Source organism: Peromyscus californicus, unplaced genomic scaffold (genome assembly GCF_007827085.1).
Source record: "Peromyscus californicus insignis strain IS unplaced genomic scaffold, ASM782708v3 Scaffold_15__1_contigs__length_86483966, whole genome shotgun sequence".
Taxonomy (NCBI): domain Eukaryota; kingdom Metazoa; phylum Chordata; class Mammalia; order Rodentia; family Cricetidae; genus Peromyscus; species Peromyscus californicus.
In genome coordinates, this window is record NW_026294447.1 from 63,909,786 (window position 1) to 63,981,874 (window position 72,089).

The 72,089-nt window shown below is 39.5% G+C and overlaps 5 gene segments (V, D, J or C); all 5 read right to left on the reverse strand.

Moving 5' to 3' along the window:
- Positions 1–5,207: 5,207 nt before the first annotated feature.
- Positions 5,208–5,842, reverse strand: LOC128110402 (Ig heavy chain V region 108A-like). The segment is given in 2 exon segments: positions 5,208–5,710; positions 5,794–5,842. Coding segments are annotated over 2 exon segments (552 nt in total).
- Positions 5,843–13,298: 7,456 nt separating this feature from the next.
- On the reverse strand, positions 13,299–13,762 carry LOC128111032 (Ig heavy chain V region VH558 A1/A4-like). The segment is given in 2 exon segments: positions 13,299–13,627; positions 13,711–13,762. Coding segments are annotated over 2 exon segments (375 nt in total).
- Positions 13,763–20,622: 6,860 nt separating this feature from the next.
- LOC128110403 (Ig heavy chain V region VH558 A1/A4-like) lies at positions 20,623–35,069 on the reverse strand. The segment is given in 4 exon segments: positions 20,623–20,759; positions 28,813–28,893; positions 34,641–34,940; positions 35,024–35,069. Coding segments are annotated over 4 exon segments (564 nt in total).
- Positions 35,070–59,725: 24,656 nt separating this feature from the next.
- LOC128110404 (Ig heavy chain V region VH558 A1/A4-like) lies at positions 59,726–60,192 on the reverse strand. The segment is given in 2 exon segments: positions 59,726–60,057; positions 60,141–60,192. Coding segments are annotated over 2 exon segments (378 nt in total).
- Positions 60,193–67,040: 6,848 nt separating this feature from the next.
- Positions 67,041–69,192, reverse strand: LOC128110405 (Ig heavy chain V region VH558 A1/A4-like). The segment is given in 3 exon segments: positions 67,041–67,101; positions 68,763–69,063; positions 69,147–69,192. Coding segments are annotated over 3 exon segments (408 nt in total).
- Positions 69,193–72,089: the final 2,897 nt, after the last annotated feature.

Genomic DNA, 72,089 nt, shown 5'->3' on the forward strand with positions numbered 1-72,089 from the left:
GACCTGTCTGCAAGACACAAATATATTTTCTAACTGTGTTAGAAAACTTATCCTTATACGCTCATATAAAAGCTTCCACTCCCTCCTCAAAGAAGCTTTTGTTTTTTAATTGCAGATGGAGATTATTACAGAGATCCCTATCAGGTAAACATGCAGAGAACAAGTGACCCTGGGATGCCCAAATACTGTTGCTACATCTTCAATGCAAACCCTTCACCTAAGGCTCAGTGAAAATCCTGGAAGAGGGGACAGGAAGATTGTAAGATCTACAGGACTAGGATGTCACTGTGAGATGGTATCTTCTAAACAGGACAGAGATGCTGTAACCATGAAATCTTGACAATATTGTTGAATAAACTAGATGTCCACAATATAGGGGTAACTTCTCAGTTCCCCACCCTTCAATAAAGAGCTTTAGATAATCAATGACTGCTGAGAGAGGGAGAGCCTGTTTCCTCCAAGAACAAGCTCCCTAATAGGTAATTCAATCCCAATGGTCAGCTCTAAACACATGTACATATACATGACATTAACTGGGCTCAAATGCTTCACACACAGAGAAAAGCATACACACATGTAAAAGTATTAGTTAAATGTGAAGAAGTAATGAACTTGAGATGGAGTGAGGGATGGCTACAAGTGTGGATATTGATGGGTACAGTACTCAGGTTAAAAAAAATCTCAGAAAAAAAGCCATTTTAATTAAATTTTTTACAAATCAGCAAGGTAATCTCAGCTCAGACCTGATGCTATGGTGAGTGGTCTGGGTTCAGTGTTCATCACTGAATGAGAAGACTTGGGGATCCAGCGCTGGGCTCCTCTGCAGGAGCTGCAGGGTCAGGGATGGGCTGTTTTTCAAGAGCACAGGGAGGCCTTGTATGCATTCCCTGCTATTCTATTATGAACTCTGCATTGGGCGGATTAAATATGTGAATGCCTAGAGTAGATGAAGGAGACAAAATAAGTAATAGGAAAAGAATTAAAGAATTATCGATTATGCATTTGTGATATAATTCAAAGTCCCATCTTAACATGTTTTTTAACATAATCACCCCATACCTTATGTGCTCCACAGAGAACATCATAATCCAATGTTGATAATTTTAGACAGAGTAACAAAGCTTATGAATGTTGAATCCAGATATTAAACTGAAGAAATTGGTTTCATAGATGTAGCTTAGTGCTGATTCATGAAAAAACAACAGGTGTGTGATACCCAGTGTTGAAAAATAAAGCTGCACAAATTCTATAGACTGTATTTCTGTGTAAATAATGTTTTAAATTTTTGAACTGTTGTGTTTATATTTATTGTTTATCTGCTGTGGGCTGTTTCATGTAGCCCTCCTGTAATAAAGGACCCATGCCTGTAAATACCCAAAGACAGAGAGAATTCTAGACACTGTATTCTAGGGCCCTGCTTTCATGTCGTTCCATCCCTCCATTCCTGCCTCTTCCCCAGGACACGTCACTCTATACTGATTTGGGGTGAGACTCAGAATGAAGAGCCATGTCACAGGCTCCCATGAGAAAATATTATTAGGTCTGAGTTTTTAATTGAGGAATTCTTTCTTTTATGAGATAAACTGTCTTCAGGGTGATTTGAGAGGGTCTTCAAATTGTGTCGTTTCTGTTTCTTCAGGATTCCCAGGAGAGTAGCATAGATTTGAGGAACTAACTGCAGTGATCTCTGTCAAATCTTGTATCCTTCAAGGGAAGGGTTCTAGCTGACATATGATAAGGTCTCCTGGAAGTGGAGATGAGGCTGAACAGGGAGAAGTTTTGTTTTCTGACTCCACAATAATTTCATTTCCCAACAGTGTATCCCGTTTTCTGAATCGTGGAAAATCCAGTGCCAGTAGGTATCAGCTTGTAGTAGAATAGTCAGAGACAGCTCAGGTGAAGACGGTCCCTGTGATGGGTTTAGCAGGCCAGGTCCAAATGCCTTGACAGTCACCACACTGAAAACTAATCAAGGACCCATGGGTGACAGACAGGAATCCTGACTTTGGGAAGCTGAAATAGAAAGAAAAGCACACCTGTCTCTGTCCTAGTTGCTCAGCCTCCTATGAGCAGAGAATTGTACACTTCCCTCTACCAAGAATGCATTTCCCCATCATGAGAATAGAATAATATTTGAGTTTTGAGACTTCTGTAGTTACAGACAGAGATTCCAGAGCTCAGGTTCTCCTGAGTCCTCCACGAGGTCTGCTAGAAATGTTTTCATAAACTCACATAGAGTGTAAATCTGTGATTCGATATCATTTGCTCTATGATACATAAAATATGCTATTTAATATGAAATAATGCCTCTGATATTCAGATTTTACCAAATTAAAATTTGAAATGTATATTTTTTATACCAAAAAATATTGTTATTGCTTAAAACAAACAAGAAAATGAAATTTATGTTCTTCCTTGAATCCCCCAGTACAAAGTACTTCAAATATATATTTTAGGGTGTAGTTTGAGTTTTCCTGCCTGGCCCACAGTCAGGACAAATCTGTCTCACCCGCCAGTCCCACAGCCGTCAGACCCAACCAAGTAAACACAGAGACTTATATCGGTTACAAACTGTATGGCCGTGGCAGGCTTCTTGCTAACTGTTCTTATAGCTTAAATTAATCCATTTTCATTAATCTATACCTTGCCACATGGCTCGTGGCTTACCGGCATCTTCACATGCGGCTTGTCATCATGGCGGCTGGCAGTGTCTCTCTCACTCAGCCTTCCACTTCCCAGCTCTATTCTCCTCCTTGTCCCGCCTATACTTCCTGCCTGGCCACGGGCCAATCAGTGATTTATTTATTGACAAATCAACAACACATTTGCCATACAGAACATCCCACAGCATTAGGGAGTACTGTGATTTACATAGCACCCCTGAATGATAACTATGCAGTATTAGCTCTCATAGGAATCTTTTGCTTCTTCTGAGCAGAAAGTAAAGTAGAATCTGTGATTTGAAAGAAAATTTTCCAGAGCATATCTCAATCTTAGGGATTCACTTTTCAATCTTTCAGCCATTCAGAACTCTTTCTGGAGTTCTCTCCCACATGCAGTATGAGGTGCTGGGTACTTTAAAATGTCTCACCCCGCAGATATCAGACATGTCCTTGAATCAAGGTCTCACATTCATTTGACAGATGCCTCCCCAGTTCATTGGAGAGTCCCATTCAATGCAGAAGCCTGAAGTGGAAGATTCTTCTGCTTCCTAATCAATCCCTGCTTTCCAGTTGGAGGAAGACAGGAGGATGTTCTATGAAATCATAGGTATTTGAAATAGTGTTTAAAACTCAATATGGGTTTGCATAATCTTTAACATAGAATTTCCCTATTGGTTTCTTGCCTGAAACAATGCATTCCCCACATGGTTGCATACATATTAAACACATAACATTGATATTTGTCATGGGGGGATGCCTGCTAGAGGAGCATGAAATGTTATTGTTCTGAGATAACAAGTATTCTTATTGACTTAAACCCTTGAGATTACCAAATATTCACGTTCTCCATGCTGGTTGTTATTCACATATTTATCCAAAATCCCATGATCTATAAAATTGTCACCACCAGCTACCCAGTGGAATGTGAGAGAACATGCTGTATCAGTGTAGGTCCACATTCTATAAAGACTTTAGAGTGTAGGTCAGAGGACTGAGACTGGGAAGGTAGCAAATAGACTAGGGAATACTGTATAATGCATAATTTCAGAACTATTGACAATTCACATGTACATACATTGTGTCAATAAATGAGTTCAAGTTATGCTTTTGTGGTAATACATTATGATAAAAACATCTCTTACACTCTAAGAGACTGAAACTTTTGCTGGACCACACATCCAGAATGAACAACACACTTTGAAATTCTTCAGCGTGAAATCATTACTATACATTCATACTGGTTGTTTAAACTGCCTATAACAGAATATTGTAACACCCAACATTAATTGTCTAGGATTTCCCATGTATTCAACTTTTACAAAATGAGATAATGCATACTTCTAACCTTATTTTGTGTGCTCTTTCATGCTCCTGAATGAAGAGTAATTTGTGTTAGGCACAGAGGAGCATAAGGCTCAGATTCTGGATGGGTGCTGTGGCCTCCTATGCATTTTATTTATTTATTTATTTATTTATTTATTTATTTATTTATTTATAAATATTTTTATTTTCTAATTAATTTAATTTTACATATCAGCCTCGGATTCCCCTGTCCTCCCTCCCACCCCTAACCCTTCCCCCAATTACCCCCCATTTCCACCTCCTCCATGGCAAGGTCTCCCTTAGGGAGTTAGCCCAGCCTGGTAAATTCAGTTGAGGCAGGTCCAGTCCCCTCCTCTCTGCACCAAGACTGAGCAAAGTGTCTCAGCATAGGCCCTAGGTTTAAATGCAAAGAGAAATGGTCACTTTGAAAAATAATATAAACACAAACTCATTAATCCTCCTCAGTACAGTAAATCTCACTCTAAAATAATATAAACTAAAACTGTCTTATCATCCTCAGTATAGTAAACATCCCTCTAAAATACCTACAAAATGTAAAATGCATTTTCACTGATCCAGTCTATGTCAAAATAGAAGTGTTGACAAAGAGAATGGGATTTCAGGAAACAGGGGAATGAGCACCCAGGGCTGCTGATGACAGGATCAGGTCTCTTCATTCCCAGCTTGGAATCCACTGCTCTTTCCCCAGTGCTATCTGAGCAGGAGTCCAGCTTGTTGCCAAAGTAGCAGACTCCACACCCTGGGGACTCCACATGACAGTCAGCTCTATCCCTAATCCTAAAACAAAAAGAGATTTGATTACTTCTACCAAAAGCAATTCATGATCAGATGTATCAAAACTAAAAGACATTAAATTACATTTCATAGGAGAGGTTAAATCACCTACACAAAAATCTATGGGACCCCTTCCAACAAACTGCCTGTGCTTGTCTTAGGGAAACCAATGTGGACTACGAAAGGGGTTTTGTTTGTGCACATGCTGTTGATATGTCTTTCACTGGACTGACTCATATTATACCTTATTCCCACCTACTCCATCAACAGTTCCAGTCCCCTAGATTTAAGAGATATTTATATCATAATGGATTGCTACAGCTTGTCCTATTTTAGTTTCTTAAAAAAGAATCATGTCAATGGAGGTGGTCGCAGGTAAACAGCTGGTCAAGGCATGGTGCACTCTAAGGGCATCCTGAATCAACATCACTTTATTCCCAGCAGTCCTTTTGAAAAGTTGAAAAACACCCTATAAGACTGTGAAATGACAGACAAAGGGACACTCAGAACGATTATTTCTGAGCAAGTCCCCAGGCTAAACATCTCTGTCATCTCAGTCCCAGGGCAGCTTCCTGCTCCTCCAGGCTTTCTGACACACTCAGGATGTGGTTGCAACACTGTGTCTCTTGCACAGTAATAGACCGCAGAGTCCTCAGAGGTCAGCCTGTTGAGCTCCATGTAGGCTGTGCTGGAGGATGTGTCTGCAGTCAGTTTGGCCTTGCCCTGGAACTTCTGATTATAGTTAACAATGTCATATTCAGGATAAAAGTATCCAATCCACTCCAGGCCCTGTCCAGGCCTCTGCTTCATCCAGTGCATAGTGTTGCTAGGGAAGGTATAGCCTGAAGCCTTGCAAGACAACTTCACTGAGGCACCAGGTGTCCCCAGCTCAGGACCAGACTGCTGCAGCTGGACCTGGGAGTGGACACCTGTGGAGAGAAAGGCAGAGAACTTGTCATTGTCACCTCAGTACATATTCCTTCTTCAGGTTTGGAACTGGAAAGCCCCTTACCTGTAGTTATTGACATGAAGAAGACAATAATAATCCAGCTCCATCCCATGGTGAGGACCTTTGTCTTCTGTAACTATGGAGAGTACACTAACCATATGTTGTTCTGGGGTGTGGACTTCCTTGTATTTACTACCACAGACTCAAGTAATTTGCATATTCATGACCAGGGCACTTCTTAGATCAGGACCTAGTCCTGCTGGAGAAGAAAGAGGTAGAGAACAGCTGGGTCAGGCAGTATGATGCCAAGGGCCAAGTCCTAATCCTCTCTGAGGAAATGTGCAGCATCCTCCTTCTGTGATCCCTGTGCAGATGCTGAGGATGTAACATCAGGACAAAAGTTCTCAACAGATTTCAGACCTGAGAAAGCTGCTTCACTGTCTGAACAGGCTTTCAGGTTAGTGACTGTGACGATGACGATGATGATAGTGATGGGAAATTTAAAACCTGTGAAGTTATGAGAATTTACAGCCTCCTTTCAGATAAATGCAATTAATATTTGCCATTCCAACAGATAATATACCAAAAACCTCATCCAAATGTCCAAAAGTAAACATATTTCACAAATATTTGCACAACAATTAATATAGCAGCAACATCACAATAACTAAATTATGGAAATAAACTATGTGTCTGTCAACAGAGGATTTCATCAAGAAGACATGTTTATATAAACAACACAACCAAAGTCTTCCATCTGCAAGGAATATGGAAACTGCATCAGTTATAGAAAAAGGGATGCAACTAGAGATAAATGTATTCAAGAGCATCTCAGAAGCACAGACATTAAATGAGACTCTCATTTGTAGTTCTTAGATATTTCATACTTATATACAACTAGGAATACAAATACATGAGGAAATATAAGTGAAATTGTCTAGTATAATAAAGGTAAAGTAGGAAGAGAACGAAAATGAAGGGTAGATATTATGGGGAAATATATGCAGTGTACAAAATATATGTGTATGAAAATTCTAAACATAAGTAAAATTGTTATTTTTACATTTAATAATTTGTATTGTTTGAAATTTTAACCCATGTATAAAATATAGTATGATCATATCTACAACCACTATGCCCCACATGTCCTCTTGGGACCTTCCAATAAGTCTCTCTCCCAACTTCCTGACCACTTTTGTTTCATTAACTAATAACACAATGAATCAATCAGTGCTATCTATATACACATAGATATTTTCCTTATCCATCATAAATGCCAATAGATCTTCACCTTGGTGTGGGTCCTAGGAGTTTCTCTCCATCCATGTTACAGTTTTAAAAATTGTTATACTATCTTTAGTAGTGAGAACAGGGCAGGAGAGGACAGAGGAAAGATCTTGGAGTCCCCTGAACACCAACTTCATCTCTACTGGGGATTCATGGCTCCATTGTGCCACCTGCTGTTTCTGAGCTCCCCTGCAGGTTGGTTTATCATGGCTTACACTGAAGTTGCAAGGTCTATTTTTAATTATTTTTTGAAATTCCTTTTATGAACCAAGAAGAGATCCCCCCTCATTCCTCCTCCCTCGACCCCCACCTTCTCCCCCAGACCCACCCTTCATCCCTTCTTCCAACAGGGTAAGTTTTTTCATGGGAGACAGCAAAGCCTGGTACATTCAGTTGAGGCAGGACCAAGCCCCTCTCTGTTTTAACAGGGGTGAGCAAGGTGTCAGACCGTAGGGAATGGGATCCAGAAAGACAGCTCATGCACCAAGGATAGATCCTGATCACACTGCCAGGGCTCCTCAAACAGACCCAGCTAAACAACTGTCTCCCATATTCAGGGGGTCGAGTCTGGTCCCAAGCAGGTTCCATAGCTGTCAGGATAATGTTCATGAGTTCCTTTGACTTGGTTCAATTTGTCTCTGTAGATTTCCCCATCATGATCTTGACCGCCTCCTGCTCATATAACCCCACTTCCCTTTATTCGACTGGACTTCCAGTTCTCAGACTGGTGCTTGGTTGTGGATCTCTGAATCTGCTTCCATCAGTTACTGGATGAAGGCTCTATGATGATTATTAGGGTATTCACCAATGTGATTATGAGGGTAGGCCAGTTTAGGCACCCTCACTATTATTACTGGTAATCTAATCTGGGGTCATCCTTGTTGGTCTCTGGGAATTTCCCTAACACCAGGTTTCTCCTTTAGTCCATAATGTCTCCTTCTATCAATATATCTCTTTCATTGTTCTCCCACTCTATCCCTCCACCATCTTGACCATCCCTTTCCCTCATGTTCTCATCCCCCATCCCCTCCCTTCTATTGCCCTCCCCTCATCCACAATTTACTCATCGGGATATCCTCAGTTTCCCTTCCCAAGGTGATCCTTGTATCCCTTTTATGGTCCTACTTTTTCCGATCTTTGGAGCTGTGAGTTGTAGTATGATTATCCTGAGAAAGAAATCAGAGACACATCACCCTTTACAAATAGCCACAAATAATATAAAATACCTTGGAGTAATGCTAACAAGTGAAAGACCTGCATGATAAGAAATTTAATTCCTTGAAGAAAGAAATTGAAGAAGATATCAGATAATGGAAAGATCTCCCATGCTCATGGATAGGAAGAACCAACATAATAAAAATGGCAATCTTACCAAAAGCAATCTACAGATTCAATGCAATCCCCATCAAAATCCAAGCAAAATTCTTCACAGACATCAAAAGAACAATACTCAACTTCATATGGAAAAACAGAAAACTTAGGATATCTAAAACAATCCTGTATAAGAAAAGAACGTCTGGAGGCATCACCATCCCTGAGTTCAAGCTCTACTATAGAGCCATAGTAAAAACAACAGCTTGGTATTGGCATAAAAACCAACATGTGGACCAAAGGAAAAAAATTGAAGATCTTAACATTAATCCACACACATGGAAACACCTGATATTTTACAAAGAAGCCACAACTGTACAATGAAAAAAAAAGAAAGCATCTTCAACAAATGGTGCTGGCATAACTGAATGTCAAATGCAGAATATTGCAAATAGATCAATATCTATCACTATGTACAAAACTCAAATCCAAGTGGATCAAAGACCTCAATATAAATCCTGCTACACTGAACCTGATAGAAGAGAAAGTAGGAAGTAGCCTAGAAAGCATTGGCACAGGAAACCACTTCCTAAATATAGCACCAGTAGCAAAGACACTGAGAGCAACAATTAATAAATGGGACCTCCTGAAACTGAGAAGTTTCTGCAAGGCAAAGGCCACAATAAATAAGATAAAATGAAAGCTTACAGAATGGGAAAAGATCTTCACCAACCCCACATCTGACAGAGGACTCATTTCCAAAATATATAAGAACTCAAGAAAATAGAAAGCAAAATACCAAACAACCCAATTAAAAATGAACTACAGATCTAAACAGAATTCTCAACAGAAGAATCCCAAATGGCCAAAAGACATTTAAGGAATTTTTCAACATCCTTATTCATCAGGGAAATGCAAACCAAAACAATTCTGAGATTCCATCTTAAACCTGTCAGAATGGCTAAGATCAAAAACACTGATGAAACCTTATGTTGGAGAGGATGTGGAGCAAGGGGAACACTTCTCCATTGTTGGTGGGAGTGCAAACTTGTATAGCACTGTCTTTCTTGAGCAGTAACACACCCCGATAGCTTCAGTGTTCAAAGAGTTTAGCTTGAGAGAGAAATGATTGCTGTTAATCTGGAGATGCTGACTGGATACATCAGAGTTTGATTTTAAGATGTTTCCATACTGTCATCAATGCCCCTCTCAATGCCAGCCTCCTCCCTGGTGACAGTTGGATCCAACTCTAGCAATTACCACTTGTGTAAAGTCACAACAATAAAGAACAACAGGAGACTACATTTCTTCAGACTATATCTGGGACAGAGCACCTGATGTCAGAGAACCACAATCAGTCATAAACTTAGATGCAGCCCACAATTTATCCATGTATGCATTCCTGAGACATGCAGATAAAGGGGTCAACAGAAAGAGGATAACCCACTGTAGTGCTCACAGAAAAGTTAACAATTATACCATGAGAAAATATACTCACATTAAGAAGGAAGTAGAAATGAAGCAAATATATGCTGTGAATCAATCTGTTTCCCACACTGCATTTGCATGCATTTAAAGGAATGAGGGCAGAGAGCAGATCTCCTTGACAAGAATTCTCATGGGTTAACCTATTTAGAAGCTGAACATTTTCATGGATTTGAAATATGCTCCCAGGAATGGGATAATCCAATATCACTATGCAGGGTTACATGTACATTTGTGTTTAAATGTCTGAAATATAGCTACAATATTTACACAATGCACACTACATAAATTCATGCTAGTCATGTATATTTTGCTCTAATTTTAGCTCATGGGTCAGATGCACCTAATGTTGAGGCATAAAAGGATCTGGGACCAGTCTGTTGCATATCTGCTCTTCTATCACTTATCCCTACAATTCAGGGTACTGGATGGTTTTTTTCTTGGCATTTTAGAATCTCTGTTGGGCTAAGTAATCTCTATAAAGCCATATTTAACTTTAGTACATAAGATGCTAATGGCTATCATTGGTTACAATGGACAGGAATGCATGCCTACTAAATAGTATGGAGACTTTCTCTTCTTTTTTAAAAAAAAATTAATTTTATTTTATTTTACAATACAATTCAGTTCTACATATCAGTCACGGATTCCCTTGTTCTCCCCCCTCCCACCTCCCTCCCCTTCCCCCAGCCTACCCCCCATTCTCACCTCCTCCAGGGCAAAGCCTCCCCCGAGGACTGAGATCAACCTGATAGACTCAGTCCAGGCAGGTCCAGTCCCCTCCTCCCAGGCTGAGCCAAGCGACCCTATATAAGCCCCAGGTTTCAAACAGCCAACTCATGCAATGAGCACAGGACCAGGTCCCACTGCCTGGATGCCTCCCAAACAGATCAAGCCAATCGACTATCTCACCCATTCAGAGGGCCTGATCCAGTTGGGGGCCCCTCAGCCATTGGTTCATAGTTCATGTGTTTCCATTCGTTTGGCTATTTGTCCCTGTGCTTTATCCAACCTTGGTCTCAACAATTCTCGCTTATATAAACCCTCCTCTTTCTCGCTAAATGGACTCATGGAGCTCCACCTGGGGCCTGGCCGTGGATCTCTGCATCCAGTTCCCTATGAGTCGGGGTAATGAAGGGCGAGGGTCCAGGGAAAGAGAGCTTGAGGGAGCGGGAGATCCCAGCTGGATCAAGAACAGAGAGGGAGAACAAGGAATAGGAGACCATGATAAATGAAGACCACATGGGAATAGGAAGAAGCAAAGTGCTAGAGAGGTCCACATAAATCCACAAAGATACCCCCACAATAGACTGCTGTCAATGGTCTAGAGACAGCCCGAACTGACCTACTCTGGTGATGGGATGGCCAAACACCCTAATGGTCGTGCTAGAAACCCCATCCAGAGACTTTCTCTTCTTACAATGTAATCCATTCACAAAATTCTGGGACCTGTGAGAAATAAATAGATGCTATTAGCTTATTCTCCTGAGGTAAAGTAATATTGGGATTATAGTATGTGCAGATCTGTTGCAACAAATGTGAAAGTGAGCAGTTCTCCTTAAATACATCACATATTGATTTCTAGCTTTTTATGATTCTCTCTTTACTCTGTGGACTGTTTATACTTCTCTGGCTGATCCCTGATTGCATTGATCATAAACCCTTAGACCTCCCTACTGTAACTGCGCTGTATTTTACTCTTCTAAACACCACTTAAGGACCTGAGCACCACTTGCACAATTTCTGAGGCCTTCCACAGGGAGGATTGTGTCTAGAAACAGGTTCTCATCTCTTCATTCTGATTGTCTCACAGATTGATGCACAGTTTCCTCAGTGGCCAGATATCTAATATGCAGGAAGATTCAGTTTAGAAGATGTTTCTAGACATCTCTGGAATGTCCACTCTGTAACTTACCTCTGAAGGAAGTTACAGACAACCTCTGCAGCCCATTCCTCTGGGAAAATGTCATAAATCAGCAACACTAACTACTAAACAGCCTTCAGCAAGGCACTGAGGATGACTGTGAAACCCACGTATCCCAAAGACTGGAGGAGAATGTCTCGTGTCACCATGTTTGCTGTTCTGTAACAGGCTGTGATTACAAGGCAGGGTATTGAGATTGGGGAAGACTATGAATGTGAATCAGTGATCACTGCTTAATCTCAGAACCAATTCCTAAAAGTTCATAAACATAAACTGGTGTGATGAATAAAACTTGTTAATAAATATTCAACAGCAACATTGGTCATCTACAAATTAGACATTGATGTGAAATGTGACCAAACATTTTTACTCCAAAGTATTGACTCAATTATGTTAGACAATGCTCACATTGATATCAACAGGAGAATGAGTGGATCAAGTTCACTAATTTAAAACTCCTGCTCTCTGATTCTTGTATGCAGTGTGACTAGGAAATTCTTCATGTAATAGAACTAATCCTTTGTTGTTCCTTTCCTCAGTACTTAACCACAAGTTTTGTGAAAGTCTTCAGGTTATTCTTCCGTGTCCTCTCAACCCCAAAGCAGCTTCCTGCTTCTTCAGGAATTCTGACACAGGTCAGATGTGTGCTGTGACACTGATCCTTACCCAAAATCTATGGGAACTCTTCCAACAAACTGCCTGTTCTTGTTTTAGGGAAAACCAATTGGACTGTGAAAGGGTTTTGTTTGTGCACATGCTGTTGATTTGTCTTTTACTGGCCTAACTGATATTATAGCTCATTCCCAGCTACTCCAGCAACAGTTCCAGACCCTTAGATGTAATATATACATACATATATATATATATATATATATATATATATATATATATATATATATATATAGCTACAGTTTGTTCTATTATAGTTTATTTTTAAAAAATCATATTAATGGATGTGGTAACTTGTAAACACCTGGTCAGTTTATGGTGCATTCTAAGTGTTGGTTATGCCGCCGAGCTGCCCCTCGTGGCTGGTCATCGCCCACAGCAGCCATGCCCGCAGAGGAGCATGCCCGCGGAGGAGCGTGCTGATTGAAAGAATCATAGCCATGGTTACCTTTTTAGAGCTTTATTGGGGGGGGAGAGACAGAGAAAGACAGAGAGAGAGAGAGAGAGAGAGAGAGAGAGAGAGAGAGAGAGAGAGAGAGAGAGAAGGGGGGAGAGGGAGAGAGGGGGACCGACGGGGGGAAGGAGCACAAAGGAGAGGGGACAGAGAGAGCCCACAGAGGGCTCAACTGCATTTTTAGGCTGGGAAGCTGGCGAAGGCTGATGACGTAATTAAAGGACGTAAATAAGGACCAAATCCTTACACTAAGGGCATCCTGAATCAACATCACTTTAATACTAGTGGTATTTTGAAAGTACAAAGATCCTATAAGACTGTGAATTGTCAGACAAAGGGACACTCAGTATGGTTATTTCTAAGAAAGTCTTCAGGCTAGTCTTCTCTGTCATCTCAGGCCCAGGTCAGCTTCCTGCTCCTCCAGGGCTTCTGACACACTCAGGATGTGGTTGCAACACTGTGTCTCACACAGTAATAGACAGCAGAGTCCTCAGAGGTCAGCCTGCTGAGCTCCATGTAGGCTGTTCTGGAGGATGTGTCTGCAGTCAGTGTGTCCTTGCCCTGGAACTTCTGGTTGTAGTCAGTACCACCACTTCCAGGAATAATCCATCCATTCCACTCCAGTCCCTGTCCAGGCATGGGCTTCACCCAGGTAAGATAGTGGTCTGTGAAGGTGTAGCCTGAAGCCTTGCAGGACAACTTCACTGAGGAACCAGGTTTCCCCAGCTCAGCCCCAGACTGCTGCAGCTGGACCTGGGAGTGGACACCTGTGGAGAGAAAGGCAGAGTGGATATCATTGTCACCTCAGTCCCTGTTCCTTCTTCAGGCTTGGAACTGGAAAGCTCCTTACATGTAGTTACTGACAGGAGGAAGAGGATGATCCAGCTCCATCCCATGGTGAGGTCCTGTGTGTTCAATGACAGTGGAGAGGACACTGATCATATGTTGTTGAGGGGATTATACATTCTTGTATTTACAAACAAAGTCTCAAGTAATTTGCGTATTCATGAGCAGGATACTTCTTAGATAAGGACCTAGTTCAGGGGGAGAAGAAGGCAGAGGACACCTAGGTTAGGCAGCAAGAAGCTGAGGGCCAATTCTGAATCCTTTCTGAGGAAATGTATAACATGCTACTTCCCTGAGCCCTGTACAGATGCTGAGGATGTGACATCAGGACCTAAGCTCTCAGTAGGCCTGAGAAAGTTGCTCTGTTTTTTGACAAGGTTATGAGATTGAAGTCCAGATGGTGGCTGTGATGACAATGATAGTGATGGGAAATTTAAGACCTGCTAAGTTTGAACTTTACAGCCTCCTTCAGATATATGCAATTATATTAGCCCTTCCAACAGATTATATACTAAGAAACTCACCCATATGACCAAAAGAAAATACACTACAGAAGTATTTGCACAGCAATGGTTATTGCAGCAGCATCACAATAATTAAATTATGGAAATAAACTTTGTGTCTGTCAACAGAGGATTTCATCATGAAAACATGTTTATATAAACACCACAACAGAAGTTTTTCATTTGCAAGGAATATGAAACTTACATCAGTTATAGAAAATGGATGCAACTAGAGATAAATGTACTAGTTAAGATCATCTCAGAAACACAAACCTTAAATGATAAGTAGTTCTGAGATATTTCATACTTACACACAACTAGGAATACAAATACATGATGATGTATAAGTGAAATTGTCTAGTAGAATAAAGGGAAATTAGGAGGGGAAAGAAAATGAAGGGTAGAGATTATGGAGGAAATTTATATAGTGTACAAAATACACTCGTATGAAAATTCTAAACAATTATAAAATTGTTATTTTAACATTTCACTCTTTTATTCTTTGAAATTTTAATTCATGTATATAATATAGTATGATTACATCTACATCCACTATGCCCCTCTGGTTCTTCTTGGGACCTTCCAATAAGTCTCTCTCCCAACTCCCTGACCTCTTTTGTTTCATTAACTAATAACACAGCAAATCCCATCAGTGCTTTTTATATACACATACCTGGGGTTATTCAGTAGTACATAGGCAGCCTCCAGAGATGTTCCAAAGAAGATTGATTATATTTTCCTCATCAGTCATCAAATGCCAATAGATCCTCAGCTTGATATGGATTTTCAGGAATTTCTCTCCATCCATTTAATAGTTTTTAAAATTGTTATAGTATCTTTAGTGGTGAGAACAGGACACACATGCACCAGAGTGTATGTGTGGTCCTCAGAGGACAACTTATGGAATTCAATTCTTCTATCCTAAGACATGTGTCCAAGCAATCAAACTGATATTGCTAGGCTTGGCAGTTGACACCTTTACCTGCTCAGCTAGTTCAGAGGCTCCCATGCTGTAATTTGAATGACTTGTTCTGTTTAGGTCTTATACTGGTAACTATAGCTACTGTGAGTTTCTATGTACCACGGCCATGTCTGGTCCTAAAGATAGAATTCCATGCTTAGCAAACTCATATTTGTACCTACATTCTTTCCAATCTCGCTTATATCATAGTCCTTCCACTTTGTTGGGAGGTTGATACAGACAACTCATCTGTGGCTGAGTACTCAGTTACTCATTCTCAGAATACTGATAGGTCATTAATGTCTGCATTAATCATTACACAGCACACAAATGCTTGTGTGATCAAGGCTGGGAGCAGCACTCATCTATTTGGTGTAAACATAAGTAATATGAGGAAGTTTGACAACTTGACCTTTAACAATACACCTAGGATCTAAAAGGGCTATGCATATCCATGGGCTTTTGAACATGTTTACCTGAAGCCTGATATTTGAATCTGCAATGTATAAGATCATTGGTGTCTTTTCTCTCCCTGCAGGCTGCATAGCACCTTCCTGCCCTAGGAAATGTAACCAGCAGGGAGAAATTCTTGTTCAGTTCATGGTTGGTTTCTCTGTTTCCTGCAACTAAAGTCATTAGCTAACAGTGAAATGCAGAATAAAACATCTTTAACGTAACACTTTTACCCCAGTTAGAATAACTATGATCAGGGAAATGAAAGAACAGCAAATGCAGGCATGGATGTGGGGAAGGATAATCCTTATTCATCCTTGATGGGATTGTAAATTAGTGTAGTGACTTTGGAAATAAGTTTGGAGTTTCCACCAAAAAATAATAAATAAAATTATGCCTTGTCCCGGCTATCCCCCAATCATGTTCTTAAATGACTCGACATCTCACTATAGAGACACTTATAAATCCATGTGTGCCACTGCTCTCTTCACAGAAGCTGGGAAATGGAAAAAAACCTTTGTTCCCAACACAGGATAAATAGGTAATGGAAATTTGGGAAATATAAATAATGGAATTTCATTCAGTGGTAAAGGATAAATCATGAAATATAGAGAAAGTGAATGGATCTGGAAAAAATATGCAGATTGAGACCACTCAGGTACAGAAAGACAAATGCTACATATTTTCTATCATGTGTAGTTGTCAATTTGAATATTTAGTTTTGTGGGTTTAATTTGTAGAAATCAAGAGACTAGAAATATGCCATTATGGTCTTGGGAATTAAGGGAGAAGATATATTAAAATTTGGATAAAGGAAAGCATATAGGGTAGATACTGGAGACCTAGATATTCAAACTTGAAGTGGTGTTGGGAAATGTAGAACTGAGGGTTGGAGTCAGGTAAATCAAAATTAGGGTTAAAAAAAGCTTTATTAAAATCTAGGATCTTGCAATATAAGTAATAAATATGACTGCAAAGAACATAGAATACATGTGGCACAGCAAAACAAAGGGCAGGCCTGGGAACCAAGGAAAGTGCACTGTGGAGTAAAGAGATACTAAATTGCAATGTTATTTGTGTAACAAAAAGTCTAGAAATAATGAACAGATCGTAGTTGTCTATTTTTATATTTTGGATTTCACTTGTGTTGATGGAATAATTTTGTGTTCAGGTTATTGTTCGGTTTTATGCATCTGCTGATACAACATTTTTATGAAAAATAATAACTTTAAGAAAAGGGTATGCAAAGCTGGAGAGATAGATAAGAATTGCAGTGTAGTTATTAGTACTGTCTCAGTGGTCTGGTACTGACCATTCTCTATGATCATGTGAGATTATGCTTACAGAAAGCTGAGCAGAAAGTAAATGGATGTGATTTGTATTTTAGTTTAACCTCACAGTCTTTGAAGACAGGATCCTGCATAGGTGGACAGAGCTATTCCCCAAAGAAAGGAGTTATTAATTGTACATCTCAGTTCCAGATACAAGACAACTGCATATTAGTTCCTGTGGCCCCACAGGGGCTGAAAACAGTACGAGATATTGTCATTGCTCTTAGTTGCCCATGATAACTCCATAGTTAGGCCTTGTTTCTAAGAAAGTATTTAAAATATGACTAGACTGTAATAGCCAGAAGTGGGTGTATGTGTAGCTAGAGTTTTCCTGCCTGGACCACAGTCAGGACAAATCTCTGTCACTCGCCAGTCCCACAGCCGCTCAGACCAAACCAAGTAAACATAGAGACTTATATTGCTTACAACCTGTATGGCCATAGCAGGCTTCTTGCTAACTGTTCTTATATCTTAAATTAATCCATTTCTATAAATCTATTCCTTGCCACGTGGCTCGTGACTTACCGGCATCTTCACATGCTGCTTGTCATGGCAGTGGCTGGCAGTGCCTCCCCACTCCTTCCTGTTCTCTCAATTCTCCTCTCTGTTAGTCCCACCTATAGTTCCTGCCTGGTCACTGGCCAATCAGTGTTTTATTTATTGATCAATCAGAGCAATTTGACAGACACAACAGGACTAATGCAAATGTGAATTCAAAGAAACTTTGACAGCATGCACAGCACCTAAACCAAGTCAAACCAGATGGAGGCCCAGTGTGAGAGAGGAACATGAACACAGGCTCTCACCTTTAATCAAGAAGTTTCTACAGTTGACACTCTCTTGCAAAGGAAAATGTTATTAATTAATGGAGTCTGATTTGGTATATTGACCACACTTAAGGGCTAACACGTTCCCAGGTGTAAAAAGCCAGCAGTAAATGAACACAATGGTATTTTATAAGTATTTTCTCTCATATCACATTGTGCATTTTTTGTCTCACTTGCATTTTGCCTATATAAGATGGTTACAAAGTTGTGTTTGGGGGGTTTTGTTTGGGCTTGTGTGTGAGTGTATTCATTGTTCGTTTTTGTTTTGTTTTAATCCCTTTTAATCTTGTTTTTGCCCGTTTTTATTTTCCTACAGAGAAAAGAAATGGTATGGAGTTGGGTAGGAGGGGACATAGGAAGGATCTGAGAGGAGAGGTGGGAAGGGAATCAGTGATCAGAATACATTGCATGACATTTTTCAAGAAAATTGTAGAAAGTAAATGAAAATTGAATAAAATAAATAAGAAACTATAAATCTGTGAAGTGTTTAACAAAAAAATTACTATGTTTGAGCAGGGAAACATCACTTGTTGACCCCAACAGTGCAGAGCAGCTGGTAGACTTTAAGGAAGGAAACCACAGAGGATACAGATTCCCCTCCACACCAACCTCATCTCTCTACTGGGGATTCTTGGCTCTATTGTGCCCCCTGCTGGTCAGGAGCTCCCTGCAGGTTGGTCTGTCACGGCTTGCACTGAAGCTGCACTGTCTCCCTGGAGCAGTAAAAGATCCCTGAGACTTCAGTGCTCACAGATCTCAGCTGCAGGGAGAAATGACTCTTGTTTATCTGGAGTTGCTGACCGGATGAATCAGAGATTGATTTTAAGTTGTTTCTATACTATCATCAATGCCCCTCTCAATGGCAGGCTCCTCCCTGAGGACAGTTGGATCCAGCTTTAGCAGTTCCCACTTGCAGTAAGGTGACAGACAACAAGAGAGAACAGAGCCTTGACTATCTTCATCAGGCTACACCTGGGACAGACCACATGATGTCAGAGAGCCACAGTGAGTCTTAAGTTCAGCCCCAGCCCCACATGTAGCCATGTATGAATTCCTGAGACATGCAGATACAAGAGTCAACAGAAAGGAGGAACCACTGTGGGACTCACAGAAAAGTTAACAATTCCAGAAAAATATATTCACATTGTGAAGGAAGTAGAAATCAAGCAAATATATGCTGTGACTCAATCTGTTTCCCATACTGCGTCTGCATGCATTTAAAGGAATGAGGTGAGAGAGGAGATCTCCTTAGAAAGGATCCTTGTCGGTGATGGATATGTATACTTACACAGCTTTATCTCTCCATGTCTACCTTTATGTACCAGAGTCCTCTTATTTCTGGGCAGGGAATGTGTTAGTTAAGCTATTCAGAAGTTGAACATAGAAGAAGACAGATTTGGAATATGGTCCCAGGAATGAGACAAGCCAATAGCACTATCTAGGGATATGTGTGCATGTGTATTTAAATATCTGAAGTAGAGCCTCAATAAAAAAAATACATACTACATAAATTCAGGCTATTCATGTATATTTTCCTGTAATATCAGGTCATGAATAAGATGAACCCATTGTTGCAGGATAGAAGGATCTGGGACAAGTCTGATGCATGACTTCTCTTCTATCACTGGTTAGAACTGATATGATGTCTTGTGGACTGTCAGTTCACAAGTCAACACCCTCTTCTCCTAATAGAAGAACACTTATCTCTACAATTCAGGATGCTGGATGATTTTTTCTTGGCATTTCAGAATCTCTGTTGGGCTAACTAATGTCTATAAAGCCACATTTCATACTTCAGTACATGGGTCGCTTATGGCTATCATAGGTTACAATGGACAGGGGAGCATGTATACTTAAATAGTATGGAGACATTCTCCTCTTACAATGCAATCCACTCAAAAAATTCTGACCCTGTAAGAATATAAATAGATGCTATGAGCTTATTCTCCTGAATTAAAGTAACATTAGGATTACAATATGGTCAGATCTGATTCAATAAATGTGAAAGTAAGCGGGAGTTTTCCTTAAATACATCATATATAGATTTCTAGCTTTTCTTATAATTCTCCCTTTATGCTGTGGAATATTTTCCCTTCTCCTGTGGCTCGTTCCTGATCATAGACCCCGCCCCAACCGGTTTCTTCTGTAACTGTGCACAATAATGGATGGCAGAGTTCTTAGATGTCAGACTGCTGAGCTCCATGTAGACTGTGTTGAATATTGTGTCTGCATCTAGTTTGGCTCTGTTTTGAAATTTCTGTCTGTAGTTTGTTTGACCAATACTTGGGAGTATCCATTCAATCATTTCTGGCTCAGGTCTAGGTTCTGCCTCACCCAATTCATGTAGTAAATGGTGAAGCTATCTGAGTAAAAGTCCTTGCAGGAAAACTTTATTGAATCACCAGGAATCTTCAGTCTAATTCCAGATGCTACATCTGTGTAGCTGAAGTTTTCCTGATCCTTCCTGGCTCCAGAGGCCCTGCGGCTGCTTGGACCCAAGTAAATACACAGAGGCTTTCATTAATTAAACCTGCTCAGCCATTAGCTCAGGCTAACTATTGACTAGCGCTCACACTTGAATTAACCCATAATTCTTATTTCTGTTTAGCCACGTGGCTTGGTACCTTTTCTCAGTTCTGCCTTGACATCTTGCTTCCTCTGTGTTTGGCTGGCAACTCTTGACTCTGCATTCTCTTCCCAGAATTCTCCTTTCTGTTTGTCCTTCCTATGCTTCCTGCCTGACTACTGGCCAATCAGCATTTTATTTATTAATCAATCAGAGCAACACATTCAAAGCATACATAGCAATATCCACAGCACATCTGAACCTAGGAGTGGACATCACATGTATAAAGATGCCATGATCACTTCAGTCCCTGGCTCCCCATCAGCCCTGCTCCTAGTAATGCACTTATCAGGAGCTGATGCCACCACGTAGAGGATGATCTGGTTCAGTTCACAGTGAGAACCTGTGTGCACTGTGGACAAATGAGAATTAATGTGATACTGTTGGCTGTGTGAATATCACTGGATATATAATCACAAACTCTATAATTTGCAAAATAATGAGGTATAGTATTTCTTAGATCAAGACCTTATCCTTTTTGAGAAAGAACAGGTAGAGTTTTTCTATGTTAGTCAGTTGGAGGGTGAGATTCAAGAATTAAACCTGCCTGTAGATGTGCATTCCCTGCTTCATCCTGGCATCTGTGTGGATAGAGATCTTTCATCCCAGTGAGAATCTAGTCACTTCATCAGAGTTCAAAAAAGTGAACCACACTTCAAGGGTTCTAAGGTCTTGTTTCTCTTCATTGTAATGTACATGATGATGCTGAGTAAATATTTCAAGGATGGGTAATGAGCTGTGATTCAAAGGTTTTCTCCATGAACCACAGTCTTTTCTCCATGGGCTGTTAGATCAAGCTTTAGCAGTGACCACTGGTGATGAAGTGAGTTGCGAGGGACAGCACAAGTGATGGACAGGATCCACAAGTGATATACAATTGAATTTTCCAAATCATCCAGCTTGATGTACTTGAGAGAGAAAACTCACAGCACCAGGAAGAGGAACAAATGTAATACTTACAGAAAAATTCCCACCTACATGAAATATTTTCATATTTGAGAAGTGAACAGAATTTAGGGAAATTTGGACTGTGATTCAAAATAATGTTTTGCTAATTCAGCATTTGTGTCATGGATGAGCTATAAATTTCTATGTAAATACTTAAAAGAGGTTATTAGTCCCTTTGCCATGCATCTTTCTAGGTGGAAAATTCTGTCTGTATCATTAGACTTCTTTCTTCTCTGTTTGAATCCAGATTCCCCAATCACAGCATCATCTTATTTATGTAATGTCATGGTTAATGCTTTATGAAGACTTAAATTTATTTACTATAAGCTTAGTGAATGACAGCTGTGGAGCTGGATAACCCACCTCCAGCTCCAAAGAGTTGGTGGAGCTAATACCAATGTATATGATCCATGTGTACCTGCACAGAAATACATGTGGATGTAGGCACATGTGTTAGCCCCTAAGTATATGCTCCACATCAGGTTGTGTAAGTGTCAGCATGATCAGGAGTAAAGTGCATTTCACTCATGTATAATTTTGTCCTATATGGAAAACTTTTCAGTGTATCATGATGCTTGATTTTCCATTTCTGTATGTAAGTGCTTTAACTACGTTCTATATTCAAGGCCTGTTGTAAAGGGGGCTTGTTGAAGCCAAGCTCACATACACATATGTTGTACCTTTTAGATGCTTTCGTGTGCATGATGTTTCTTCTTATCATTGTTGAAATAGTCTTCTGCTATTGATTCTACCTAAAGAAAGCCTAACATTTACAATACAACCTGAGCCTCTGAATTCTCCCCTAGATGAAAAACTTTGAGGAACTTGAACCTGTTTATAAGGAAAAGTAGCTGGTTAGAGGCCTTTGGTGTAGTGATAAGATTCAATGAGAATTATCTACAAACATTTATATCATATTGATCACAACTCTTCTTCACTATTGGTATATTTTAAATTCATTTAAAAGACTTATTACATTAGAAGAAGAACCTAATTGCTTATTAGCAATGGAATTGCATGCTGAATGTTTTGCACAAGCAATGACATCATTGTTAGCATAGGTTTTCCATTTTAAGATCACTCAGTTCTTCATACTTGTTTGTGCTCATCCTAACAGAATGAATGTTACTTAGTAATAAAGTCCTAGAGCACCACTCTTCTCTAGTCAATATTGTTACTAATTCTGTCTTACTACCCTTACCATCCCTATGTTACAAACAGCCTACATACCCCCCAATTGATAACACTATCTGAAACTTTTTTCAGTATTGTGAAATAATTTGTTTCAGGCCTTCACAATTCCTCATCATTTGCATGGGACCTTGTAAGATACTTTGGTCTTCCCTCTGTCTTTATGTACATCTGTCCAAAGGCCACTGATTGGCATGATCTAACTCACAATCGTGGTCCATTTCTGCAGCAAAAATTTAACAAACCAAGAATCAGTAAAAATTGTAGTTCTGCAATGCCCTGATGATTTTAAATTGGGTACTAAACTATTTCCTTCTAAGATTCTACCCACAGAGAGACCAAATGACATCTATCAAATGGATACTACTAAAATCCCAGAATTTGGTAAGCAAAAATATGTTCATCAGTCTATAGATATTTTCTCAATCATGACATGGGCCACAACTCATCCTGAGGAATCTGCTATTCATGTATATTACAGGTTTGCTTTGCCTTTTATGGGCATCCCTAAGATAATACAAGCCGATAATGCCTTCCATTCATATCTCATAAAATCCAAATGTTTTACAACATTTTACTGTTTCTTACAAAACTGGAACACCAGGATGAACCATTTAGAACACAAACACTGTACTATTAAATTTTAGATTATTACATGGTAATAACCTTAGTCTAGTAGAGATTCCCCCTTCTAATTATTCAAAGGACAAGATACTGTTATCTCCTGTTTGGTAATCCAGGTTAAACTTCAAAGGTTAGAAAATGGGTCATGTTAATGTAGGAGGTATAGGGAAAAATCTATTCTCAGTTATGGACAAAAATCTCAAATTAAGAAAAATAATTTTAAAAGGTACAGGGTAAAGATTTTGTGGCCTTTCAGAATCAGGAAACACAGTCAGCACATGTGGTGGTTTGAAAAAGAATGGCCTCTAGACTATGATAATTAGTCATCAGAGTTTAGTACTCTTTGACAGGATTAGAAGAGTAAGTGTGGTCTTGTTGGAGAAAGTATGTCTTTGGAGGTTGGATTTGAGGATCTAAAACCCTTGAGAGGTCCAGTCTTTCTCTCTCTACCTGTGATCAGGATGTATTTCTCAGCTACTGACCAAATGTCAGGCATGCCACAACGTTCCCTGCCATGATAATAGAATAATCCTCTGAAACTTTAAGCAAGATCCCAGTTGAGTGTCTTCTCTTACAAGGGTGGCCTTGGTCATGGTGTCTCTTGACAGTAATTGAACATTGACTAAGAGTGCATTTAAGTTTAGCACAGCAATAGCCCTACTTCTTAATAATCATTTTCTGTGTTAGTTACTATCTGCATTGCAGGAGCAAACTATAAGACAATAACAACTCCTAGAAGAAAGGATTTATTTTTGTTCATAGTTTGAGGTACAGTCCATCATGTCAGTTAATTCATAGTCAAGACCTTAATGTAGTGAGTCATATTACATCAACATTCAAAGGCAGAAATTGATAAGTGCTTATACTTATGATCTTATCTTATTTGTATTTGGCCCAGGACCAAAACCTATAGGAATAGTGTGGACAGTGCTTAGGGTGGGTCTTCCTAACCCAATTTACCTAGTCTAGAATTTCCTTCACAGAATTGTCCTGAGCCAAAGCCAAATAATCCTTCAAAGGAATGCCCAAGACTCGTTTTGCAGATGATTCTGGGTCCGATTAATTTAACAGTCAATATGAACAAAAACTACAAGATTCAGAAATTGCTTTTTCTTCTTAAGAAAAGTGAAGTGAGACATATGAGTATGTCTGGGAATGGTGACAGATGAAGGAACGCAACTGTTAGAAGTCTAATTGTTCGTATCTGAGCCTGGAATGTACCTCAGGAAGAGGAAGGGACGTTTTAAATTTGATAAGATTCTGGGGTCCAGCAGCTTGGTCAGCCCTCCCTTTTGATTTCAAATCTCAAACTCTGTTCTAGATAGGAACCCCACTGTCATTATTTCCAGAATCACACTGAAGTCTCCATGCTTTCCTGAGTTTTCTTAGGATCTCATATTCCACACTTTACTATATTTTAGCAAAATCAAAAATAATTTTATACAAAAAGGCTTTGAAATATAATATATGCCATAAACATAGAAAGGATTCAAAGAAGAAAAGAAAAAGCCCTGTTAGATAGAAGGGAAGCTGTTGCATCTCTCTATCTGTACCACCACCCTGCTCACATGTCATGACACAGAGATTTATTATTCATTATGAAAGCTTGTCCAATCACTTAGGCTTGTTTCTAACTAGCTCTTATATCTTAAATTAACCTAAATCTTTTAATGCTCTGTGTTCCTGGAATCCCCCCCCCCCCCCCGCTTCTTTCCAGCAGCATCTGAGCTTGGAAGACCTGCTTTCCTATTGGCCATTCAGCTTTTTATTAGAAAAGTCACAGTGACATACTTTTACACAGTGCAATCAAAAATCTCACAACAGGGAGCCAGTAATCCACAGAGGAGACAGTTACTGTGTCTCACCAGCCTGAAGAGTAGGGTTAATGTGCAGGCTCTTGATAATAGAGGTCCAGCAAGGGAAGAACATTCCTGAAACAAGACTCAGTGGCAGGAAGGGAATCATCAGGAAGAAGCAAAACATGGTTCACAGAGACCTGGGCACTGAGAGCTATAGCTCCCTGCTAATCAGGGGATCACCTGCTGGTCTCCACAAAGTGGTATGTGATGTTAGAACAGAACATGGTGAGTCCTTAATCCACAGAATATTTTATTTATCAGACTGATTCCCAGCTTAACTGTGTACTTTTTCATATTCCAAGAGTCTATGACAAGAGATGATTGAAGGAATCAGGGATATGTGAACTGAAAATTTAGCAACTGCCTGATGTTTGCAGAATCTTTCATCCCCATGCCTCCTTCATACTATAAATAGTAATATTGTTTTCCACCTGGTACATCTAACCTCGTGTTCTTGGCTACCTGAGCAGTGTTGGGAATGGGTTCAATCTTATAAAGTCAGCCTGAAATAAAATCATATTTTCATTGGTTATTCCAACCAAAGATACACTGCATACTACCAAAGGAGAAAGGGAAACACCAACCCAGCTACAAACACTTGGACCTACAGTAGTGACCAGCCTGCAAGACACAAATATGTTTTATAATTGTATTTTAAAAACTTATTATTATAACTTGAACTAAAAGCTTCCACTCCCTTATCAAAGAAGCTTTTATAAAAAAGCTTTCAGGTGGAGACTATTACAGAGATCTATATCAGGTAAACATGAAGAGAACAAGTGACCCTGGGATGCCCAAGTACATTTGATACATCTTCAATGTAAACTCTACACATAAGGCTCAGGGAGAATCCTGGAAGAGAGGGAAGAAAGATTGTAGGGTCTCAAGGACAAGGATGTCTCTGTGAGATGGTATTTTCTAGACAGGACAGGGATGCTTCATCCATGAAATCTTGACAATATTGCTTCCTAAACTAGATTTCCAAAGTATACAGGGAAACCTCTCAGGCCCTTACCCCTAAATGAAGAGCTACAAGTAATCAATGACTGCTGAGAGAGGAAGAATCAGTTTCCTTCAAGTACAAGCTCCCTTGTAGGTTATTCAATCCCAATGGTCAGCTCTAAACTCATGTGCTTATACACAACTAACTGGGATCAATAGACTAAATACACACAGAAACATACACACGTAAAATATTAATTAAAGATGAAGCAGTCATGAATTTGAGATAGAGTGAGGGATGGATATGAGGGGAATTTGAGTGGGAATATTGATGGTTATAGCACTCAGGTAAAGAAATTCTTAAAAATATTTTAATTAAACACTTTTAAGCAACAGAAAATCTCTCATACCCAACTCCTAGGTGAGTGGTCTGTGTTCAGTGTTGAACACTGAGTGGGAAGACCTGGGAATCTAGGGCTGAGCTCCTCAGTCTGAGCTGCAGCATCAGGCCTGGGCTGGTTTTCATGAGCACAAGGAGGCCATCTCTACATGTCCCTTTCTTATAATGAACTTGGCTGTTGAAACATTAGGAATATGGATGCCTAGAGCAGATGAAAGAGACAAAACTTAAGTTACAGGGAAATAATTATTTATTTTGTTACATATTCATGATATAATTCCAAGTCTTGTTTTATTATGTTTTTACCACAGACAGCCCTCTGCCTTATGTGCTCCACAGAAGCATTGTAATACATTTTTGATAATTTTACAAGGAGAAACACACTTTATAAATATTGAGTGCAGATATTAAATTGAAGAAATTGGTTTCAAGGATTAGCTTAGTGTAGATTCACAGAAAACAATTGGTGTGTAATACCCAGTATTGGGAAACAAAGCTGCACATATTCTATAGAGTATTATTTTTCTGCAAATAATTTTTAAATATTTGAACTTTGTGTTTTATTATTATATGGTGATATTTTATTTGTACTGAAATGTGATTTTATTTGTATGTTAATAAATAAAGTTGCCTGGGGGTCAGAGCTAATAGCAAGCCATAGCAGAAACTGGATGGTGGTGGTGGTGGTGGTGGTGGTGGTGGTGGTGGTGGTGGTGGTGGTGGTTGCGCACGCCTTTAATCTCAGCACTTCGGAGGCAGAGCTAAGCAGATCTCTGTGTGTTCAAGGATACAGCCAGCATGCAAACACATGCCTTTAATCTCAATACCAACCTTTCAAGACCTAGAGGTCTGTGTAGACAGACAGTAATGTGGAGGTCATGTGGTTGGGTTTACAACCAATGAGAAGGCAGAACAGAAAGTCAATAAAAGGACAGATACACAGGAAGTAGGTCTTTTTGCTGAGGGCAAGGACAGCAGCCGCAGTGAAGGGTAAGAAAGGGTTTTTAGCTCTTATCTATTGCTCTGACCTCTTGGGCTTTTAACTCTGCAATTGGCTCTGTGTTTCTTATTTAATAAGACTGTTCATCTACATTATTAGTCTTGTGTGGGCTTTCTTTCATGAAGCTTTTTTCTATATCAGGTCACTCATTTCAAATATGCTCAAGTAATAAATTAACATGTCTGTGAGTACATAGAGAAATCTAGGGCCTCCATTCTAGCATCTTGCTCTGATGTCCTTCCCTGTCTCCAGTCTGCCCCTCCTCAGCACATGACACTCTATACTGACTGGGGGTGAATTCAGCATGAAGAGCCTTAAAATTGCCTCTCCATGGAACAAGGTTCTCAGGTACTAGGGTTCCAATTGAGGAATTCATTCTACTATGAGATAAATTGTCTTTATGGTGACTTAATTGGGCTTTCAAATTGAGTTCTTTTTGTTTCTGTAATATTCCCAGGAGAGTGACATAGATTTGAGGAACTAACTGCAGTGATCTCTGTCAGATCTTGTGTCCTTCAAGGCAAGGGTTCTAACTGACATAGGACATGGTTTCCTGGACTTGTATGTGGTTAACTGAGAGGAATAAACTCTGGGTAGAATCAAGAAACACCCTTGTTGGCCCCTGCCTGCACCTGCTCCCCAGGCTCTGCACAACTGGTTTATTTAATTTGCTTCATTTTTGCTGTCTCATAGCAATAAGTTTTAGCAATGTTATTGATTATGTGAACTTGTTGTCATTTGTAAACCATAATATAGAGTAGTGGATTGTGTATGTCTGAGTTTACCTTGATGGAACATAGTCTCCATTAGATTAATCTCAGTCCCATGTAGTTATGCACAGTGTCTCAGAAATACCACCCTATCAACTCTGTGTTATTGTGATACATCAGGGCAGCCATAAGATGGAGTTCTGTGGAGGATGGAAGCTTTGGCTGTTTTAGAGAAATCCATCCTGTTCATAGAGAAGTCACCCTGAGAAACTTGCATTGGTCCAGACTGTTCAAGTCTAACAGCAATCCAATATTCATACCACTCTTAATATTTCTGTTGATAGTTCCCCAAATTCAAAGTGAGAAGAATTCCTCTTTCTTTCAATCCTGACTCTGTGGTTTATATTTGAAGTCCCTGATGCTGTTGACACCTTGTACATTGCACAAAGGACATCTGGAGGATATCATACATTAGAGAATAAGAAATTCCTGTCCACAATACCTGGTGAGGAAAATCTTCCTGAGTATCATGTGACCTGTTGGAAAAGGCCCAGAGTAAGTTAAGGAAGGATTATGATGAACTGTGAGAATAAATTCCAGGAGGAAAATAAATGTACCAGCATGAAAATAAACACCCCAATCGGCTCTCAGCCTGAGGCGCTCACATGTGTGAGAAGAACCAGGACAAACTGGAAACAAATTATTGAACTTTGTCACTGGGTCTTGTTTACACAACTTTCTGACTTTGATCTGATTCAAAAGTGTGTTTAAAACACAGAATCCCATTGTGTGATGGAAATTTTCAAAACGTAACCATTCTATCAATGGCAGAGACATTTCTGTTCCTGAAAGTGACATTATGCATTTGTGTAACATGAATATGAGTTTTCCTAATTAAGAACAACAAAAACAAAAACACATACTGGTATACAGAGACAGAAGTGATTAGACACAGACTCCACAAACATAACAGAGCCAAAAATCAAGAGGTCCTAAGTGGCCTTGCTGGATCTAAGAACAGATAAAATGTATGTGTGTGTGTATGTGGAGGGGGTGTCCTGTGCCATACAGTGATGTCTCTTCCCTGTGTCTTACCATAATGCAAAGCTGTAACCTGTGCCATCAAAGATATAAAACTCAGGAATAACTGGTCCTTAACTGTGTTTCTGGAAGTGGAAATGAGGCTGATAAAGGATGGGTTTTATTTTGTGACTCCACAATAATTTCATTTCCCAGCAGTGTACCCCCTTTTCCAAAGCTTGGAAAATTCAGTGTCAATAAATTTCAGCTTGTGATAGAATATTCAGTCATAGACAGCTCATGTGAGGACAGATCCTATGATGTATTTATGAGACCAGATCCAGGTACCTATAGCCCTTGATAGTCACCACACTCGAAACTTATCAAGAACCAATGGTCAATAGACAGGACCCCAACCTTGGGAAGCTGAAACAGAAAGAAAGGCAGAGCCAGCAGTATTATTGTCTTAGGGTTTCTATTGCTGTGAAGAGACATGATGTGTGGTGATATTTTAATTGTGCTGAAATATGATTTTATTTGTATATTAATGAATAAAGTTTGCCTGCAGATCAGGGGTCATAACAAGCCATAAAACAGAAGTCAGGCAGTGGTAGCACATGCCTTTAATCCAATCACATGGCAGGAAGAGTCTCTGTGTGGTCAAGGACACAGCCAAGTGTGGTGACACTATGCCTTTAATCCCAGTACCAACCATAGAGACCTAGAGGTCTGTATAGACAGGCAGTGATGAGGAAGTGATGTGCCTGGGCTTAGAGCCAATGAGAAGGCAGAACAGGAAGGCAATAAAAGCTCAGTTTAGACAGGAAGAAGCTCTCTCTGGGAAAGCTACAGCGTGGTGGTAAGTTAAGGCAAGTTATGGCTATTTGCTATTTCTCTGATCTCTTAGGCTATTACCTCTGTATTTGGCTCTGTGTTTCTTATTTAATAAGACTGTTTAGAAATTCTTCTACAATGATGACCATGGAAACTCTAATATTGAAAATTGTTTATTTGTGGTTAGCTTTTATTTTAAGAGGTTTAATCTTTTCTCATCATCAAATAGAAATGGTCCTAGAGAAGGAGCTGAGAGTTCCGTATCTTGATCTGCAGACAACAGAAAATTAATTGTGACACTGGTCATATCTTAAGCATTGGAGAGCTCAAAATCCTTGCGCATGGTGACATATTTCCTCCAAGAATGCCACACAAACTACAACACAGCTATACCTCCTAATAGTACCACTTCCTTTTGGGGCCATTTTCTTTCAAACCATCACAACAATCTTCTAGACCAATCCTTTCCTTCTCCAGATGCCTCAGGCCTGTGTGAGAAGAGACTTGTGTACTCCCCTCCACTGAAGAGGCAAATTTTTCCCTAGAGATCAGAAGAATGATTGAGTTTTGAGACCTCTGTATTTACAGGCGGAGATGCCAGAGCTCAGGTTCTTCTGGTCTTCCATAAGATCTGCTAGAAATTTCTTCTTAATCTCACATAGAGTATAAATCTGTGATGGGTTATCATATGCCCAATGTAAAATACCTTGTTTAGTAAGAGATAATGCTGCTAATAACCAGATAACTAAATGAAAGACTCAAAAGGAGATAATTTTTATAGCACATAGTAAGTTTGTTATTTTGTAAAAGAAAACAAGAAAATGAAATTACATTTCTTCCTTGAATTCCCAATACAAACTACTTAAAATACATTTTTTAGGGAATACTGTGATTTAAATAACACCTCTAGGTGGTAACTATACAAAATTAGCTCTCATAGGCTTGGAATCAAATTATAATGAATCATTTGCTTCTTCTGGGCAGAAGGCAAAGTATAATAAATTTTCTACAGTATATCTCAGTCTTAGGGATACCCTTTTCAATCTTTCAGACTTTCAGGACTGTCTTTGGAGATCTCTCCCATACGTGCTATGAGGTTCCTGAGTAATTTAATATGGCTTGCCCAACAGATGTTAGAGAAATACTTGAATCACGTTCTCATAGCCACTTGACAGATGCCTTCCCAGTACATTGGAGAGTCCCATTCAATACAGAGGACTGAAGTGGAAGATTCCCCTGCCTCATGGTCAATCCCTGCTTTCCTGTTGGAGGAAGACAGGAGTATATATTACAAAATTACTGGTTTTTCATACAGTATTTTACACTCAATATAGATTTACATAATCTTCAACATATAATTGTTATGGGATTAATGCCTGCCACAATGTATTCCCCACATGGTTGCATACATATTAAGCAAATGGCATTAATGTTTATCATGGAGGAATGTTTGCTAGAGGAGAATGAAAAGTTATTGTTCTGAGCTAAAGAGTCTTCTTATTGAATCAAACCCTTGAGATTACCAAGTACCCAAGGTCTCCAATGCTGGTTGTTATTCACACTATATTCAAAACCCCATGCTTTATAGAAGTATGACTACCAGCTACCCAAAGTACTGTATGAGAGATGATGCTGTATCAGTGTAGGTCCATGTTCTGTAAGGACTTTAGAGTGTAGGTCAGAGTACTGAGACTGGGAAGGCACCAAATATGAGACTAGAGAATATTGCATAATGCATAATTTCAGAACTATTAACAATTAACATGTACATGCATTGTATCAACCCATGAGTTCTGTGAAAATGTTTTAATAATACATTTATCCAGCTTACAGAAAATGTGCTTTTGTGGTAATACATTTTGATAAAAATATCTCTTATCCTTGAAGAGACTGAAAATTTTGCTGGACCACACAGCCAGAGTGAATGATACTCTTTGGAATTATTCAGAATGTGATATTACTGTGTACTCAGTCTGTTTAACCTGACTTTAATAGAACATTGTAACACCCAACCTTACTTGCCTAAGATTTCCCATATAACCAGCTTTTACACAATGAGATAATGCATAGCTCTAACCTTATTTTGTGTGCTCTTCCATGCTCCTGAATCAAGACTGATGCATATGATTGTATGTATGCTATAATAACCATTTGCTGAAAACATAAACTATAGTTTTCAATAAATTTTGTAAAACAAGTATCCAGAATAGCTGAAAATAATATGCAGATATTGTTTGAATAAAAAGATGTTTGTAGTACTGTTTATTATTTGAGTCAGCTGAAAAAGTTATTAATCCCTAGTAAAATTCTGTTAAAGATTTATGTCTAATATCCCTGATTCTTTTCTGATGTGATGTATTCCGTACTGTTCAATAAATAAAGAGTAAAGATCTTTGTTAAGGACAGACACAGACAGAGACAGAGACAAAGAAGTGGGCTCAGGGAGACAGAGAAAGAGGTGCAGAGGAGGAGATGGAGATAGAAAGAGAAATTCAGATGCCCACAAGACGGACAACAGAAGACAACACAGGAAGACTCAACTAGGCCATTCAAAACTGGGCTTGCTCTTGATTAAGTGATGTCAAGGAGAAGTTCTTTGATTGATCTCCTTATTGTGATGTGGAAACAATACTGATGAATCTGAGTTTGGTGTCAATGTGTCAAAGAAACTACAAAACTTACATAAACGAATTGGAGCCAGAATGTATTTAAGATGAAGTCATCAAGTATTGACTGTTACTAAGAACCAGCCATGTTATACTGACCATGAGACTCATGCAGAATCTTGAGGGGAAAAATGACGATAAGTTGTGCTGCTCTATGGGACCAGATATATTAAAACATTTAATCCTGTGGAACCAGCTTAGGCTAGTTGGTTAGTCTCACCAAAGGAAAAGGAAGTCTCAGAAAATAATGTCTTCCTACCAAATCTCTTGCGTCTTCTCTGCAAGGACATATTCTCTGCATATGTCCCTTCAGGATGTTAAGATAATAATGATTTTTACCCACAAAAGTCTTAAAGAAGTTTCTCAGGTAGGACAATTACAGACTGTGTTTTCAGTCACTAGAGAAGTATGAAGAATCCTGCCCATGAACACCACCCCCACATTCTCCACACAGAAAGTCCTCAAAAATAATGTTACAGAAAATGTGGTTGAGAGTCATTTCCCTACAGAAATAATAGATGTTTTGGCAAATATGTATGAAATGATACCTTAGCCTGACAAGCCCTTATGAAAACAGCTCTCACTATCCCATCAGTTTAGTCTGTGGCTTCAGAAATGAATGAAAGAATGCCTGTCCACTGCTGGTCATAACCAAAGGCAGGGACCTGTATAAACATTGCTTGTCAAATTATCACACAAGGAAACTTCCAAACAGTGGCCCACCAGCTTGCCAGCCCTCAAGTGGTTCACAGCCAAAGCAGCCAAGCTGCTAAAAGGATTTGGAACAAAGTTCCTCATATTAACACTCCACAGACATCTTTCCCACTATAGACAGAAACCTACTGAGCCCTTTATGAATTTGTCCAACATATCCAACAAGCTATTGAGTGGCAGGCAGATAATAAAGGAGCTGCTTCCACCTTGTCTCATACATCTGCTCATTAAAATTAACTGTAAAAAGCTTAATTGTGCAGTTGCTAATAACTCTCACATAATTGCTAATTTTATAAAAGCAGGTCAAAATGATTGCCCAGAGGAACATGAGGCTCAGATTCTGGTTGTGTCCTTGTGGCCTCCTATATGTTTCAAATGGGAAAGGAACAGACCATTTACAAAACTAATATAAACTAAAACTTGTTAATCATCCTCAGGGTAGTAAACCTCCCTCTAAAACACCTTCACAGTGTAAGATTCATTTTCACTGGTCCAGTCTGTGTGGATAGTGGTGACAAAGATAATCCAATTTCAGGAAACAGGGGAATGAGCACCCAGGGCTGCTGATGACAGGATCAGGTCTCTACATTCCCAGCTTGGAATCCCACTGCTCTTTCCCCAGTGCTATCTGAGCAGGAGCCCAGCTTGTTGTCAAAGTAGCAGACTCCACACCCTGGGGACTCCACAATGACACTCAGCTCCATCCCTAATCCTAAAACAATAAAGATTTTAATACTACTTCCAAAAGCAATTCATGATCAGATGTATCAACAACTAAAGACATAAAATTAGATTTCATAGGAGAGATTAAAACACCTACTCCAAAATCTATGGGGATCCCTTCCAACAAACTGCCTTTGCTGGTTTTAGGGAAACCAAATTGGACTATGAAAGGGGCTTAGTTTGCACACATGCTGTTATTTTGTCTTTTACTTGCCTAATTCATATTGTAGCGTATTCTCAGCTACTCCAGCAACAGTTCCAGTCCCCTAGATTTAAGAGATATTCATATCATAATATATTGCCACAGTTTGTCCTATTTTAGTTTATTAAAAAGTAATCATGTGAATGGAGGTTGGTCAAAGTATGGTGTACTCTAGGGGCATCCTGAATCACCATCACTTTTTTCCCAGCATTTTCCCTTTTGAAAAGTTGACAAAGATTCTATAAGACTGTGAAATGACAGACAAATGGACACTCAGAATGATTATTTTTGAGCAAGTCTCCAGGCTAATCTTCTCTGTCATCTCAGTTCCAGGGCAGCTTCTTGCTCCCCCAGGGTTTCTGACACACTCAGGATGTGGGTTGTAACACTGTGTTTCTTGCACAGTAATAGACCGCAGAGTCCTCAGAGGTCAGGCTGCTGAGATCCATGTAGGCTGTGCTGGAGGATTTGTCTGCAGTCAGTTTGGCCTTGCCTTGGAACTTCTGATTGTACTTAGTATCACCATCTCCAGGATAAATCCATCCAATCCACTCCAGACTCTGTCCAGGCCTCTGCTTCACCCAGTGCATAAAGTAGCTAGTGAAGGTGTAGCCAGAAGCCTTGCAGGACAACTTCACTGAGGAACCAGGTTTCCCAAGCTTAGCCCCAGACTGCTGCAGCTGGACCTGGGAGTGGACACCTGTGGAGAGAAAGACAGAGTGGATGTCAGTGTCACCTCAGTCCCTGTTCCTTCTTCAGGTTTGGAACTGGAAAGCCCCTTACCTGTAGTTACTGACATGAAGAAGAGGATGATCCAGCTCCATCCCATGGTGAGGACCTATGTGCTCAGTGACTGTGGAGAGGACACTGACCATACGTTGTTCTGGGATGTGGACATCTCTGTATTTACCACTATAGACTCATGTAATTTGCATATTCATGAGCAGGGTACTTCTTAGATAAGTGCTTAGTCCAGCTGGAGAAGAAGTAGTTAGAGGACACTTGGGTCAGGCAGCAGGATGCTGAGTTCCAAGTCCTAATCCTCTCTGAGGAAATGCATCCCATACCCTTGCCCTCAGCCCTGTGCAGATGCTGTGGGTGTAACATTAGGGCCTAAGCTCTCAATATATTTCAGGCCTGTGGAAGTTGCTCCACTTTGTGACAAGATTAAGAATGTGGTTGTGATGGTGATGGTGGTGACTGGAAATTCCAAAATCTGCTAAATTAAGAGAATTTGAAACTTCCTTTTAGATACATTCAATTACTATTTGCCATTCCTAAAGTTCACATAGAAATATCTCAAGGAAATGACCTAAAGAGAACATACCTCAGAAATATTTGTACATTGATATTTATTACAACATTATTACGATAACTTATGAAAATAAACTTCCAAGCCAAGGACTTTCGAACATGTCTACCTGGGATGCAGTCTTTCCTGTGGAACAGGCAATGAATTCAATTAGAAAGCAGTTGGTCACCGCATACCATTCAGGCACTAGTGGGTGCATTTTTCTGGGAGGCTGGTACTATAGACAGTAAGGTCTTGTATAGTGTAAGATCATGGATGACTTTTCTCCCCCTGAAGGCTAAATAGCACTTTCCTGCACTAGGAAACCTAGGCAGCAGGGAGAATTTCCAATTCAGTTTATGGTTGGTTTCTCTATGGTCTGCAAATAGAGTCCTTAGCTCACAGTGAAGTGCAGATAAAAACAACTTTAATGTTCCATTTTTACATTAGGAAGAATGATTATAAACAAGAAAATAAATGATAAAAAATACATGCTTGGATGTGGAAAAAGGATGATCCTCATTCACTGTTAATGAGAGTGTATACTAGTGCCCCAACTTGGAAATTTCATCAAAAATGTTAAGTAAAACTATACTGTACCCTTGCATTATCCCTCCAAGAATGTACTGTAATGCTTCTACATCCAAATATAGAGACACTTGCACATCCATGTTTATTGCCACTCTATTCACAGGAGCTGGGAAATGGAATCAACCTAGATTCCCAACAAAGGACAAATAGATAATGAAAATGTGGAACATATAGACATGAACTCTATAAGTAAGTGGATGGAATTGGAAAAACATGTGCTAAGTGAGGTCACCAAGGTCTATGAAAAAAAATGCTTCATGTTCTCACTCATACGTTTCTCCCAGATTTGAATATTTGCTTTGTGGGTTTAATTTGTGAAGCAAAGTCACTAAAATTAGGTCATTGTGGTCTAAGGAATTAAGGGAGAGAGTCTAATAAAATGAAACCAGAAGGAGGATACTGGAGAAAGAAAGGTTCAAACACAGAGTGGTATTTGAAATTGAGAGATCAGGCATGGTGTAAAGCAAACCAAAATGAGGGATGATAAGAAAGCTATGTGTGAATGCAGGATCTTACAGAATAAGTTAAAAAATAAAGCTTTAGAGGACATGGAACATGTGTGGTGTGAGAAAACAAAAGCAGAACAGTGGGAGTAAAGGAAAGTGCACTCTGGAGTAAAGAGAAACAGAAATTACACTTGTTATTTCTATAACAAAACATAGGAAAATAATGAACAATTCATGGTGGCCTAGTTCTAAATTTGCAATTTTCTTTGGATTGACATTTTGTGTGTGTGTGATCAGATTATGGTATGGTTTTATGGATCTGATGATACAATATTTTATTAAAAATAATAAATTTAAGAAAACTCTAAGCAAAGCTGGCTATAGCTAGAGGAGACTTGTAGTTTAGCTGTTAGCATTGTCTCAGTGCTCTCATTCTCATCATGATCGGTGGTTATCTGAGTTATTGCAGAAAGCTGAGTAGAAAGCTCATGGATAAGCTTTGTATTTTTTTTTAACCTGTGAGCCTTTGAACAGAGGTACCTGCACGGGTGACCAGTGCTGTTTCCCAAAATCATGACTTATCAATTGAATATCACAGTGCCAGGTACATGATAACGCTTTATGAGTTAATGGTCAGAGAGGCCCTACAGGTGCTGAAATCAGTGTGAGGTGTTGACATTTCTCTCAGTTGCTCACAATAACTCAATAGTTAGAATTTTCTCTGGGAAAAATTAAAAACCCAGTAGATTGTAGGAGCCAGAACAGGTGGATGACTTAGGAAACTATCCTCCAGACATATCAGGACTGATGCACATATGGACCTACAGAGACTGTTACAGCAGGCGCAACGCCTGCACGGATCCAGTCCAGATGGGGTTCCAGTGTTGAGAGAGACACAGACACGGGATCTCAACCCAAAGCAAGACATGTCAGCCATTGATATTTGCAAACGAAGAATTAGTTTTCTCTAATGGAGTCTCATTGGGTACATTAACCACACTTAAGGGTGGATGCAGGCCCAGCAGTAGATGATCAACACAGAATGACCTTAATGGTATTTTTATAGATATTTTCTATCTTATCACTTCTTTGTGCATTTCTTTTTGTCTAAATTGTCTTTTGCCTGTATACCATGGTCCCAGAATTGTGTTCTTGTGTGTTTCGTTGTTTTCATATGCTTGTTTGTCTATTTTTAAGCCTTTTAAAATCATTTGTTTTATTTTATTTTGTTTTGTCTATGTGTTTGCTTTCTACAGAGAGAAAGAAATGGTGAGGACCTGGGTGGTGGAGAAGCAGGAAGGATCTAGGACAGGTTGGAAGAAGGAAATCAGTAATTAAAATATATTGTTTGAAAATTTATTTTCAAAAAATATTATAAAAAATAAATTAAAACTGAGTAAAATAAACAAGAAAATTTAAACCTGTGAAATGTATAACAAAGAATCTTTGTTTTGAGCATGGACACATCACTTGTCACTCACAGCAGGTGCAGGTGAGCTAAAAAAAACTTTAAGAAAGGAAACCACAGAGGATACAGAGTTCCCACACACACACCAACCTCATCTCTCTACTGGGGATTCTTGGCTCCATTGTGCCCCCTGCTGGTCAGGAGCTCCCCTGCAGGTTGGTCTGTCATGGCTTACACTGAAGTCGCACTGTCTCCCTGGAGCAGTAACACATCCCTGAAACTTCAGCGCTCACAGAGCTCAGTTGCTGGGAGAAATGGCTCTTGTTTATCAGGAGATGCTGACTGGATGTTTCAGAGACTGTTTTGAAATTGTGCCTACGTGATCATCAATGTCCCTCTCAATCCCAGGCTCCTCTCTGGTGGATCCAGTTCCAGCAGTTCCCACTTGTACTAAGGTGACAAGAGGAGAGAATGGGGTCTTTGCAGCCTTCATCTGGCTACAACTGGGTCAGAGCACCTGAACTCAGAAAAGCACAGTGAATCTTGAACTCAGATGCAGCCCCCCCCCCCATTTATCCATCTATGAATTCCGGAGACACTCAAATACAGGAATCAACAGAAAGAGGAGGCACCATTGTAGTAATCACAGACCAGTTAACACCTCAAGAGACATATATTCACATAGAGGAGATAAAAGTCAAGCCAGTTTAAACTGTGACTCAATATATTTCCCATACTGCATTTGCATTAATTAAGGGAATGAAAGGAGAGAGAAGATATCTCTGACAAGGATCCTCATGGGTAGAGGTTCTGTCTCCTTAGACAGCTTTATCTCTCTGTCTGCCTCTCCAAGTTCAGGATCCTCTTATTCCTCGACAGAGAATGTGTTAGTAAAGCTTTTTAGGAGCTAAATGTTTTCACAATGAAGGATAAATTTGAAAGGTGTTTACAAGAATGAGAAAAGTCAAGAGCGCTACACAGAATTTTGTAAGTATGTCTGTTTAGATGTCTGAAATGTAACTCCACATATTAACACAAAAATTCATGCTACAAAAAGCCAATTTATTCCTGTATGTTCTTTTCTAACTCAGGATTATGCATCAGTTGTGTCTAATATTATGGGACAGAGGAGCAGCTGGAACCAGACAGTTGCATGGCTTCTCTTCTACTACTGCTCAGAAATGGTTTGATGTCCTGGGGACTTCAGTTCACAGAGCAGCACCATCAGGGCAATATGCTGTTTTAGAGGAACACTTACATATCCTAGTCAGGGTGCCAGGTATCTTGGCATTGCAGCTTCTTCTGCTCTGGTTTGGGTAGTGTCTATAATAATGATTCACTTCATAGTCCATTGTGGTGCAATGCTGATGTTATCATGGGTGGATAGGAGTATTTGCCTGCTTGAAGGGTATGGGTTCATGGAGAAATTCTCCTCTTACAATGGAAATAAAGGTTTCAGAGTTGTATTGTGAACTCTCCAACCTGGTAGTACTTGTACATGTCAGGAACATAAATAAATATGTTTTGTCTATCTGAAATGTTCTTAGGTATTGAGTAAACATAAATACAAAACTGTTTTGGGGGAGATTCCAGTTTGTTTTATTTAAATTTTCTTTATTAAAAATTGTTTCTAAATAATATATTCTGATCATATAATTCCCCTCTGCCACCTATCAATATAACTCTGCAACCTTTATTTCTCTCACTCTTAAACAAACAAACAAAAAAATAAGAAACTATCTACCTATCTACCTACCAATATATCTATTTCCTAAACACACACAGTCACAAGAACATGAAATCAGAAACCAAAGTACACACAGCTCAAAAATACTAATGAAACAACAAAAAAGACTAACAAAGTTATATAAGACAAAAACTGTGTAAACTGTTATTGTGTTAGTTTTCTTTTGTCTAAGTCCTGGGCACGGGGCTTACCATGAAGGTAGTTAATATAGCCAGTGACACTCCATTGAATAAGACTAATTTTTCTCCTTTGCTAGTGGGTACAAATTGCAGATAACTTTTGGATAGTAGTGGGAGCCCTTATACATTTCTACCTCTCAGCATTGGGTCCCTTCTGGCTTGGACATGGGCCATCACTTGTGGCTCTTACCATCTTTCCACCTCCTCTTCATTGATCACTCAACCCTGTTGTTGAAAGTTTTCTAGTGTCCCACCTGGTCCACAGTCACTCAGACCCAAGTAAACACCCAGCGGCTTATATTAATTAAAATTTCTTATATATATACATACATATATATATATATATATATAAAATTAACTTTAAATTTTTATCAATAAACTAAAATCTATAGCAATGTAAAACATTTCAAACAAGCTGTTGTTCTTTAAAAGTAGGTTCAATGATCTACCCTTTTATCCTATCATATCTATACTATCCCCCCTTTTTGTAGAAAGTGATTGTATTTATAATTAACTCTCTTTAAATGAAAATAAACTTTTTTAAACAATATTTTGGGAATTTGAGCATAGTTTCTCATACTACTTTGTGCTGGATGAGGGCGTTGGCAATCTTATGGCGATCCTGAGAAAATTAAGAATTATAGTTAAGTCTTGAATGGAATAGTCTCTGAGGCTGCATTGTATGATCCAATTGCCTTGAAGCCATTCTGGTTGTTGGGCCATCTGAGGCAGGGTGTCATCAGAGACCTTTCAGGGGGTCTTGGCTGGTCAAACCTGATCCATCTTAACTGGAACAAATCCATAGTTTCTTTGTGGAAACAAAAGCAGAGCCCCCTTTCCAAAGCAACATATCCTTAAATCCACATTTTGACGTTGAGATACCTTTAAGTATATATATATATTGGTTTAACTGAGCAGCTTTTACAATCAAATGTCTCTCTGCAGTTAAAAATCCCAAAGACAACACAATCCAGACTCTCTGTGTTATATCTATCTTTATGTGGCTTATTTTTTATATTACTTTTCCTTTTTCTTTAAAGACTTTATTTTTTAAAACTTTTTATTTCTTTATATAACTGCCTATATCCTTTCTCTTCTCGCTTTCAAGCCTACATACATTTTTACATACTCTGTAAACCATTAAAAGTCTTATTCCACCGGGCGATGGTGGCGCACGCCTTTAATCCCAGCACTCGGGAGGCAGAGGCAGGCAGATCTCTGTGAGTTCGAGGCCAGCCTGGTCTACAAAGTGAGTTCCACGAAAGGCACAAAACTACAGAGAGAAACCCTGTCTCGAAAAACCAAAAAAAAAAAAAAAAAAAAAGTCTTATTCCATCTAAATCTGCCTTATTATGAATCTATTACTTTAAACTGCGGCATTACTAGGACTGAAATGGCAGCTTCGGTTGCTGGCTCTGCCCACCTCAGCTTCCCAACATGGCTGAACTATGTTTGCCACTGACTCTGTGAATCAGTGGGTCTATGCCTCCATCAAAGCAGCATGTAGCCCAGAAGCCATTTTTTTATACTATCAAAAGCTAAATCCACCATGTACCACATTGCTTGTTTTGCAGACACCACTGTACACAGTGGCAGGAATCTGCCATGCTGTAGCTCACAGCTTGCCTGAGAGACACAACTAGGAAACTGTTTTTTAGCTCTGTTATAGAATCTTTTTTTTAAGCTTTCTCAGGTTTTAGGTGGAAACTCTTGCCCCACATTTTAGCGCCATTTGTTGCTGAAAGTTTTCCTGTGTCCCCCTCCCCCCCCCCCCCGTTTGACAAAGAAAACCTGTTTAGAACTGAATGTTCAAATAAATATCATTCTGTACACATTATCCATTTTTGCTCTCTAAGTTAGTTCCCATTCACTGCAAGAAGAATTTTCTCTGCTGATGGCTGAGTTAGGCATTGATTTATATGTATATATGGGCATGCAATTAAGACTTACTTTATTTCTATGTTCCTTTATCAGAAAATAGTATTTGGTTTTCCCCTAGGGCCATGGGCCAATCTAGTCTCAGGTTCTTGGCCACCCTAGCTGTGTCAGACATGGGTATTGTTTCATGGAGTGGACATGAAATCCAATCAGAGAATAAACAATTACGTTCACAACATTTGTGCTACTATTGCACCGGCATATCTCATAGGCAGGTCACCATTGTAAGTCACAGGGTTTGTAGCTAGGTTGATTATTGCCTTTCTCCTTCTAATAGAAAATACCTTCAGTAGCTATGAATGACATTCAGTAGAGATTAAGCATCTAATTAAACACCAGATCAACTTCTTAATGTTCACTGAGATACACAAGTGTAGTATTCAGCATTATGGCCTTATCATCACTTTGTGGAGAGCACCAATAGCCTTGGCAATAAACTGAGATATTTGAGGGGATCTATGGAAATTCTGACTCCAAAGACTCTATTTGTGAGTCTTTATCCAGTAAAGCCCATCTTCCCCATACCCAGTTGTTTACTGATGGTGAACATTACAATAATTTGGAGACTGCTGCTGTGGGGATTTGAGGCCAAATAGAGAGTAGAACCACAGCTCTGAACCACCTGGCTTGTGCACCATACTTCCTTCATCTTTATAAAAACCAGACACAGACAGACTCATTTCTAAACATCTTAAAAATGACCTAAAGTGTATAACAGGAAGCCCAGGCTCTGAAGCTCACAATAAAGAGGAAACTACAAAGGCTAGCAGGAAAGGTGTATCCTCTTCCCCATATTAGGAAGGCACAGAGCTGAGAACCACCCTGAAATATTGTACAGATATCAAATGAGACTGTGTCTCTGTGCTCCCCGAACACAGCAGTATGTGGCAGTATCTGCAGTGTCCACACTGGTGATCTTTAGGAATACCCGGTTGTTGGAGGTGTCCTTGGAGATTGTGAGCTGGCTCTTCAAGGATGGATTGTAGTTCTTAACATCATTCCACCAAATGTTTGCCAGCCACTCCAGACTCTTCCCTGGTGGCTGAAGGATCCAGCCTATACCCATACCAGAAGTGCTCAGTGAAAACCCAGAGAAAGAGCAGGTCAGACTGAGGGTCTGGGAGGGCTGCAACAGCCCAGGGCCTGACTCCCTCAGGGTAACCTGGGACAGGACATCTGTGAGGAAAAGAAAGCAGAGGGTAAGGTTGGAACAGGTTGAGCATATGGAAGTTCATCCCTTTGGGAGCCTTGGCACTCACATGCAGGGACAATCAGCAGCAGGAATGAGGAAGCAAGCCTAGCCGTGGCTGCACACCAGTGGGTACCCAGGCCCAGCTTTGACTTTTCAACCCAGGGTTGGGTGGAGCCAGGAGAGATTTGCATTTCCTCACTAGGTGCTGACTCTCCTGGAGGAGTTAAGTTATAATCAGCAGGAGCCAGTCTGTGATGGGAGGCACAAAAACCCTCAGGGGAGGTCGCATCTGTTCCCCATAAAGAGTAGCTAATACAAGACCAGGGTCCTCAGAATAAAACACTTTGGATGAGTACTGTGTAATTCTGAGAGATCCTCATTCTAACATGGAAGGTCTTTACTCTGTTCTCTCATCTATGATTCATTACCCTCTGTTTTTGCATGGAAGACACACAAAGAACTCAAAGATAAATTTTTTCTTCTATTATCTTGATGCTCTGTACCTGAGGTCAAAGAGGCTTCCTATGTGAATCCTGTCAATACATACTTTTTTCCACACAAAAAGGTTCAGAGACTGTAGACTTCTTATATGGTTTGAGAGTATACCCTGTCACCAGGCTGGTAATCATTACCTCTATAATTGTTTGAAAAACTGTGATATTTTACTGACTTCACTAATCTGTCAATTTCTTGCCTCACATATTTGTGATTTTTATTTATTCAACAGCCAATGTCTTCACCTTGTACTGCGCTCTATTTCTTACAAGTTGAAAATAGTAAGCTATAGGCAGAGGCATATTTCTTTGTCTCAATTCCTTGAAGAACTGAGCACCTTAAAGGAGAGCACAGAAGGGTAGAGGATGTTGGCAGTCACAGCTCAAAAGACCTGGGGATTTTTCTTCACTGTCTTTAGAGATGTTAAAGCACAATGTGTCATTCTTTGTTCTTTCCACTATCAATGTTTTACAAATTAGAGTGAATATGATTTACCTAATTTTGGAGACTTACACAGTGTCTTGTTAGTGTGAACATAGGTGAATAAATGGGAAGAATTCTAAGTGAACTGATTTTATTAAAGAAAGCTATACCAGAAACCATCAAGTTTTTTTTTTATGGATAAGCCATCTTTAACATGTTTGAAAGATGAAGATATCAAGATGTGTCCAAACCATGAAATATGATCTTAACACAGAGTTGTAGCAACATTAGAAAGATAGGTCAAACCCAGAGCTGAATGCCACTCAAGGCACTGATGGGAAATAAGACCTGCACTAATACTTAGGTTCCTTTTCCAATGGGTTGTCAACTTACAGTGACTTCTGATCTGTGGATAAATTATGTATCATGAAATAGAAGAGTATCTGATCATATCATAACACATATAATCATCAAAGGCAGACATTAGAAAGAATCCACAAGAAGGAAAATATCCTGGAATTGATGATACAGAGGCAAAGTTACCAACTTTGGAAGAAGTAGGCAGAGGGCCAGACAAGCAAGGACTGCTGACCTACTCTGGTGATGGGATGGCCAAACACCCTAATTGTTGTGCTAGAAACCTCATCCAACTACTGAGGGATCTGGATGCAGAGATCCATGACTAGGCCCTGGGTGGATCTCTGGGAGTCCAATTAGCGAGAATGAGGAGGGTTTATATGAGCGAGAATTGTTGAGACCAAGGTTGGATAAAGCACAAGGACAAATAGCCAAATGAATGGAAACACATGAACTATGAACCAACGGCTGAGGGGTCCCCACTGGATCAGGCCCTCCGAATGGGTGAGACAGTTGATTGGCTTGATCTGTTTGGGAGGCATCCAGGCAGTGGGACCGGGTCCTGTGCTCATTGCATGAGTTGGCTGTTTGAAACCTGGGGCCTATGCAGGATTGCTTGGCTCGGCCTGGGAGGAGGGGACTAGACCTACCTGGACTGAGTCTACCAGGTTGACCTCACAGTCTGTGGGGAAGGCTTTGCCCTGGAGGAGATGGGAATGGAGGGGGGGGCTGGGGGGAAGGTGAGGGGGACGGGAGGGGGGAGAACAAGGGAATCCGTGGCTGATATGTAGAACTGAATGGTATTGCAAAATAAAAAATAAATAAATAAATAAATAAATAAATAAATAAATAAATAAATAAATAAATAAATAAAGCAGGCACCAGTTTCTTCTGAAGAGAGAACCTCATTTCTAATGATGAACACTGCTACATTTCAGATGCTTTGTCCATGGAAGGCATAAAAGTGTAATGTTCTGTCTTAAGTCTGTGATATGAGCTACAGTGGATGTAGACTTTTTTAGAATTTTTCATATGGTCATGAAGTATTTCTGGGACCAAGTCAAATATATGAAGGCAAATGTACATGATATGCTACAAAAATTAAAATTCATGAATTAATCCAACAAAATACTGAGCTCTGCCAATGAGGGCTCAAGAAATAGAAAATATTACTTCAGATTTGTATCAGAATAATTCATTCACTCAGAGCATTTCTCTGAAATGCTTTATAGTGTTCAAAATTCAAGAATTCAGATACACTCAAGTTGAGAGTTTATTTAATGTATTTCCAATTAGAGCTGTTCATCATAGTGAAATGTGAGGTAAAGATTACTGCAGAGCACACATGTGTGAGACAAAATGAAACCAGCAACTCATCCTTCAGAAATTCTCAAGTACTTTGATTAAAAATGGTGGTACTATTATGTGACTCATGTGAGGAGAGCAAGTTATATGTTGATAATGAGAGTAATGAGATTCAAGATATACATGGATAAGAGCATGAACCAGATGTACCTTTAGATGATGTGCAAAGTCTGCTACCAGAAGCAGGATCAAATCTCATGAAGCACAAATGTCATCCAGCCAGGGAAAAGAAAGTGAGAAATTATTAGGGATATCAGAAATCTTCCCCAGTAAGCTAAAACTCTAAAATAAAAATTTAACAATGGAAAACTGGTTTTTAACCACATAATGAAATGTTTGTGAGCAAATGTGAGAACTAGGAGAGGTGCAGTAATACACGTGGGACATCCCACCAGACTGAAGGACTCTCATCCCTTAAACACAAGATTGGAAAATGAGGAAGCTGATCCCACCTGAGGTCCAGCATGCTGTGAAAAGGTGAAGATGGCCTCAGTATCCAGGATGTTGTAGGGAACATTGTCTATATTCTCGCAATTTTGAGGTCATTCTGGGTTAAGTGATAATCTTGCGAAATGATAACCTTATATACCCAAAGTCTAGTGATGGTAGTGTAGAAAGAAAGGAAGGGGGAAGAAAGGAAGGAAGGAAGGAAGGAAGGAAGGAAGGAAGGAAGGAAGGAAGGAAGGAAGAAGAATAAAACTTCCGGACAACATTCCTTGTGAAAATAAATTTAAAAAGTCCTTAATATAGTACTTGAAAACCAAATAGAGACATATATCAAAATAATTATCCACCAAGACCAAGCTGGCTTTTTCCTGGAGATGCAGTGGTTGTTCAAATTATGCTAGTCAATAAATGTAATAAACCACATAAATGTACTTTAAAACAAAATCACATAGTCACCTCAAAAGATGCAGAGAAAGCCTTTGACGAAATCTGGTATGTTAACATGATTAAAGTCATAGGAAGTGTAGGACCAAAGGGATACCACACCATAACAAAGGTTATATACATGACAAACACACCACCAACATCTGCTAAATAGAGAAAAAGTCAAAGCAATAAATCAGGTAGAAGACAGTGGTGTACAATGTGCCTACTCACATTTCACACAATGATTTAAACACTAACTTAGAGCAACACGAAAAGAAAAGGAAATTGGAAAATACAAATAGAAGAAAAGTCAAATTATTTCTATTTGAAGATAACATTATGTCATACATGAAAATCCCCAAAATTCTACCACATGACTTTTAGAAATGTATTTTTCCCTCCAGGACAAAATGAAGTTTTTTATGAATCCATGTTACAAAATGAAAAAAAAAAACTTGAACAAAAATTTGTTTCTGATAATTTGCCTCTAATTCCCCACAAAACAAACAAAAATTTTCAGTTTCACAGAATGCTCTTCTTTTCCACATTTCTGGGTCATCACCAAACACTGAAGCAACCCCACACTGTCTCACACCCAGCTGGGGAAAATTCTGCCAGTCTCACTTGACTTTCTTGGGGAGTAAGGACAGCAGGGGCTTCAGCATAGGTTTCCAGGACACAAACCACACATAAGGAAGGCTTGCCTCTTAGTATTTGCAATCAAGATGGACACCAAGGCAGAGCAAACCAACTGACATCAGAACATTGAGAAAAATAGATAAGGAGCATCTGAAACAGATAAATTTCATGGCGCATGGACATGAATCCAGAGGTGCAGCTTGTGATATGCCACTGTCACAGCAGGTCACAAAGGGGTGGGAGTCTGTCTCCACAATAATTTCTTTAAGAGGCTTGTGAGCTCCTGGATGATGTTGGCTCCGTGAGCAGGTCTGCTCCTAAATGTAAAAGCAAAGTGGAAGAAAAATCAGCTAAAACAAACAAATTACAGTCAAGTATAAATTTAAGAGGAAATGGGAAGGTTAACTTAGTTAATGCTACTCAGAAAGACAGTCATGATTCACTAATGGCAGGGTCATCATAGTGTGATTTGTGCAGTCATCGCTTTGTTGTCTATGTCCTTATACAGCACATGGTTGTGGCATGAAATTAAGATCTCTTGAGAACCTTGATCAAACAGGAAGTGAAAAGACAGAATTTATACTCATATATATGAAATCCTCAAAAAAATTTAAAAGGAAAATAGATTTCTCATGCTAATGCCAAGGAAGAAGAGAAGGATGAGGAGGAATAGAATACCTCTACATGTCTCCCTATCTCAGATGACCTTCATTCAAAAAATTGTGGTTTTTTTGCTTTCAAATAATAACTAACTAATGGTTAAAGTAGTGGGTATGGGTGGAAAAATGGTTGCTAATTCAAATCACCACTAGCGTGGAGATTTGAAAGTGACAGCTGAGGTCATTGTTTCATGCTGGATCACTAGTAAACAGTAAATCTACAGTGACCTGAGCCCTCAGAGATTTCTGAGAACCTTAATGGATTGTGCTCATGTCCATGTACAATGAAATTTATCTGTTTCAGATGCTCCTTATCTATTTTGCCCATGTTCTGATATGATTCCTTCTCAAAGAACCTTTGTCATTCCTGAAGGAAGAAAGCTGTGTGATTTTCTGTCTCAAAATACCTGATATTCACACCCACAGACTTAATCACAAGGGAATGTTCAGGCTTTACCACCACCAGCATTGTCTGCTGCTCTCAGCACAAATTTCTTTAAAATAGTGAAGATTTTCCAATGCATGGAGAAGCTCTTAGCTCAGTTCTATCATACCAGCACTCATGGCATTCATTACCCTGCTCAAAGACCATGAATAGAGGGTGTATGACTGTATCAGAGGTCTAAAAGGCAAACATTGTGCCTCCAACACTGATTTCTGCTCTGTTGCATTCACCTCTAGGGCTATATAGGAAAAGTTCCTAAGTTTTGCCTACTCCTTTACCAGCAGTCAGGCTGATATTCCACTGCCACAGGCTCACAGTTGCTGATGGCTGTAGGCAAAGTTCCTTAGTCCCACCCAGCCCCGTGCTCTGAATAAGTCTCTCCCACCCGTGATTCCATAAATGCTAATAAAATAATTACTCAGAGGTTTATGTTAATTACAAACTGTATGGACTATGGCTCCATCTTATATTAGCTAGTTCTTTCAACTTAAGTCAGCCCATTCCTATTAATAATCTATGTCTTTCTACATGACTTCTTGGCTTACACATACTTTCACATCTTCCTTTTTGGGTGGTTGGATGACATCTTCCCTCACTTCACCTTTGTTATCTGTCTCTCTCTTAGATTTCCCTCTTGGCTGTAAGCTTTTTTGCTATAGGCAAAAACAGATTTTTTATTATCCACTAAGAGCAACACACATTCACAGCATGCAGAAAGACATCCCACAGCACTTCCCCTTTTCTGTCTAATCAAAAAGGATGGTTTTAACTATAATATAGTAAAATTATATATAACAAAACAGTTATCAAGCAAGAATTACAGTTATAATATCTAGTTTATTAGTATTTAGCAAAATTAAAGAACATATTCTATAATCTATTGTTTCTTTGTGAGTCTAAAGTTTTATATCTAATTTATCTTTTATCATGACTAAGGAAATCTATAATTATAAATATCTAGTCTACAATTCCATTGAAGACTTCAGAAGAATATCACATTACCTAACTAAACAGGAAGTACATTGTAAGCAACTTCCAAAATTCTAGAAATGACAGAAACATCTGGCTGCCTGGACAGTCACCCAAAGTTCCCCTGCAACATTAAGGCATTCATCTTCAGCCTACAGGCCTAGAGTCTCTGGCAGACCTTTTAGTGAAGCAGGAAATTTGAAGGATTTTCTTGCCTATTGGCAAAGTTCATCAGTTGCTTTTTGCTGTGTCCTGAAGAATGTCTGGCAGTCTCCTCTGTGAAGCAGTAATCTGAAGGAACATTTCACCCTATTTTGTCAAAGTTCAGTGGTCATTTTCTCATGGGTCCTGCATGTCCAGGTTACACAACAAACTGTCAAGCAGTTAAGGCAAAAGCAATTTCTTGCCCAAATGGCTAGTTTTGCCAAGAAGATAAACTCCATGAGTTTCTTCAGTGCCTATATCTTCTTTGAAGCAATTGGTGCTGCCAGGAACAGACGTGTCTTACTGTCCAGAAAAGTCTAAATTCTTAAAACATTTTAAATGCCATATTCTGTGGGTCTTTGAAGTTTGAAGATTACCTACCTCACTGAAATATATCTTTGTATACCTAAAAATCTTAACGAACATAACTATAAGTTTAATTATCATAGATGACTGACTATTAATCTGTATTTTTAATTATACATTACAATTTTAAATGAGTTGCAAAAATATAATACAAGGGTAGAAATATACATAGAGTATAACAAAATTAACTTAAATTTGTATTAATAAACTGAAATCCATACCAATGTAAAATATTTTGAGATTAACTTGTTTTTTGGATTAAAGTATATTCAATAATTGATCCTTTTATCCTATCATTTCTATATCATACATTTCTATATCACATCCCCCTTTCTTCTTTTAGAAAGAGATTAACTATGATCAATAATAATTTGTAATCATGTTGTACTGTTACAATAACAGTTTTAAGAGTTCAGAAACTAATGGACAGCCTATGGGATACACGTAGAACTGCAAAAGCTATTTCAGATGTCCACGTGGACTATAAATCTACATTCAGATCATTTCAGAACTAAGACAATCTGCTCATGTTATCTGTTGAGGTAACCAGGAAACCCTAGAATATACCTTGATTTCTGAAAAATAAAAAGGTGTAGCGGGGGGAGTTTCCTCAGTATTTCAGTCCACAGGTAACAGTATACTAACAGGCAAAGTTTTCTTTCATTGTCAGCATTCATAGAGTGAACTGCTTGAGGTCAACTAGGGCTTTAACTTGCATTAGCACTTACATGCACAGTAGTCCACAGTTGGATAACAGGCAAGGGTGACACTGGTTCAACTCTGGGGTCTTTCACAGGAACATTGTCTGCTGTGTTCTGCTCAGTGTCCACTTCCATTTCACAAAGCCCTGTTGAACCAGTCTGATACTTAGCATGTAATGTTTCACCATCTGGCACATTTGGTAAGACTGGTAGATTCCTTGGGAGCAGCAAGCTCAGCTAGACTCTTGCTGGCTTCCTTTGTTCCTACTTTCTTGAGAGAGGCTATTTTATTTCCTTCCCCATCAAAGCCATGTTTTTGGTCCTTGGATGTCTCTTCTCTTCTTGAATTTCCCTTTGGTGGTGCTTATTGACTGGGCTGGAAGATCCTGTGCACACTTGCTTCTGTTTAGACCCTGGCATCTCTAACAGGCACTAAGCCAACTTAAATAAGGACTTGCTCCTGCCGCACCATCTCACTCTGCATGCTCAACTTCTCCTTTGTATTCTCTTTTCAGAGAGATGACTTTTTGATGATTGGCTTGACTTGAAGAGGTGGCTCCATGACAGCAGTAGGCACCCTCTGAACAGATCACCTGTGAGGAGGCCCTGTCTGTGCAACCTCTATCTGAGCATGGTCAAAAGGAAAAAGCAGCTCTTTCTGACAATGTCCCACCTGAGGCAGCCCCATGGGAGGAGGTGACTCCATCTGAGCAAGCTCCATTGGAGGATGCAGGTCTCCTCCTTATGGAAAGATAATGAATTCTGGCAAAGAGCCTGCAGTAATTTTGGGGGGATAGATTAACAACTGTCACCCCCAAAGCAAGAGAATAGAATTCATTGTATGGCAAAAAAAAAAAAATCTATGGAGTCCCCACACTGTACACTGATGCAAATAAATCAGGAAAGGCAGGATATAAAACAGGAGATTTAAGTAAAGTGGTCCAAAGTCCTTACAATTCTTTACAAAAGTCAGAAGTGTATGCCAAACTAATGGTACTAATAGACTTCACAGAACCTCTCAATATAGTTACTGACTCTCAATATGCAGAAAGAGTTGTTTTACATATTGAAACTGCTGAATCTATTCCTGATAATACAGAATTAACTTCACTATTTATACAATTACAGGAAATCATCAGAAATAGGGAACATCCTATATATATAACACACATCAGATCCCATATAGGTCTACCAGGTCCTCTAGCACAAGGCAATGATGAGATTCATCAGTTATTAGTAGATAATGTGCTGCAGGCCTCAGAATTAAATAAGAAACACCATGTAAATAGCAAAGGTTTGAAAAAGGACTTTTCCGTCACTTGGCAATAAGCCAAGGAAATCATTTAAAAAATGTCCTACTTGTTCCTTCTATAACCAAACTCCATTACCTCAGGAAGTTATCCTAAAGGTATACAAAAATGAAATTTGGCAGATGGATGTGTTTCATTTTTGCAGAATTTGGAAAATAAAAATATGTACACCATAGCATTGACACCTATTCAGGATTTCAATGGGCAACTTCTATGAGTTCTGAAAAGGCTGATTCTATAATTACACACCTATTAGAAATTATGGCTGTCATCAGAATAGCTGTACAAATTAAGACTGAGAATGATCCAGCATATGTCTCAAGTAAAATGAAATGGTTTTTTTGCTTATTACAATATAAAGCATATTACAGGTATACCACACAATCCTACAGGCCAAGCATCATAGAAAGATCTAATCAAACTTTAAAGGATATGCTAAATAAGCAGAAAGAAGTATCAATGACCCCTAGAAAGAGATTACATAATGCTTTATTAACCTTGAATTTGTTCAGTGCTGATGAGAAAGTGACAACAGCTGTGGAGAGACATTGGACAAGAGAAAAACATCTCCAACCTGTTTACTTCAAAGATGTGTTGACCTTGGAATGGAAACCAGGATACATCCTATATTGGGGAAGGGGTTTTGCTTTTGTTTCTGCAGGAGAACAGCTATAGATACCAACAAAACTAATAAAAATTTGATTTGAACAAAAGAAATCCCATGATGAGGAGAAGTGATAGCTCATGTATCAATGTGACAATTCTACAAGTTGTAAGGAAAACTCAACAAACAATTGTTGGAGCAAGATTCTGTTTTTTGTCTTTATAGGATAATAGGAATACTCATCTTCAAGAAAACAAAAGGCCTTGGACACCCAGACATCTACAGAAGAAGAGAAGAACCTATTGGTGTCAATATACTCTACAGGGTAATATTTCACTGCCTAACATCTGTAGATGTAACCAACGGACTTATAAAATAAGAAACACAGAGCCAATTCAGAGAAGAAAGCCAAGAGATCATCAGTTGTTGTGCCCTGTTCTTGTATAATATGGATGGCTGGTGACCACTCAGAATAATGCCTTCTAATATTTCTCTCAGAAACATGTGCTAGTTTATGATTTGTTTCTGAGACTGGAGGGATGTTAATCTGAGTATTCCATTGTTGTAACAAGTCTCGACCCCACAGGTTCATAGCTATGTTAGCCACATATGGTTTTAATTTTGCTCTCTGTCCTTCTGGACCTATACATTCGAGCCATCTTGCACTCTGTTTCACCTGAGATAATGTCCCAGTTCCTAACAGTTGAATGTTTACCTCCTGAAGAGGCCAAGTTGGATGCCTAAATTCTGGTGCAATTATGGTAACGTCCACAACTGTGTCTACCAGACCAGACAACAAAACACCATTTATTTTTATGGATAATTTTGGTCTTTGTTCATTAATAGAAGTTTGCCAAAAAATTTTCTTTATGTTTTCTCCTGAATTTTCTATTCTCTCTGTTTCATCATCCTGACCAGCATGACTTATTCCAATAGGCATTTGGTTATTTAATTGTTCTGAGTTGGGGTTTCCTCTACGACTGCAGGAAAGGTTTGAACTGGATTTGCTATTGGGGCCTGCATGAGGCCCCTCTGGGAGTTTCCCGAAGACTGAGGCAAAGTATTACCCTGTCTGTCCCTTGTTGATCTACACTCGTTGGTCCAGTGTTTTCCCTTACCACACCTTCTGCATACTCCAGAAGGAAGGGGCAGTCTGTTGCCATTGTTCCTTGAAGAAACATTGTTTCTAGGAATGACCTGTTTACAGTCCCTTTTCAAATGTCCTTGCTTTCCACATCCAAAACATCTAACATTTCTCAAACCTCTTGAAATTGCTTCTCCTACCCACGTATCATCATGCTCATGAGCTTCAACATTAATCGTGTCTCTAATCCAATCTTCCAAAGGTGCAGATCTTGCCTTTAACGGCCTGATTATTGTTTTGCATGCTGCATTCGCATTCTCAAAGGCCAAAGACTCAATTATTATCTTACTAGCTTCTGAATCCGGGACCATTCTCTTTACTGCTGAAGCCAGTCTTTGTAAAAAATCTGTGAAAGATTCTTTTGGGCCTTGTACAACCTTTGTAAATGACTCAGTTTTTTTTCCTGTTTCCTCAACTCTGTCCCATGCATTCAAGGCTGCTGTTCGACATAAAATTAGGGTTTGGACATCATATAAACATTGTGCTTGTGCTGAAGCATATTGACCTTCTCCAATAAGCTGATCCTGGCAGACTTGTATTCCTTTATCCCTCCACTGTTTTTCTATGTTTTTAGCTTCATCCTTGAACCAAGTTAGCCACTGAAGCCTTTGACTGGGTTCAAGAACAGCTTGTGCCAGTTCCCGCCAATCCTGTGGTACAATCCTATTATATGTTGACCAAGAGTTTAACATTTGCTTTACATACGGGGAATGCATGCCATAAGATACTATTGCCTCCTTAAACCTTCGTAAATCTAACATTTCAATTGGAGCCCAAATATTTTGTGTAGTCATTTGATCAGGCAACTGCTGTACGGTTACTGGACAAACTAAGGGTGACTGTGTGAAAACAGGCTTCTTTCTGTAACACTATGATCCAGTCTTGAAGCAACTTCACTGTTAGTTTCTTCTGTCTGAGTTTTTACAGGTTTATCAAGTTTTTCTAAAGCTGTCATCCTGGCACTTAAATTGACTATCTTTTTAAATAGTAAAATGAGAATAAGCATAGTAATAAAAAGCATAATTCGGTCAACAGTAATCTTCTCATATAGCTGTTCCATTGTCAGACTGTCTAAAATTGCAAACAAAGCCCAATTTTCTTCCAATGAACACAGAAAACCCATTTTTTTTAAATGTGGAAAAAATTTTTCTTTTAAATAGTTTCCTTTAAAATATTCGATATGTTAAATGACTTACCAAGTCCTCCTAGAACAGTACCAATCCAAGGGAATTTCAAAACAGCCTCCTAGTGTCCGAGGTGTGAATCCAGAGAGAGAGAGAGAGAGAGAGAGAGAGAGAGCACGCAAGAACCGTAGCCACAAGTTCTGCCTAAGAACTTGAATCCAGCCACGTGTTCCCGCTTGAGCCTAGTCAAGCCTTGGCTCTGGCTACCTTAAGCTCCAACCACGTGTGTTGGCTTTACAGGCAGGGGCCCTGTTCAGCAGGGCAGGCCTGAATTGTCTGTAGCACCGGCTTTAAGCAAGTAGCTCAAGGTTAGTCCGGCCTGAGGCCAAGCCGACCTGGGCCCGGGCTAGGGAGCCGGCCGCCCTGGCGGAAAACGGGACCTGCCGGCCGCCCTGGCGGGAGACCGGACCTGCCGCCAAGCCAAGTTAAGCGGTTTTTAATGGATTCTTGTCACGTTGGGCGCCAAATGTAGATGTAACCAACGGTCTTATAAAATAAGAAACACAGAGCCAATTCAGAGAAGAAAGCCAAGAGGTCAGAGCTAAGAGCCTCACCCTTCCTGATTCAGGGATCCTCTCCAGCCAAGAGAGCTCTCCGAAAAGGACCTACTTCCTGTGTGTCTGTCTTTAAAGTCTTCCTGTTCTGCCTTGTCATTGGTTGTAAACCCAAACATGTGACTGCCTCGTCACTGCCTGAATGTACCGCCCTCCAGGTCCTTAAAGGCGTGTGCCACCGCCGCCATGCACTTGCTATGACTCTAATAGCTCTGACCCCCAGACAACTTTATTTATTAACATACAATTAAAATCACATTTCAGTACAAGTAAAATACCACCACAAACATCAATATCTCTTTAACTCTAGAAAAGTTGTGTTCCTAATTCAATTATAAATCAAGCTATCTTTGGAGTTGGAATGTGGTTCTCTCCTTCTCTAAACCCAAGCATATTCCTAAAAGAAAAATTTAGGAGATTCTGCCTTATATCAGAAGAGCCAACTGCTGTGGGACAGAAGAAAACCAATAATCTAGGGACCATTGTTGTCAAGATTCTATTTTTCTCCATGTTTATTCTTAATTTCTGATAATTCTTCCTCACACGTCACATCATTCTATAATTCAAACTTTCCATTTTGATATTAATAATGTTCAAATTTTCCACAGTGAAAAATAAGTCTTTCTGATAGCAATCTCTGAAGTCTTCAAAAGGAAGGTGGGACCCCACAACAACAACCCTACCCAGTCCATAATGATGCCATTGTACCAAAAAACACCACTCAATGATCAGCTTTGGACTGCAAACTCTTCAGGACAGTTCCAAGATGAGATGGCCCATCATATTAAATTTCTAGACAGAAACTCAGATAATCTTACACATTACTCTGAGACTGGCTACAAACATTACAGCTAGTCCTATTGAGACTTAACCATTTAGCTTTCTTATAGGATCCCACAGAGGTACCATCTACCCCTAAACAACAGGAAACAATTTTAAGAAAATGATGCCCCATCTCCCAAAAAGTTTTATTTTCTCAGGGTTATTAATAAATTGTTATAGGATTAGGGGTGGAACAATAAAATTTAGATTCAGGATTCTCTTTTGGAAAAGAAAAAGGCAATAGATAGCTATAGGATATTAAGGTAGGTTATTGTATCTACTAGTACACTAATTTAGCAAACTATCAGAATTAGATAATTTACATGGATATGGATTCTTGTATATTGCTACAAATGTAAACTATTTTCCTATTCCTAATTAAGATAATTTGTATATTGATACAAATTCAAAACTATAATTTTCATATTGTACATGTTTCTACTCCTATTTGAAATATTTTGCATATTGATACAAATAAAAAAATTATATTTGTCATACTGTATGTATGTTCTACCTCTGTTTAGGATATTTTGTATACTGATACATATAAAGGCTATTATTATCATATTGCACTATCCATTTCTACCTCCATTTAAGATATTTTGTATATTGTCATAATTTTGAGATAATTGTCCTTATACTGTATATCTGTTTACAGACTGTTTACCTTGATATGTGAAGCCTTAGTCCTTAGGTTATTTAGGTAGATAAGATTTATGGATTAATAGTAACCCATAACTTGTCATAGCTACAGTTATGTAAACTAGGTTTTCCAGATGTCAGATGGATATGTAATCTGCAAACACTTCATAGACCTAGAGAATATGGCATTTAAATGTTTTGATAACTTAGAATTCTGTTGATGTGAGACACTGTTGCTCCTGGTAGCACTGATCTACTCCCGAAAGAGTGTTGGGCTTCTAAGATACTCCATTTGGAAGTTTGTCTTCTCAGCACAGAATGGCCTGCTAGGCAAAGAACTGCCCTTGCCTTGAATGCTGAAGGTATGCATGCTGTCCTTTCCTGATGAGCGGGACACAAGGAAAAGTGACCACTGAACCTTGCCAAGACAGAGTAAGATGGTCTTTCAAAATTCCTGAGTCTGAAAATGGTCCATCAGATACTTTAGGCCTGTAGCCAAAAATGGATGCCCCAGTGGTGCTGAGAAACTTTAGGTGACTGTGCAGGCTGCCAGCTATCTCCGTCAATTCTTGCAAGTTTTCAGAAATTGCTTGTTTGCCCTTCCTGTTTTCTCAGGTAATATTATTTTCCTTCTCAGGTCTTTGATGGGGTTGAATAATCCTCTCATATTTTAGTTAAGAACACTTTTGGCACAATGTTAGATTCTTAAGGATAGGAAAGCTATCAGAGTAATCTCTGTAGCATGCCATTTACCTATGTTCTGGACATTTCTGAATTTCAGTGTGTCTCTTGTTTGATGCTGCTCTTGCGTGTAGCTTGAGTTTTCCTGCCTGGCCCACAGTCAGGACAAATCTCTCTCACCTGCCAGTCCCACAGCCTCTCAGACCCGACCAAGTAAACACAGAGACTTATATTGGTTACAAACTGTATGGTCGTGGCAGGCTTCTTGCTAACTGTTCTTACAGCTTAAATTAATCCATTTCCATTATTGTATACCTTGCCACATGGCTCGTGGCTTACCGGCATCTTCACATGCTGTTTCTTCACATGGTGGCTGGCAGTGTCTCTCTGACTCAGCCTTCCACTTCCCAGCTTTATTCTCCTCCTTGTCCAGCCTACACTTCCTGCCTAGCCAATGGCCAATCAGTGCTTTATTTATTGACTAATTAGCAACACATTTGCCATACAGAACATCCCACAGCACTTGCTGGTTGTATTTCTATTTTTGTTTATGATACTACCTCTCCCCTCTCCTGGACAATACTTGATAATCATTCCTACTGTATATAGTTTTGTATTAGGTTAGAACTTTCTTATTTAGACAAAAGGGGGAGATGTAGAGGACACCTATTCTACCTACGACCTTGAAGTATCAGCACCTAGGGCATGGCCTCCAGGGCAACCTTAAAACCTGAAGAGCACATGTGCCTCCTTTTGTTTGCCTTCATGGATGTGGATGGTGGGGAATGACTCAGGCAGCAGAGAAGTGGCATGGGACAGACCATCAGCCTTTCAGGACCCTACAACAGAATCAACTAATCTTGTTTTGTGAGTTGTTCTCCATAAAATAATTTCTAAATAAATAATTACTTTATCAATTTTCTGTGAATTATTCCATAACACTGTTCCATGGGGCCAGTTACATTATTACATTTAATCCTGTGGAACCAGCTTAGGCTATCACTATAATCTCACCAAAGGAAAAGGAAGTCCCCCAAAAAAGACTTCCTATGAAATTTCTAGCATCTTTTCTTCATGCTTCCCTTCTTTATGTTAATATATTAATTGATCCTTTCCCACAAAGGCCTTAAAGAAGGTTCTCAGGCAGGACAATTACTGATTATGTATCCAGTCATTAGAGAAGTATGACAAATTCTACCCATAGACCACACCTCTCATACTACTGCTTATTTAATAAAAGCATTCTAAAATGATGGCACAGAGGAGCATAGGTCTCAGATTATGGATGTGTCCTTGTGATTTCCTATGCATTTCTAATGTGGAGGGAAAAGGCCATTTACAGGAATAATATAAACTAAAACTTGCTAATCATCCTCAGAATAGTAAACCTCTCTCTGAAATTGTTGCAAAATGTAAAATACATTTTCACTGGTTCAGTCTGTGTGGATCTAGAAGTGGTGACAAAGAGAATCCAATTTCAGAAAATGGGAATGAGCACCCAGGGCTGCTGATGACAGGATCAGGTCTCAACATTCCCAGCATAGAATCCCACTGCTCTTTCCCCAGTGCTATCTGAGCAGGAGCCCAGCTTGTTGTCAGAGTGTCAGATTCCACAGCCTGGGGACCCCACAACATGACATTCAGCTCCATCTCTATCCTAAAAATGTAAGAGATTTGATTATTACTTCCAAAAGCAATTCATGATGAGATGTATCAATAACTAAGGATGTAAAATTAGATTTCATAGAAAAGGTTAAAGCACTAACCCTAAACTCTATGAAGACCCCTTCCAAGAAACTGCCTTTGCTTGTTTTGAGAAACCAAATTGGACTATGAAAGGGGCCTTGTTTGTGCACATGCTCTTGACTTATCTTTTACTGGCCTAACTCATATTATAGCTTATTCCCTGCTACTCCAGCAACAGTTCCAGTCCCTTAGATTTAAGAGATATTTAGATCATAATGTGTTGCCAAAGTTTGCCCTATTTTACTTTATTAAAAAGGAATCATGTCAATGGAGGTGGTCACTGGTAAACTAAGCTGGTCAAAATATGGTGTACCCTAGGGCATCCTGAATCACCATCACTTTATTCCCAGCATTTTCCCTTTTGAAGAGTTGACAAAAATCCTGTAAGACTATGAAATGACAGACAAAGGGACACTCAGCATGATTATTTCTGAGCAAGTCTCCAGGCTAATCTTCTCTGTCATCTCAGTCCCAGGGCAGCTTCCTGCTCCCCCAGGGTTTCTGACACACTCAGGATGTGGGTTGCAACACTGTCTTTCTTGCACAATAATAGACCGCAGAGTCCTCAGAGGTCAGGCTGCTGAGATCCATGTAGGCTGTGCTGGAGGATTTGTCTGCAGTCAGTTTGACCTTGCCCTGGAACTTCTGAGCATATCCAGTATTACTATTTGCAGGATAAATCCATCCAATCCACTCCAGGCCCTGTCCAGGCCTCTGTCTCACCCAGTGCATTTCGTAATTAGTGAAGGTGTAGCCAGAAGCCTTGCAGGACAACTTCACTGAGGACCCAGGATTCCCCAGCCCAGGACCAGACTGCTGTAGCTGGACCTGGGAGTGGACACCTGTGGAGAGAAATGTAGAGTGGACGTCATTGTCACCTCAGTCCCTGTTCCTTCTTAAGGTTTGGAACTGGAAAGCCCCTTACCCGTAGTTACTGATAGGAGGAAGAGAATGATCCAGCTCCATCCCATGGTGAGGACCTGTGTGGTCAGTGAGTGTGGAGAAGACACTGATCATATGCTGTTATGGGTTGTAGGCATTCCTGTATTTACCACCATAGACTCAAGTAATTTGCATATTCATGAGCAGGGTACTTCTTAGATAAGTGCCTAGTCCTGCTAGAGGAGGAGGTAGAGGACTCCTGGGTCATGCAGCAAGAAGGAGAGGACCAAGTCTGAATCCTCTCTCAGGAAATGCATAACATGCTCCTTCCATGAGCCCTGTGCAGATGCTGAGGTTGTATCATCAGGACCTGAGCTCTCAGTAGATTTCAGGCCTGAGACATTTGCTTCACTTTGTAACCAGGTTGTCAGATTTATTTAGAGAAGGTGGTTGTGATGATGATGATGAGAATGATGATGAGGATGAGGATGATGATGATGACAGTGATGAGAAATTTAAAACCTGCAAAGTTTGAAATTTACAGACTCCTTTCAGATATATGCAATTAATATTTGCCTTACCAAAAGATTATATACTAAGAAACTCACTCAAATGACCAAAAGTAAACATACTTCAGAAATAGATGAACAGCAATGATGATTGCAAGGACACAATAACTAAATTATGGAAATAAACTATGTGTCTGTCAACAGAGGATTTCATCATGAAGACATTTATATAAACAACACAGCAGAAGTTTTTCATCTGCAAGGAATATAGAACTTACATCAGTTATAGAATATTGGATGCAACTAGAGATAAATGTATTAATTAAGAGCACCCCAGAAACACAGACATTACATGAGACTATCATTAGTAGTTTTTACATATCTCATACTTACATTCAGCTATGAATGCTAATATATAATGATGTATTTGTGAAATTGTTTAGTAAAGTAAAGGTAAAGGAAGAGCAAAAGAAAATAAGGGTAGAGATATGGAAGAAATATACAAAGTGTACAAAATACACATGTCTGAAAATTCTGAACATATGTAAAATTGTTATTTTTACCTTTCATAATTTATATTCTTTGAAATTATAATCCATGTATAAAATACATTATGATCATATGTAAACCCACTATGCCCCACTGGTTCCCCTTAGGACCTTTCAATAAGTCTCTCTCCCAACATCATGATCTCTTTTGTTTCATAAACTAATAACACAGTGAGCCCAATCAATGCTGTTTGTCATGGCGGCAGCTGGCAGTGTCTCTCTCAGCCTTCCGCTTCCCAGCATTCTCCTCTCTCCTTGTCCTGCCTATACTTCCTGCCTGGCCACTGGCCAATCAGTGTTTTATTTATACAGAACGATATCCACAGCATCCTAAAAACATGACACTCTATACTGACGGGATGAGACTCAGCATGAAGAGCCTTGAAATCACCTCTCTATGAGAACAGATTGTCAGGTCCTAGCTTTCCAAATGAGGAATTCATTCTACAGAGAGAATCTGCTGTCTTCTTGGTGAATTAAAAGAGCCTTCAAATTGTGTCATTTCTGTTTCTGTAACATTCGCAGGAAATTGACAGATTTAAGAAGTTACTGCCATGATCTCTGTCAGATCCTACAAGGCAAGTGTTCTAACTGACATCGGACATGGTTTCCTGGGCTTGTATGTGGTTAACAGAGAGGAATAAACTCTGGGGAGAGTCAGGAAACATCCTTGCTGGACCCTGTCTGCACCTGCTCTCCAAGCTCTGCACAAGACATTTATTTTGTTTTCTTCATTTTTGCTGTCTCATAGTAATAAGTATTTAGCAACACTATTGATTATATGAACTTGATACAATCTGTAAATCATAACATAAAATAGCAGATTGTGAACTTCTGTGTTTACCATGATGGAACATGGTCTCCATTTGATTAATTTTACTCCCATGGAGTAGTTACTCTTACAGTGTCTCAGAAGTACCTTATGGGTAAAAAAAAGCCATCCTACCAATTCTTTGTTTTTGTGATACATCAGGGTAGCCACAAGATGGAATTCTGTGGGGGAATGGAAGCTTTGTCTCTCTTTGAGAAATCCAGCCTATCCCCACAGAAGTCACCCTGTGAAACTTGCAATGGTCCAGTCAGTACTTATCTAACAACAACCCAGCATTCGTACCATGTATCACGAATCTTAAAAGGCCTTATTAATAAAAACAAACCCAGAGTCAGATATTGGGGTGAACGCTGAAAGATCAGAGAAGCAGAACGAGCCACATTTCAACCTCACTTTGCCAATTCCTCACCTGATCTTGTTTCCTCAGACTGCAAGTCTCTGAGTCCTCATCCAAATGGATCTCAGCTGAACTGCTGCTAAAAGCTAAAAGCTTAAAATGGTTCTAGTTCCTAGTCCTCACACCTTTCATACCTTTCTGCTTCCTGCCATCACTTCCTGGGATTAAAGGCACGTGTCACCATGCCTGGCTATTTCCAGTATGGCCTTGAACTCACAGAGATCCAGACAGATCTCTGCCTCCAGAATGCTAGGATTAAAGGTGTGTGCTACCACTGCCTAAACCTGTGTTTAATATAGTGGCTGTTCTGTTTTCTGACCCCCAGACAAGTTTATTGTGGTGCACAATATATCAACCACAATACCACTCTCAGGCTTTCTGTTAATAGTTCCCCAAATTCACAGAGAGAAGAATGGCTCTTTCTTTCTATCATAACTCTGTGGTTTATATTTGAAGTCCCTGATGCTGTTGACATCTTGTATATTGCACAGAGGATATCTGGAGGACATTGGACATTAGAGGACAGGAAATTTCTCCCCACAATGCCTGCTGAGGAGACTTTTCCTGAATGTCATGTGACCTGCTGGAAAAAGCCCAGAGGATAAGGAAGGTTAATGATGAACTCTGAGAATAAATTCTAGGAGGAAAATAATTGTACCGTCAGGAAAATAGACACCCCAATCGGCTCTCAGCCTGAGGTGCTCACATACGTGCAAAGAGCCAGGACCAATTGGAAACAAATTGAATTTTCTACCTACTGGGTATTGTTTACATAACTTTTTTACTTTGATCTAAGTGGAAGTATGTTTAAACCACAGAACCTCACTGTGTGAGAGAAATTTTCAAATTGTAACCCTTCTATCAATGGCAGAGTCATTTCTGCTCCTGAAAGTGACATTACGCCTTTGTAGAGGCTGAACATGTGTTTTCCTAATTAAAAACAAAAACACATACTGATATACATAGACAGAAGAGATTGGACTCAGACATATCAAAGTTATAACAGAGCCAAAAATCAAGAGAGGTCATAAGTGCCCTGCTGTATCTAAGAACAGAGAAAGTGTATATTTGGGTTTTTTTTTTCCGTGTGTGTGTGTGTGTGTGTGTGTGTGTGTGTGTGTTGGGGTGTGTCCTGTGCCACACAGTGATGTCTCATCACTGTGTCTTACTGTAATACAAAGCTGTCACCTGTGGAGTCAAAGATACAAACCTCAGGGATAACTGGTCCTTAGCTGTATTTCTGGAAGTGGAGATTAAGCTGAACAAGGATTTTTTTTTCTGACTCCACAATAACTTCATTTCCCAGCAGCATCCCCTTTTCTAAAGCTTGGAAAACCCAGTGCCAGTAGGTACCAGCTTGTGATAGAATAGTCAGAGATAGCTCAGATGAAGACAGACCCTGTGATGGAGTCACAAGGCCAGGTCCAGATACCTGTAGCCCTTGACAATCACCACACTGGAAACTATTCAAGAACCAACGGGCAACATTCAGGAACCCTGACCTTGGGAAGCTGAAACAGAAAGAAAAGCAGAGCCAATAGTATTACTGTCTTAGATAGGGTTTTTATTGTCGTGAAGACACAAGATGACCACAGAAACTTTAATAAAGAAAAACATTTCAATGGGGCTAGCTTATAGTTTCAGAGGTTTAGTCTGTTGTCATCATCATGTAGAAATGGTACTAGAGAAGGATCAGAGAGTTCTACATCTTGATCTGTAGGTAACAGGAAGTGAACTGTGACACCATGCATATCTTGAACATAGGAGACCTCAAAGTCCATGCCCACAGTGACACACTCCTCCAAGAAGACCACACAAACTAAAACACCTCCTAGTAGGGCCACTTCCTTTGGGGACCATTTTCTTTCAAACCCTCACTATTATCTTCTTCTAGCCCAAACCTTCCCTTCTCCAGGTGCCTCAGGCCTGTGTGAGCAGAGACTGGTGCACTCCCCTGCACTGAGTAGGCAAATTTTCCCCTGGAGATTAGAAGAATGTTTGAGTTTTGAGACCTCTGCATTTACAAGTAGAGATGGCCAGAGCTCAGGTTCTCCTGGATATTCCATGATGTCTGCTAGATATTTCTTCTTAATCTCACAAAGTGTAAGTCTGCGATGGGATATCATTTGCCCTATGATACATAAAATACCTGTTTAGTAAGAGATAATGCTACTGATAACCATATAACCAAATGAGAGATTGAAAAGATCATTTCTATAGGACACAATAAGGTTATGTTATTAATTAAAAGCAAACAAGAAAATGAAATTTATGTTTCTTCCTTAAATCCCCACTACAAAGTACTTTGAGTATATTTTTTGAGATTACTATGATTTACATAGCACCCCTGGGTGATGACTATGTAAAATTAGCTCTCATCAGCTTGGTATCAAGTGAAATGAATTTTTTGCTTCTTCTGGGAAGAAGGCAAAGTATAATGTGTGATTTAAAGAAAATTTTCCACAGCCTGTCTCAGGACCAGTGATTCACTTTTGAACTTTCAGACATTCAAAACCCTCTCTGGGGATCTCTACCACATTCAGTATGGGGTGTCTGGGTACATTAAAATTGACTTGTCCAACAGGTAGAGGAGCATTCCTTGAATCAAGGTCTTAGATCTCCTTGACAGATGCCTTTCCAGTTCATTGGAAAGTCCCATTCAACACATAGGCCTGAAATGGAAGATTCCTCTGGTCAATCCCTACTTTCCAGTTGGAGGAAGACAGCAGGAAGACAGGTGATTTTATAAAATCACTGATCTTTCAAATAGTATTTTAAACTCCATGTATGTTTATTTGCATTATCTTTGGCCTGGGGATTCATGCCTGCCACAGTGTATGCCCCATATGGGTGCATACATATTAAGCAGGTGACATTGATATTTATCATGGGGGGAATGTCTAGATGAGCATAAAATGTTGTTGTTCTGAGCTAAAGAGTGTTCTTATTGAATCAAACCCTTGAGATTACCAGGTACCACAGGTCTCCATGCTGGTTGTTATTCACACTTTAATCAAAACCCTGTGGTCTATAGAAAATGTGACCACTAGCTATCCAATGGAATGTGCATGATGATGTTGTATCAGTTTAGGACCACATTCTGTAAAGACTTTAGAGTGTAGGTCGGAGTTCTGAGACTGGGAAGGCAGTAAATATGAGACTAGAGAATATAGCATAATGCATAATTTTAGAACTACTGACAATTAACATGTACATACATTGTGTCAATCAGAGTTCTATGAAAAATGTTTTAATAGTACATTTAACCAGCTTATAGAAACTATACTTTTGTGGTAATACATTATGATAAAAATAACTCTTGCATTCTAAGAGACTGAAACTTTTGCTAGATCACACATCCAGAGTGAAAAATACACTTTGAAATTCTTCAGACTGTGAACATACTATATACTCAGTCTGTTTAACCTTTCTTTAAGAGAATATTGTGAGCCGGGCGGTGGTGGTGCACACCTTTAATCCCAGCATTCAGGAGGCAGAGCCAGGTGGATCTCTGTGAGTTCAAGGCCAGCCTGGGCTACCAAATGAGTCCCAGGAAAGGCGCAAAGCTACACAGAGAAACCCTGTCTCAAAAAACCAAAAAAAAAAAAAAAAGAGAATATTGTAACACCCAACTTTACTTGCCTAAATTTCCCATATAATCAGCCCTTACAAAATGAGATAACACATAGGTTTAGCCTGACTTTTTGTGCTCTTCCATGCTCCTGACTGAAGACTAATGTATGTGTGTTTTTATGTATGTTATAATAACTATTTGCTGAAAACATACATTATAGGCTTCAATAAATTTTATAAAATGAGTATCCAGAATTGCTGAATACTATGTGTAGATATTGTTTGATTTTTTAAAAGATGATTGTAGTACTGTTTATTATTTGAGCCAGCTGGAAAACGTTACTAAGCTCTAGTAAAACTCTTGTTAAAGATTTCTGTCAAATATCCCTTATTCTTTTTCCATGGGATGCGTTCTGTGCTGATCAATAAATATACAGGAAAAAAACTTTGTTAAGGACAAAGAGAGAGATAAGTACAGACTGACAGACAGAGAAAGAGACATATACACAGAGAAACAGAGTCACAGAGAGAGACAGAGTCACAGGGAGACAGGGAGAGAGGTGCAGAACAAGAGATGGAGATAGATATAGAGATTCAGATCCTACAACATGGACATCAGAAGACAACACAGGCAATATCAAGTAGGGAATTTAAATTTGATCTTACTCTTGGTTAAATGACTTCAATGGAAATGCTTTGATTTCTTTCTCTAATGTGATGAAGAAACATAATTGATGAAACCGAGTTTATTATAAATGTGTCCAAACCAACTACAAAACTTACATCAATGAATTGGAGTCCAAACATAATTAAGATAAATTCATCAACTATTGACTGTTACTAAGAAACATCCATAGAATCACAACCGTGAGACTCATTCAGACTCTTAAAGGAATAATGGTACCAGTTGTACTGCTCTATGAGACCAGTTATATTAAAGTATTTAATCTTGTGGAATCAGCTTAGGTTAGTTGGTTAGTCTCACCAAATGAAAAGGAAGTCCCAGAAAATAATGTCTTCTTACTAAATCTCTTGCATCTTCTCTTCATGTGTCCCTTCAGGATGTCAATATATTAATTGATCCTTACCCACAAAAGGCCTTAAAGTGTTTCCAGGCAGGACAATTACTGACTGTGTTTCCGGTCATTAGAGAAGTATGAAGAATCCTGCCCATGAACCAATCCTCCATTCTCCATATAGAAAGATTTCAGAAATAATGTTACAGAAAATGGAGTTGAGAGTCATTTCCCTACAGGAGTAATAGACATTTTCACAAATATGCATGAAATAATACACTTAACCTGACAAGTCTTTATAAAAACAATTCTCACCAACCCCTAGTTTAGCCTGTGTCTTCAGTAATGGACGGACAAATGCCTGTCCACTGCAGCTCATAACCAAAGCTAGGGACCACTATAAACATGACTTACCATCAAATTATCAGAAAAGGAAACTTCCAAACAGTGGCCCAACTATGTGTCAGCCGTCTAGTGGTTAACAGCCAAAGCAACCACGGTGCTTTAATGGCTTGGAAAAAAGCTCTTGGTATCAATACTCCCACAGTCATATTTCCCATGATACACAGAAATATAGAGAGCCATTCATGATTTTGTCCATCATCTGCAACAACCTACAGAGCAGCAGGCAGATAGTAAAGAAGCTGCTTCTACCTTGTCTCTTCTGTGTGCTTATTAAAATGCAAATTTAAACTGTAAAAAGCTTCATTCTATAGTTGCTAATACCTTTCGTACTATTGCTGATTTAATAAAAGCATGCCAAAATGATTGCCTAGAGGAGCTCAGATTCTGGCTGTGTTATTATGGCCTCATATGTGTTTCACATATGGAGAGAACAGACCATTTACAGAAATAATATAAACAAAAACTTGCTATTCATCCTCAGTATAGTAAACCTCTCTCTAAAACACCTGCAAATGTAAGATGCATTTTCACTGGTCCAGACAATGTCAATCTAGAAGTAGTGACAAAGAGAATCCAATTTCAGGAAACAGGGGAATGAGCATCCAGGGCTGCTGATGACAGGATCAGGTCTCTACATTCCCAGCTTGGAATTCCACTGCTCTTTCCCCAATGCTATCTAAGCAGGTGCCCAGTTTGTTACCAACGTAGCAGATTCTATACCCTGGGGGCTCCACAATGTGACACTCAACTCTGTTCCTAATTCTAAAACAATAAGTGATTCGAATAGTACTTCCAAAAGCAATTCATGATCAGATGTATCAATAACTAAAGACATAAAATTAGATTTCATAGGAGAGGTTAAAACACCTATCCCAAAATCTATGGGGACCCCTTCCAAGAAACTGCCTTTGCTTGTTTTAGGGAAACCAAATTGGACTGTGAAAGGAGCTTTGTTTGTGCACATGCTGTTGATATGACTTTTACTGGATTGACTCATATTATAGCTAATTCCCAGCTACTCCAGCAACAGTTCCAGTCCCTTAGATTGAAGAAGTATTTATATCATAATGCATTGCTACAGTTTGTCTTATTTTAGTTTCTTAAAAAAGAATCATGTCAATGGAGGTGGTCACTGGTAAACAGCTGGTCAAGGCATGGTTTACTCCAGGTGCATCCAGAATCAGGATCCCTTTATTCCCAGCAGTCCTTTTGAAAAGCTGACAAAGACCCTATAAGACTGTGAAATGACAAAGGGACACTCAGAATGATTATTTCTGAGTAAGTCTCCAGGCTGATCTTCTCTGTCATCTCAGTCCCAGGGCAGCTTCCTGCTCCTCCGAGGTTTCTGACACACTCAGAATGTGGGTTGTAACACTGTGTGTCTTGCACAGTAATAGACTGCAGAGTCCTCAGATGTCAGCCTGCTGAGCTCCATGTAGGCTGTGCTGGAGGATGTGTCTGCAGTCAGTGTGGCCTTGCCCTGGAACTTCTGATTGTACTTAGTTTCACCATTTCCAGGATAAAAATATCCAATCCACTCCAGGCCTTGTCCAGGCCTCTGCTTCACCCAGTGTATAACATGGTCAGTGAAGGTGTAGCCAGAAGCCTTGAAGGACAACTTCACTAAGGACCCAGGTTTCCCCAGCTCTGGACCAGACTGCTGCAGCTGGATCTGGGAGTGGACACCTGTGGAGAGAAAGGCAGAGTGGATGTCATTGTCACCTTAGTCCCTGTTCCTTCTTCAGGTTTGGAACTGGAAAGCCACTTACCTGTAGTTACTGACAGGAGGAAGAGAATGGTCCAGCTCCATCCCATGGTGAGGATCTGTGTGCTCAGTGACTGTGGAGAGGACACTGATCATATGTTGTTCTGGGGTGTGGACTTCCTTGTATTTACCATCACTAACTCAAGTAATTTGTATATTCATGAGCAGGGTACTTCTTAGATAAGTACCTAGTCCAACTGGAGAAGAAAGTGGTAGAGGATACCTGGGTCACTCAGCAGGAGGTTGAGTGCTAATTTCTAATCCTCTCTGAGGATATATATAACATGCTCCTTCCCTTAGCCTTGTACAGACGCTGAGAATGTAACATCAGGACCTAAGCTTTCAATAGATTTCAGGCCTGAGAAAGTGGCTACACTTTGTGAAAAGGATGTCAAATTGATGTACATATGGTGGTTGTGATAATGACAGTGATGGGAAATCTAAAACTTGCTAAGTTGTGAGAATTTACAACCTCCTTTCAGATATATGCAATTAATATTTGCCTTTACAACAAATTATACATTAAAAATCTCATCCAAATGTCCAAAATAAATATACTTCAGACATATTTGCACAATAATTATTATTGTAGCAACATCACAATAACTAAATTTGGAAAATAAACCCTGTACTGTCAACAGAGGATTTCATTAAGAAGACATGTTTATATAAACAACACAATAGAAATTTTTAATCTGTAAGAAATATGGAAATTACATCAGTTATAGGATATTAGATACAACTAGAGATAAATGATTACAACCATCTCAGAAATACAGACATCAAATGAGATTCTCATTAGTAGTTCTTAGATATTTCATACTTACATACAACTATGAATACAAATACATGTTGATGTATGAGTGAATTTGTCGAGTAGAACAAAGGTAAAGTAGGAGAGGAAGGAAAATGAAGGGTAAAGACTATGGGGAAATATGCACACTGTACAAAATATACATTTATGAAAAATATAAACATGTAAAATTGTTATTTTTATATTTAATACTTTGTATTTCTTGAAATTTTGATCTATGTATAAAATATATTATGATCATATCTACATCCACTATGCCCCACATGTTCCTCTTGGGACCTTCCAATACATCTCTCTCCCAACTTCCTGGCTGCTTTTGTTTCATTAACTAATAACACAATGAGTTCAGTCAATGCTATCTATATACACATAGGTGGGGTCATAGGAAACCTCCAGTAATCTTCCAAAGAAAATGTATTGTATTTTCCTCATCCATCAGCAAATGCCAATAGATCCTCAGCTTGGTGTGGGTCTTCAGGAGTTTCTCTCCATCCATGTTATAGTTTTAAAAATTGTTATACTATCTTTAATGGTGAGAACAGGGCAGGAGAGGACATAGGAAAGATCTTGGAGTCCCCTCCACACCAACCTCATCTCTACTGGGCATTCTTGGCTCCATTGTGCCACCTGCTGGTTCTGAGCTTCCCTGCAGGTTGGTTTCTCATGGCTTACACTGAAGGTACACTGTCTTTTTAAAAAAAAATTTTAAATTCATTTTATGTACCAACCACAGTTCCCTCCTCATCCCTCCTCCAGCTCCCCCCTCACCTTCCTCCCGGACCCACTTCTCATCCCTTCTTCCAATAGGGTAAATTCTCCCATGGGGGATGTCAAAGTCTGGTACATTCAGTTGAGGCAAGACCAAGGCCCTCTCTGCTTTATCAGGGGTGAACAAGGTGTAGACCATAGGGAATGGGATCCAGAAAGACAGCTCATGCATCAGAGATAGATCCTGAACACACTCCCAGGGGTCTCTCAAACAGACCCAGCTACACAACTGTGTCCTATATGCAGAGGGTCTAGTCTGGTCCCAAGTAGGTTCCACAGCTGTCAGCCTAAAGTTCATGAGTTCCTTTGACTTGGTTCAATTGTCTCTGTAGATTTCTGCATCATGATCTTGACCCCCTCCCCTTGCTCTTATACTCCCTCTTCCCTCTCTTCAACTGGACTCCAGGAGCTCAGCCTGGTGCTTGGTTGTGGATGTCTGCATCTGCTTCCATCAGTTACTAGATGAAGGCTCTATAGTGACTGTTAGGGTAGTCACCAATCTTCATATCAAGGGAGGCCATGTTCAGTTCCCCACCACTATTACTAGTAGTCTAATCTGGGGTCATCCTTGTGGATTCCTGGGAATTTTCCTAGCACTAGGTTTCTCCCTTACTCCATAGTGTCTACCTCTATGAAGATATCATTTTCATTGCTCTCCCACTCCACCCCTCCCCCGGCTTGACCATCCTGTTCCCTCATGTTCTCATGCCCCATCCCCTACCCTCTATAGCCCCCAATAACCCCCAGTAATGTCTAAAAAGCCACATTTTATACTTCAGTCCATGGGATGCTGATGGCTATCATAGGTTACAATGGACAGAAGTGCATGTCTATTTGAATAGTATGGAAACTTTCCCCTCTTAAAATGTAATCCACAAAATTCTGGGCCCTGTGAGAATAGAAATAGATACTATGAGCTTATTCTCTTGAATTGAAGTAATACTAGGATTATAATATGTGCAGATCTGATGCAATAAATGTGAAAGTGTGCAGTTCTCCTTTAATACATCACATATTGATTTCTAGCTTTTTAAAGATGTTTCCATACTGTCATCAATGCCCCTCTCGATGCCAGGATCCTCTCTGGTGACAGTTGGTTACAAGTCCGGCACTTCTCATTTGTAATTTGGTGACAACAGGAAAGAACAACAAGAGACTGCATTCTTCAGACTATACCTGAGACAGAGCACCTGATGTCAGAGAACCACAATGACTCATAAACTCAGATGCAGCCCCCAATGTATCCATGTATGAATTCCTGAGACATGCAGATAAAGGGGTCAACAGAAAGAGGATAACCCTCTGTGGTACTCACAGAAAAGTTAACAATTATACCGTGAGTAAATATACTCACATTAAGAAGGA